The following is a 64,145-nucleotide window of genomic DNA, read 5'->3' as shown; positions in this document are numbered from 1 at the left end:
AGGACAAAGTCTAGCTACAACCTTACTCAATATCTTTTTAATGGAGATGAATTTTGACAAATCCATCATTAAATTACATCATTATAGCTATTTCATCAATAAATTATTTAGATTGCAAGTTTTTGTAATTTAAAATTATATATAAAATATAAGCTTATAAATCATATAGTAAATAATATCCGATTAACATAGAATTTGATATGTGTATTAAGAGTGTAAAGTACATGCAATTGGATAATTAGATTTTCAAAATATGTAATAATATTTATTTTATTGAGAAAGGTTGTAACCTAAGACTACAATCAATTTTATAACTAAACTTTGTCCTAAATTTTATTACATAAAAGTTTATAAACTAATAATATAATGAATATGATTGGCAAGTTTCAGCTACGCTATTAAATGAATGTTCGAATTGTGGTTTAGTATTTTGCAATAGTATCCATATCTATATCTATATCTATCATTCATTTTGGGAACCATTTGAAGCTGTTCTTCTTTGATTGCTAATTGCTTCTGTATGCATCCTAAAACTATCAAAATCACATAACAAAACTAAATAAGATCAACGTGTGAGAATCTTACAGTTCCCCATTCTTTATTCAACCTCCGTATTGGCTTTATGATAATGTTTTTTAAACTTAATTGTTGGGCCAGCTGTGTCGATCTTCTATATTATATAGCAACATGACTTTAATAGATAAACAAAATTTTCACCTAAAAAAGGTTCTGGTTCCATTGACTTTACAAAGAATTCAAACCATAGAACATATTATACCAGCACCATTGTACAAAGCATAGGGTTGTAAACAAAAGAGCCTAGCTTTACCTGCCTCATCCAGCTGGGGCTTACTGATACATAGTCGAACATAAAAATGAATAACAATTGAAGTGTTTGTGAACTATATACACCCTACCCTCATTAGGCAATTGATTCCATAACAATGTGTCCATGCTTGATTGATCATTAGGCCAATCGGATTATTCTAATTACAATGACTAGAACAAAGTTACATCTTTCAAATTTTTATTTGTGCTGAACTAGAAAAGGACTAAATCATGACTTGCGTAAACTCATACATTTCATGAAATTATGATGTGGCCTGTGAGTCCAAGCTAGCCCATAAAAGAACAACAGTAACCACAATAATTGTTGTGATAGGCGTCCACTTCAGGGCAATTTCCTGTGAAGAAAAATAAATTGAAACTATTACAAAAACTTAAAAACTATGCTTTATTTGGTTGGTGATGAGAAATGAGAATATGATAGACAAGAGTAAAAAATTTATGCTTGCCTCCCGGCGTGGGGAGCTCCATATTGAGGACACAGTTTGAGGAGTCACAAATACTCGATCCGATATTTTTGCCAATGTCAGAGAAGAAGAACAATACATGATTTATGTGTCTTCATTATTCACTATTAACAAATTGATTTGAAAAAAGAAAAAAGAAGAACATGAACTTCACCTGCATTTTGCCTTCGTTCTAAAATTTCAGATATGTGTTTAGTAACAATATCTACATCTTGTTTCCTATTAGCATTAAGTTTTGATAGGTTGGCCTGCGTTCTTGTATTTATGTATTGCCTTCTGATATTCCCAATAATGCTATCTGAGAATTAAATTTCAGCAATATAGTTTCCAGAAAAAGAAATATCGATAACAGCATAAAACACAGAAGATTGTAAATATATGGTGTGGGAATTAGTGTATAAAATATATCATGTTCTCCTTGTTCTATAATTCGAGTGCTACACATCAATATCAACTTGTTGTAGTAAATAGAAATTACCAAACTTCACAAAGCTGTATGGTCTGGTGATTTTCTCTACGAGTCTATTATCAAACTTCTCAAACTCCTTTTGCAAATCTTGTAGATAATGGAAAGCTAGTTTTCTTGGATATGAAGAATCGCACAATGTGATGAAGATGATTCCATTGTCGACCAAGTGGCTAGCTTAATGTCAAAAACATTAAGTAAAATAGATAAATACTATCATCCCTTCTTTATGATGATGAATGTTTTATAATATGATCAGCTTCTTTAGTTTTGTTTATATTATTATTAAAACCCAAAAAGAAAAGAAAAAAAGAAAAAGAAAAAAAAGAGAGAGGGTATAATGGAATTAATATCATGATTTCAATCAAAAACTTTGAACCCTAATATTTCTTTTATATTATGGCACTTTTCACGTGAATTAGATGTCCAAAAAAATAGGAAATATTGCTAGTAACTATAATTAAAAAAAATAATTACATATCATATTTTTCATGAAATATCTAATGTGATATTATGTGAAACATAGTGGTTAATCGTTCCATGGAAAATAAAATAAACAAGTTAACAAAAGGAAATAAAGGATATATACTTGAAGCAGTGATGATCAATGTGAATGGTCATCTTGGAATGTGCCAAGGCTCCTTTGGAAATTTCTTTGAGTATGAGCTCTGCTTGTTGCTTGTAAAATAAGAATTTGTTATAATCCTCAATCGTATACCTGGGTCCTTGTGCAAGAGGCAACCCATCGCTCACTCTTCCAACTATCGTTAGCTTAATCATTTGCTAAGAAATATGAATCAGTTCTCCTTTAAGGTAATGAGGTTAGGATGGACTTGGACTTAAAGGAAAGGTCTTTTATAGTACAAATGGGGAAAGGAAGGGACTTGGAGATGAAGTTATTCCTTGGGTGTGCAAAAGAAATCAGTTCCAGAGGAGAAAAGCAGTGTATATGTTGAGGGGGTGGCAAAAGTTTAAAAGATTCATTTCCTTTTTTTTTCCCGTCTCTACATATGTATTATGCATGTAACTTAGGGTGAGTTTGGTTCGACTTTCAAAAGTTGAACTTTTTGAAAAAGTTAAGTTTTCAAAAAGTACATAATGAAAAAGTGTTTTTTCAAAAAGCTGAGTGTTTGGTAAAAACTGTTAAAAAGTGCTTTTTGAAAAAGCTAAGTGTTTGGCTAGCACTATAAAAGTTGCAGTTTGAGAGGTAAATTACCAAAAAGGACAATGTATATATAAGGAGTTTATTTCATACTTAAATCAACTATTTCATATACTTACTAAAAAAAAAATAATAATAATATATATAATTGGTATTATTTTAATAATGTTTAGGTAATTTTTCTTTTTTAGTGTCATAATTATTTGTTATTACCATTATTGACTTCTTATCAATATTATTAAATCTAAATAATTTTCATCATCATGAAGCACAAAATGAAAATGTAAAAAGATAAAATATACACCAATAATCCAAGATTAAATTGTACTACATAAAAATGTAAAAAAATATGATAAAATACATACCAATAATCCAGTCACCTTTCAATACATCCCACCTACTTTTTAATTGGTCCTTATCATAGTTTAGACCGGTCTCATTACAAAATTTGGTCACCAAATTGACCCAACCTTTGGTACTAAAGCCAGCACCTTTTGTTCTATTCCCGGCTTGAATTTGTTCCACACAAATGTTACAAAAGGTAGTTGTCCACGTTGGATTAATATCCCAGTCTGCTCTAGCCTTTTTTACCTCAGAGTTGGAAGTAGTCTTTTTACCCATCTATAAAGTTAACCAACCATAAGAAATGCGAAAAATAGAATTCCAGCTGGGAATGCAAAAAATAGAATTATAATCATCCATGTTGCAGCTTGGACTAGCTGCCAGTGCAGTGTGCAGCCCAAGCTGCACACAGTGCAGCAGCCAGTGCAGCTTGGGCTGCTGCACTGGGCTGCACTGTGTGCAGCTTGGGCTGCACACTGCACTGGTGCAGCAGCTAGACCAGCTGCTGCACTGTGTGCGGGTCCTCTTCTTCATCATCATCCATCTATAATTACTAACAAAAAAAGGGAGTTGTCTTAAGTTACTGACTATAATTATTTCATTTTAGTTTGCAAGGTACTATGAAATAATACTAGTGCAAGGCTATAATAATGTCCAAGAGGTTAATTCTTATCATTTTATTACAATTTGTAATATTTGTCCACACCATTATAGACTTTTACTTCGTGATTACTCTGTACAACCTCCTTGGCTCCATTACCTTTCCTATACGGCCATTAATGAATACGAAATATCAAATTTAGTAAAAAACCTTACTAGTTTATGTTAAATTCAAGGACCAAAATTAGAAAGATTCCTTAAAACCAATCACAAGTTAGACCCAAAAAGGATAAAAACAAAAACTAAAATTTACACAGAACTAATTTCAGTTCATGCTAATAACAGATAAATAAAAAGATTATGCATACCAGCAACAACAACATCTCTACCATCCATTTCCAATCAACACCCCATCAGCACTTCACCATGCAGCAACCAACAAAGCCAATATTCCACAATGTCACATACACAACGAACCATATCAACCAGTATCAAAAATATTTATATTTCTTCTGAAAATTCTTCTTTCCTTCTCATTCTTTATATTTCTAAAATACCCAAATCATACTAATAAAATACCCAAATCAGATATCGCATGAGACAGAGCATCCACAAAAACACAAATAAAAAATAAATAAATTACGAAGCATGTACCCATAAAGCTTTTTCAGTACCCGGCAAGAGAACAAATATATCTTTAGCAAGAACAAAGCATGCAAGATCTGAAAATTCTTTTTTTCAGCTTGGTAAAAAAAAAAATTCCAGATCAATGTTGGTACCTGGTGGCTTTGGGTAGCAGATCCATGTTGCTTGGGGTTTTTTTGATCAAAACTCTACCTGCAAAATGTATTTCTCAGATCAGATTAGACAAATAAAAAAATAAAAAAAAAATTACAGAGGAAGGCCTGTTGAAGAAGACGAAGAAAGAAGAAGAAGAGGAAGAAGATTTTCAACGGATGAAAAAAGAAAAGAGAGACTTACGCGCGGAAAGTTGTTACTTGTAGCAGCACAGAGATGAGAGGAACGATGGAGCTTGCGCAGAGCAGAGAGACCCAAAGTGAAATGAAGTGCCTGTGCGATCTCTGAAGACATGAGCATTTGAAGGGTAATTTCGTAATTGCCTGCTCACCCCAACGGATACCCCAAAACGCCCAAGGACTTTTGGAAAATGGACCTGATGCTTCGCATAAGGACTGATGCGCGTTCAGGGCGTTTTTTAAAACGCAACTTTTGACCCAAAGTTGCGTTTTGTAATAACCAAACGCAATTTTTGGGCCAGCGTTTTGCAAAACGCAACTTTTAGGCTCTAAAAGTTGAACCAAACGGGTACTTAAGCTTGCTTTGGTATGACTTTTTTTTTTCTTAGGTTGTGTTTGACATTGGCAGAAAATGACAATTTTTTTTTTTTTTCTATTTAGCTTATTTTTTTGCTACCATTCAACTTATTTTTGCTATTATTCATGAGTCCTATTGCACTTTTAATACTATTTATGGGCCTCACTGTACTATTTCAGCTAACTTTTATCTTTATTTGTGTGTTTGGCATTACTTAAAAAGCCAGTTTTTTTTACTATTCAGCTTATTTTTGTTATTATTCATAGATCTCATTGCATTTTTTAGTACTATTCATGGGCCCTACCATACTATTTCAGCTATCTTTTAATTTTATTTACAGTACTTTTAGCAAAAAGTTTTCAGTTTCAGCTAAATAAGCTATTTCCAAATAGACACTTAAAATACTTTCAGTAAAAAATTTTCAATTTTAACTAAATAAGCTGTTCCCAAATGGATCCTTAGTGAGAATCAGGGTGCTGCAAAATAATTAACCCAAATGCATTTGATTTAAATTAATTTTTACATGATCATAAAATCTGCAGCCTTAAGACCAAAACGTATATTACTCACAATTTTTTTCAAATCCACCTAGGATCTCTTAACCTGTTGTGCCAAATCTCCTAAGTACCAGCTTAAAACACCTTCCACCACCGATGACCACCTTTGATCACTAGGCCTGTCAAGCCGAATCTACTCTATATGAAATCTCTTGCCTGGAGAGAGATTGTTGTTCTTCTTTTCCAAGTCATATGTTTCCCAAGCATGGAACAACGTCGTTTTTTGAAACCAAAAAATGTTATTTGAGAGTTTTGAAAGAGACTAGCGAAAAACATGTCTATAGTGCTATTAGGCACTTAAACAGACACCTAGGCATAGTGTTTGGATAAAAGGTCTTCAATTCAAACTCTCTTTAATGTTAAGGAAGTGGATTAAAAGGTTGGAATATTAGGAAGTAGAAACAAAATTACTCTAAACTTAAATAGTATAATTTGCAATTTACTCTACGAATTTTGGTAAGTTCTCAAGTATTATCTTAAAATTTATGCTTTTTAGCCTAAGAATCGACAATTTACATTAAAAGAGTATACTTTTTTTTCATATGATGAGAAAATTGAACAAGAGTAAGTGAGAACGAGGAGAGGAATTCTGATTTATATTCTCATAGAATACAATGAAATAGTATCATTAAATAAAAGAAATAATAAAATTACTATAAATTTTAGGACAAAGTTTAATTACAAAATTGGTTGTAGTTTTAGACTACAACTTTACTCAATATCATTTTATTGAAGGTGAATTTTGACAAATTCACAATTAGATTACATCTTCTTCTTATATAGTCTATACTTGTAAAATTTCTAGAAAATTGAAGATCAATAGCTATGTCATCAATAAATTATTTAAATTGCAAGTTTTTATAGTTTTAAATTATGCATAAAATATAAACTTATAGATCATATAGTAAATAGTATCCGATTGACACAAAATTTGATATGTGTATTAAGAATGTAAAGTATACGCAATTTAACAATTAAATTTTCAAAATAATGTTTATTTTATTAAGAAAAGTTGTAGCCTAATGCCACAATCAATTTTGTAACTAAATTTTATCCTAACTTTATTACATAAAAGTTTGTAAACTAATGATATAATGAATATGATTAGCAAATTTTAGCTACGCTATTAAATGAATGTTCGAATTGGGGTTTAGTAATTTGTAATAGTATCTGTAGGGTCACAATTCGGGGCCCAAATCCAAAAGGTATAGGGTCTTGGTCCAAAGAGCTCAGAAATAATAAATTTGTAGAGAGTGGACTGTAGAACTAGGTCTTAGCGAATTGGACAGCGGTTATTATTGGGCTATACAACAGTTGAACACAAATAAAACACGTTAGTACCCATAGATCCTCAGTCTGAGGAGATAAGATGAATGTATGTCGGTCACTGTTTGAAGATTATGGTCATTTGTATTGCTACAGTATTCTCTCTTCTTTTTTCTCCGCCCCCTTTCCTCATGGAAACTCCCTTTCTTATATAGTCTTCTTGAAACCATCATGGTCTTACACTTGTTGATCATCTGGACTCTTACTTGAGTGCTTGTCCCATCAGACGCCCCCTTTCAGGCTTCTATGAGTTGTGATGGCCAAGGCAACACTGTTCACAGGTTCTCTTCACATTAATACGACCAGAAAAGTAGTTGCAATGCATTTAATACGGTAGCAGCAGCCTCTTCTTGGATATCTTACGTTTCCTTCTTTCCTGCGAGTTTGTGGGACACATCCCTACTGCTAATGTCTGTTGGGGTGGGTCCTTCTAGCAGACAGAGTGCATGTTTGAGCCATACTCATCACGTCTGAGGAGGCATTCCTCCTCGGACCGTCCTTCAAACGCCCCTCTATCCACGAGACCTGGGTTGGAAATCCTTTTGGCATCCATTTCCTCTACTCGAACATTGCTAATCGTTCCGGATGGGGCCCAAGGCCCATTACATGATTTGGGGCCTTTGCCCCTACAGTATTTATATTTATATCTATCATTCAAAATTGTACCTTCTGAATGTAAAAAAAAAAAAAAAAAAAATCCAAAATTTTAAAGTAGGAATCTGATATAAAATTCTACTCTAACCTAATTTAAGTGTAGGGTGATAGCAGCTTTAAGCAAATAAGTTCAATAGCCACTAGGACCTTTGGAAATTAAGGCCAAAGCTATGGAGGTTGGGGTTTCATTTGCTTAGGATGTTGGTATAATGGAAGTGATCCTTGAATGTGACTCCAAGATTGTGTTTGATGCTCTCTTGGGTTTATGCACATCACCTATAATTATCTCAAATATCTTAGTGGGGTATATCATCAGTTTTAGGATTTTAAAATAGCTTAAGTATCCTATCCCATGTGTGACGTCAAGGTAATAAGTCAGTACATATTTTGACTAAACATGCCAAAGATATAGTCAATAGTGATAATTTTGTAATCTAGATAGAAGAAAATCCGTCGCTGATTAAGTCGGCTATTATTTATGATGTACTGAATTTATATTCGTCGTAATAAAGTTACAAGTTTCCTATAAAAAAAGTGTGTGCATATATATATATATATAAAATAAAATTAATTTTTAGAGACTTAGAGTTTGTTTGATACATGTATTTAAACAACAGTTTTCAAAATTTTTAAAAATATGTATGAATAAAAAATATGTATAAATAAAAAAATATATAATAATATATATATCATTATTTAAAAATTAAAAACATATATTTAAATTTGCATACCAATACAGAACCTCTCTTGTACCTTATTTTTTAAAAATTTATGCTTATGAAATGATTATCAGGGCGGGTGGTAGGACCGTGGGAATTGAATGAAAAGTTGAGAACAGAACACCCAGGAATCTTTTTTTATGATCCTAATCCTGTTGTCTTCAGTTCAGTGAATTGTCTTAAAATTTGGCTGTCGAAAGCAATAACTTCTCATGGATTATTGACCCTATTCCTAGTTATAAGTAACAATAAATAGAAGGCAGATTATAGTATGAAGGCCACAGGGTAATTGAAGTAGTAATTGTAATTTGCCGTACCAAGTAGCCGACAACGTCAGTCAATAAAGTAACTAGTGCTCATTTATGACATGCTTCAGTCATTTGCACTTCATCACATCACAATACGTAATTCGTAATTACTCCCAATTCTTTTGGGCATTTTCCCCAAGGTATATCACTGTCAACCACAATACATATTAACTCACTTGATGCCATGTTGACAATTACTACTCCATTTGACACGTATTCAGCAATAAAACATACAATTATTTGCTTATAATAATTAAAAATAAGACAATTATTTGACACATTCTTCGAAAAAATTTATTTTAAAATAAATATATATAAGACAATTATTCGACACACGCCAATAACAAAGCTTACTCGTTGGTAATGCAGAATTATATGGTATTAATTTATTTTAAGGGTAAAATGCAGTTAATATTTTTTAGATTTTGGTTAATGTAAATCAGATTTAAAATATTTCAAAATTAACCGATTTGGTTATTAAACTATATGCTAAATAAAAAATTTTCATTTTTAAGAGTATATGGTTTAGGAACTAAATTGGTTATTTGTGAAATATTTTGAATATGCTTGGTATAGGTGCCGAATGTTTTTTTTTTTTTTTTTTTTTTTTTTTTTTTTTTTAAATTTGCCAACAAAACCAAATTTTTTTCATCAAAGTGTGGTGACCCCAATTGTAATTGGCCAAACAAACTTAAGTTTCATCATAAACAAATTGCCCCAACCCACTCGCAACCCGTTTAGAATGACATAATATTCTTATCTGAATTTGACTTGACCTGGAACTCAATTGGCTCAACCCAACCCATTTGTCAAATATAACAAGAACATACTCATTTGGTCATATATACCAAAAAAAAACAAGGTTTGATTTTTAGTTGATTTCATAATATTGCCACACACTTTTAAACCCTTACAATTTTACACACACACACACACACACACACATATATATATATTCTAATATATATTACACGTTGGGATACGGTCACATGTCCGCATCCTTACGTGTCCAGTACAATTGATGCATTGGATACAATCCCAACCATTTTATATTTAAATCATCGATATAATTTTTTTGGATAAACTACATATTTGGTCCATGTACTATATACCATATTTTAATTTGGTCCCCAACCTTTCAATTGTGTCAATTTAGTCTATAACCTTCCAGTGCTGTATTAATTTAGTTTTTTTTGTTATCTCTTGGATGAATATTACTGACGTAATAAATGGTCAAAATAAAAAATTAGTTTTCTTTGATGTGACAATTAACTAATTATTTATTTTGACATTTTGTCATGTCAGCAATTTCCATCCAAGAGATAACCACAGTGACTAAATTGACACGATACTAACCAAATTAACACAATTGAAAAATTAGGGACCAAATTGAAATATGATATGAAGAATAGACCGATAGAGAACAAATATGTAGTTTACCCAAAATATTAGCATATTATATTTACTTTAAATGATAGAAGATATTTCCATATACAAACATATTCATAATAAGTATCTATTAATGATTACCATAATTATATACTTAATACTTCTATGTAAAAACACAATCATAATAAATACCAATTAATAACTATCATAATGATCAAATTTATATAAGAAATGATATGTCTACAATATTTTTACAACAAATTTTAAGTGGCAGGTTGTTACTAGTTGTTATTGTTAGGTCAAAAAAGTAATCTTAGTGTTAGTTTCAAATTTGAACCAATAACAACTAACCACCTGTGATTTGTTGTAAAAATGTTGTAGACGTAGTATCTCTCAATTTATATTTAGGTACAAAGAGAGAGAGAGAGATAGAGAGAGAGAGAGAGAGAGTCATTTTTTTAATTATAAAATCATTTTTAAACATAATAAAATGTTTGACTTTTGTTTGATTTCATAATATTTTGTCAAATAAGTTTTTGAAACCTCAAAAAAAAATTTATTTGTCAATACTCTTAATATATATTTTCTAATGAATTTAAATTCTATTTTATATTTAAATCTTGATAGAATCTTGTACCAATATATTTTCTTTAAATGCATGATAAAAGAGACATCCATAATAAATATCTATTAATGATTAACATAATTATATATTTCATAATTCTATATAAAACACTCTAATAATAAAGGAAAATTATTAGGTACTCCCGGAGTATTATAAATACATACTTCCTCCTCTTATATGAATGATGGGTCCTACTAATTAAATTTAAGATGAGACATACTATTCATGTGAGAGGGAGAAGTACGCATTTATAGTACTCCAGAAGTACATAATAATTTCTCAATAATAAGTATCTATTAATAACTATCATAATTATCAAATTTCATATTTATACACAGAATAAAAAGAGAAAACTTTTTATTATTGAATTTTCACTTTCATTGCACACATTGCTAACTATAATATATATAAAAGTTTCGATTAATGGGTGCTCTTATGGCCTTTGTTAATATAACATTTTAGAAATGTTTTAATATCCCTTTTATGAGAAAAAAAATTGTTAAAAATTAATTACTTTTTTATTTTCTCATAAAATTTTTTAAAATTACTTTATAAACCAATGCCTTTAGGGCATTCATTTAATTTTTCCCATATATAAAAAAAAATGATTTTTTCTGACCTCATAATATTTTGTCACATAATTTTTTGAGATTCCACAATTTTACATTTTATTATTCAAATATATATTTTTAAATTAAGTTTAAATTATGTTCTATATTTAAACCTTCCTTCAGATTCTTGCCACAATTAAAAAAAAAAAAAATTATTAGAAACTAACATAATTATTAAATTTCATATAAAGACTATTAATATCTAATATAATTATCAGATTCCATATTTATACAAAAAAAAAAAAAAAAAAAAAGAGAGAAAAAAAATTTCACATTTTGTTAAATTTTATAATGTATGAGTTAGTGACTAGTATAAAAGCCTATTATCAAGATAATCTTTTAACACTCGTTAATATGTCCTTAAAACATATATTAGTAAAATTATTTAAAAAAAATTTATGTAAAAATAAAAAAATAATTAACTTTTATAAATAATTTTTTTTATTTTTTATAAAAAATTTATAAGATAGATAATTAATATATATCTAAAAGCACACACTAACCGACCTTGGAAATAATCGTCCCCTTATGATTTGTTTTTAATTTTTGGCTGAATACAAGCATCGTTACTCACTCACCCGATTGTCTTCCTCTCATCAACCATCGAAAAGCACTTTCAACTACAAAACATTTTCTCGGACACATCTACGACTACGATCCATGTATAATTTGGTTTTTAATAAAATGAATTTCCTTTTATTTTTTTAATAAAATGAATTCAATCAGGCAGCCCATGAGAAAGTACAAATAAATGCAACTTCTGGGTCCAGAGCTGAAGCCGCCCTATCGTCCGACACATAATAAGATAACATAATACAAGAGCATTTATAGCCGTCAGATTCTACTGACAAATCCCATCACTTTGATACTTTTGTCCCTCTCAGTTTTTAAGTTCTTTTTGAACATAGGAGAGAGAGAGAGAGAGAGAGAGAGAGTGAGAGTGAGAGTGTAACATATTTCTCAGTCTGTGGGCTTCTTTTCAAACTTTCAAGTTTATTAAAGTCCAAGTATTATTTTTTTTTGATTGAAGTCCAAGTTTGTACTTGTGTTGTGTGTGAATGGAGTAGATGGTGAAGATGGGAAGAGCACCATGTTGTGATAAGGATGGAGTTAAGAGAGGTGCTTGGAGTCCTGAAGAGGACCAACTCTTGGTACAGTACATTAACAAGCATGGCCATGGTAGCTGGCGTACACTCCCAAAGCATGCTGGTATTTTTTTTTTATAAATTTTTTTAAATACTATATATTTTTATCCCTTTTGGCATTGACAGCATGAGATTGAGATTATTTTGAATTATTTTGTGCTTTTCTTGTATTTGGGACTAAAAAGCTCTCTCCTTTTTAATGAGGATAGTATTTTCAACTAAAGAGAAAAAGGGTTTCTTTCTTTATATCCAATTTGTGGGCTTGTCAAAGGATGTCTTCATTTTCAATTTGTGGGTTTGTTTACTTGCGGCAGCATAATCCTCCTTCTTCTTCTTCTCTTAATTATTTGGTGAAAGAAAAAATCTTTACTCTTTCTTGTATTAAATGAGGAAAAATGGTTTTTTTTTTTTTTTTTTTTAACTATGGCTTTTTTGCTTCAAAAAATAAAAATAAAAATAAAAACCACGCCTTTTGAGTTTGACTTGAGAGTTACGCAATATGTGTTATCCTCCCCAAGTTCTCTCCTTTTTATTTTTTATAATCACTTAGGAAAACATAAATTAAATTTATGGTTTTGTTAATGTAATACTGTATTATAATATTAACATCTAATTTCTATGCAGTAATTTGTTGGAAAATACTTTTTGTGAAAGCCTTGTTTTGCTGGGTAGTAGGTAACACTTTTCGAATCTTCATCTTTTTTTTTTTTTTAGGGAAAAAATTAATTTTTGATTCTTCTTCTGGTAACGCCAATTTGTCTCTTTCTGTCCGTCAACTTTTTGTTTGTTTGTTTGTATTTTTGGAGGGGTGTTACAATTGATTTATTGTTTATTATGTTTTTTTGGTGAATCTTCTGCGGTTTTGACACGTTTGAGATGATTTATGACATTTTCATTAACATATATTTGTATAATTGCAAAATTCCACGTTCAAGACCCAACTTTTGGGTGTATCTTAAAGCACAAAATGTGGCAGTCCAAAGGTGGATTAAAAAAGTAGATTCTGCTTCTCTGTGATTTGCAACGCTGGTTGAACCTTAAAAAAAAGAAAAGAAAAAAGAAAGATGATTTTGTGTTAGTACTTTAGTTGTCAGAATTCTAAGCAATGAGCCATGACTTTTTGTCCAGGTCTCCTTCGATGTGGAAAGAGTTGTCGGCTCAGGTGGATAAACTATCTTCGCCCTGACATTAAACGTGGTCCATTTACAGCTGAGGAAGAGGATTCTATAATTCAGCTTCAAGGCATGCTTGGTAATAGGTAATACATAGAGGTCATTCTATAATAATATTGCTAAAGTGCTCCGTAATCTCCTTGGCAATGATATTTTTGCAATTTTTATTTTGATTGTTGGTCATGTTACCTTGATGCACAAGTCACCATGCAGATTACTAGCTTTTAACTTGTGTATAAAGGTTGAATAAGTAATGAACTCAACTTGAGCTTCAAATTTGTACTATGTAATGCCATATTGTTGATTCGTAGGTTTAATCCAGACTTGGTGATTTTACCCATATAGTGCTCATAGATCTTGGATTGTTCATATGCTAAGAAGTGGCACACTCTTAACTGATTCCTTTCTTTTTTTTGAACACTCATGTGCTTGAGTTATTTTGGGAACCTCTTACAGAATAACATAATTATTCATTGTCACCGGAAAAAGAAGAAAATGAATCTCTTATTGTTTCTAGGTAGCATTTTACCCAATGTTATATACTTATGTAGAATATGCTTAACTAAGCATATTCTGCTTGGTAATTATGGGCAATTCTTGGCTCCAACTTGGGTTACTAAGCACCCTTTCTAATGCTATATAGCTAAACTACCTAGATATGATTTTCAGTCTTTTATGGCATTCAACCTTGAAGGCTTATTGAGGTAGTGACACTAAAGGACACACAAACATTTTGTAAGCTTCATACTAGCGCAACAGCCACAGGAACATTCAAAGCAAAGAATTATTATTTCCTTCTGATAAGTAAACAAAGAATTCTAATTTTCAATGTGATTATTCCTTTAAATTTGCATGGTGTCTGACAATGACCTGATCAATGTCAAAACAGACAATCAGAACTAGGTTGCCATGACCTGCATAATTCACGTGTGATTTTTTATCTGTCCCCGCTTTTCTTTGGTATACAAAAAATCCATGATGTCAATTTCAGGCTTCTAAAACTGAAGTTCTAAATTTTATTTCAATGAATTCCTTTAGCATGATTTGGACGTCGTGGCTCTTTCGTTGTAGGTGGGCTGCCATAGCATCACAGATGCCAGGAAGAACTGACAATGAGATTAAGAACTATTGGAACACTCATTTAAAGAAGCGTTCCCTTTGCTCAGTCCCTAGCCCATGGGTGCACAAGCCCTCCTCCAAACCAGAGACAAGTAATGTCAAATCTGAATCCCCTTCCACTCGCCACATGGTACAATGGGAGAGTGCCAGAGTTGAGGCCGAGGCTCGGATGTCAATGGAATTGTCACTACTTGACTCATCTTCGATGATAAAGACAGAATGTGATTACTTCCTCCGTCTATGGAGTTCTGAAGTTGGAGAATCGTTTCGGAAGGTCAATGGAAAAGATGCGGGAGTGTGTCAAAGCCCTGTCTCTCCAAAATCCTCAACAATAAAATGTGGTTCAGGTTCAGATGTCACAATACAAGCGATAAACACCAGGACCAGTGCATGTACTAACATGAAGCCAGAACAAGCAGATAGCTATAAACCAAAGGTAGAAGACGTTATGGCCACCTCGGATTCTCACACCTCTTATGATCTCATTGATTCTTCTGATTCAGCATTGGAGCTACTGCTAGATTTCCCAGATGGTGAGGACAGCTTTCAAGTATAGATGATTTTGCATGTACAGTAGATGGAACTAAAATATTGCCTCTTTCCTTTCTTGCATTGAATGAAGATGGTTACCATGGGAAGGGCACTAGTTTAATCTAATAGATATTTTGGCACCTTTAAAGTTTCTCTTTTGTATATAATCTATTTTATGTAGCTGGTTTCTTAGTTTTCACATAGACTACTCTTCTTGATTTTCTCTAAATGGAAAAAGAGATGTAAACTTGAACAGGTTGCTACAATCCAAGTTATCTTCTCTTTGCTGAGAGCTTATTGACAATCATATGGCATACAAATACAACAGAGTTGAAATTTTAGATTTAAGATCTCAGCAGAGATAAATGGAGATGTTTTTGTTTACTGGATAGCTATGCAAGGATTGGCTTAGGTATATCTGATGTTGTGCCAGAGATGCTTTATTTTTTTATTTTATTTTTGATAAGTACCAGAGATGCTTTATTTTAAGAGAGTATAATTGATATTAATTTTGCTTTCTGTCTTCATTGATACTGGCAACATTTATATTGGTTCAATCACAAAATAAGAGCTTTGTATGATTTTGCCACACTGACTACATTTATGGTTGATTCCTTTGACAAACAAATGGGTTCAATGATCATTGATACGCTAACAACTTCAACGAGGATAGCTACTTTAATTAATCTGCAAACAATTAAGGGAACAGGATATACAAGTATAACAATAGGATGGATTATTCCTGGGATCAATGGTGATCATAGACATTCCTTTTGCTTAACTTATGCAACCAGAGGCAATTTATGATGTCAAGGGCGTGCTTTTAAAGTCGGACTAATCCTGTTGCTTTTTTAGTATTATACATCGAGGGCATCAGTCTGGGTAATGCAGTGTTATAAATTTGAAACATTTTGCTTTGGAATAATGGAGATCAGGCAATGGACTTTTCTGGCCCTTTCACACAGTGTGTTCCTCAATCCTCCATGTTAATGGGCTAAATAAATTAAAACAAAAATGACAAGCCTGTAGTCCCAAAATTTTGGGGTTGGCAAATAAAGTGGTACTAATTACATTTTTTTTTTCCCAAAGCTCTTGTTATTATAATATGATCTTAACTTTATGGTTCAATACTATAATACACAAGTTTCTAAATAAAGTTTTTTTTTTTTTTTTTTTTTTTTTTTTTTTTTTTGCAATATACACACAAATACATCACTGTAACACGCAAAAATACATCAACCAATTTCCAACCATATAATGGGAGCATTATTAACAAATGAACTCCAAAAGAAGAAAAACTACAAACAATTCAAATAGATTTCAACCAAACCTAAGCATTTCAGCCAGAAAAACAACTAAAGAGCTTCTTTGGAGCAGTTCCAGTGGCACGGTATTTTGCAGCCACTTCCTCTGCCTTGAGAATTTCTTCCCCACGTTTAGCTTCAATTTCAGCCCTCTTTTCTTCTGCTGTCTTGTGTATGAGAGCAACTTTGTTTTTCATTTTCTCCACATATTCAGCCTTCTTCTTCTCCAATTGTTCCTGCTCACAATCAATTGAATGTTAAAACATTATACACTAGTTATCTCATTCTTAGCAACTCAACCACCTATTCAGTTTGGAGGCAACACATGATTTGTGTTCATCATTCCTCCATTCATGTTTATAATCATTTTTAAAAGACAAACCATAGAATCAAAATGTAATAATAGTTGTTGGGTATACATGTGTGAGTAAAGGTTCACAGTTCAACAATAATGAGAAGTGTTTTTTTTTTTTTTTAGAAGAATAAGTGGTTAATATAACATAATTGAGCTCAAACTCATAGACTTAAAACTTCTAGTTAAATGGTCTCCCTACATGTTATATTAACTACTTAATTGAATAGTTTCTCCCCAACAAACTTGAAGTGACATCAAAATAAAATTAACAAACTTGTGGTCATTAAATTTAGTTTGTTTGGGGAAAAAAAATAGTGAGGTTCTAACTTCTAAGAAGATCTTTGACAAAATGAAAAATCCATTACCTCAATCTGTTTTAATTGGGCCTCTAAAGTTGCTTTCTTGCTGTTCTCCCATGCCCCAACAGAAGATAGCTTTTTATGAGCCCTGATCAATAATTTAAGCATGGTTTCAGTATGCATAATCCACATTAAATTATATCAAAAGAAATTTTTTAACTAAAATATAACATGGTTTCAACCTATTTCCAACCTCTTAGGAGTCCAAGATTCCTAATTGAAATCATAGAAATTATTTATAGTAAAAGGATTCTTTCCTTTTTGCCAAAACAGAAACTCAGCATTATCACTTACTATGGATTTTTTTTCCTCACTAAAAATTAGGCAATATAGAGAGGACCCCTATCCACAAATTATTGAGGGAACTACAAGTGGTCAATATAGCTCTTACTTGTTCTCTGCTTTCGACTTTTCACTTTCTTCCCATGCCTTGATTAGTGATATCCTCTTCTCTGTTGCAACTCTAGCAAGCACAGCATCTGAAGAACCTTTGAATTAATTATTTATTCTAGTGATAGAGTGTAGGAACAAGAACAAGGAGAGGAACATTAAGATGTAATATTACCTCGGTTGACAGAACCCTCGTTACTTTTCTGATCAGCGCACTCAGGAGCCTCTGGCAAGATCATTTTGTTTTAGATAAATAGGCATCTTATAATACATTGCTAAATAAGAGTTGGAAACAAATACTGCTGATGAAAGAAAAAGTATGGTCCTATGTGAAGTGATTTATCAAATATAGAATACACAATGTGATTGATCACATAACTTAAGTTCTAAAACTTTCTACATGCATGTCACAAGATTTGAAACAACATGATACAAAAATCTTGTAGTCCAATTTAGGCCAATTCTAGCTGAAATGGAACTAAGTTGTTCAAAATTCATGTTAAATGAATCGGCCAGTTAACTTACCTAGAACACAACCGTAAAACCTCTGTTTTGACAATAATAATAATAATAATATTTTTTTAATAGGCTCCAGATGAAAATTGCATTTATTGAAAATAGAAATGGTATGTATGACACAAGACAAGGTCTACTCAAGAGTAACAGAAAAATATCAATCATGAAAATTTCCAAAAAGAAAATATTCCATTAAATCAAAAGGAGCCTAAAGGTGGCCTAAAAGAAGTAAAAATGAAAAATTAAGAGACATTATTTACTATAAAGGGAAGCTAAAATAATACTATTTTCGTACGTGTTCTAATAAGTATTATTGTTTACTTACAAATAAAAAATAAAAAATTGTTCTCTAAAAGATTTTTTTTTTTTGGCTGAGAATTCTCTAAAAGATTTGGAACTCATTTACAGATTCAGCTGAATATGCAAAAAAGTAAGAAACTGATCATTCTCAATTACCATACACAACAAATTCACTGATTATTACAAGAAATTTTCATAATCACAAAACTATCAAAACATAGTAATTGATCTTGGAACATATACTTTAGTTCTTCATTAGCTTGAGGTTGGCTTAAATTTTTTCCCTCCATCAAAATACACTCAATCTTATTAAGTAAGAAACACAAAAGTAACAAGAACAATAATTCACCTCTGTTTCCAAAAACTTCACCTTTTTACAAATCAAAGTAAATGAACAACCGAAAATTCATACATAAAAACGAAACATGTGTTGCCCAGAAAACGTAGGACAGCAAAAGTATCAGTTTGAGATTCCAAAACATTATAAACATACCCTGTACTCCACCAACACTATCACACACCTATCAAGCTTACTTTGAACCCAAAAAACAAAAAAAGCCAAAAAAACCCCCAAAAGATAAAGATTAGAACCAAAAAAAAAAAAACCCAAAAACGCGTTAAAGTAAAGCTAGAAACGATAAAGTAAATACCAAAAACACTTTAAAGTAAAGCTAGAAACAGTAAATAAAAATAAGACAGGACATATAAGAAAAAGAGTAATGAAACATATAAGAAAAAACAATTTTCTTTTCTTTTCATTTGTCATCAACCAAATAGATGTTTCAGTTTAAGCTATAAAAATCTTCTCAGAAAAAAAAGTTTAAGCTAAAAAAATGATTTTTGAAGAAAGGAAAAAAGAACAGAGACAGAGGGATCGTTTATTTACTTCCAACAGTAGCAAGCGCTTTGGACTCCACTGGCTTTTCTTCATCATCAGCAGGAGGAAGTGGGATTACAGATTTCTCCTCGGTGACATCTTTGGGAGCTTCATGGACGCGTTCAACTGGTGGCGGAGGCTCCGAGGGTGTTTCGGTCTCCACCTTTTTTGGTTCCTCGTCAGCCATGTCTGGTTCTGCAGGTTGTGTCTTTGACTCTAAATTTAGTAAAATAACGAAACCTTAAAGGGAAGGCAAAGGTTGTAACTGAAAAACTCACACTCAAATTTAAGAGAAGGAAGATGAAAGATAGAGAGATAGAGAGAAGAGAGAGTTGGGGTTGTATGGATGTTATAGTAGTTGGAAGAAAAAGAGGCTTGGAGGGAGGCAACTGTTATACTGCTTTGGACTTAGCTGGATGGTAGGTGCAACTGGCCTATTATGAGTTGGCAAAATATTATGAAGAGAGAGAAAGATGAAGGTTTTTTTTTATTGGAGCCCACAAATATTAGAGATAAAAGGAACTTAATCAATTTGGAGTTTGATCTAAGATACATTTAGCCTAACTCTTTCTATTTATAATGTTAAGATTATATGATAATTCTTCTAATATATATATATATATATATATGATAATTTTGGAGTGTAATGAGGTAGTACTTTTTCTTCTTATATTTATAATTTATTATTATGTGAGATGAGGGAATATATGTTATATTTTCAGAATACTGTATAACTATTATTTTTTTAATTTATAATTAGATTTAAGTGATTTGGAAGAGTTTACTTTTATTAGTTTATTAGATTTAAAAAATAATATGAACAAAAATAAAACCATGTTTATTTGTCTAGTAAACATGAAGTTTTGAAACATGCTCTTCCTTTCCTTTTCTTTTTGTTTTTGTGAGTGTCAAGATTCAAAAAGCATCTAACTAATCTCCAAGTGTGTAGTTCTTACCTGCGCAAGATAATTATGAGAAAAACCCTTGAAAATGGAAGTATTGGGCCTATTGGCTAAATATTTGAGCCCAAGTCTAGAAATCACTGGACGAATTTCTTGACATTTGGTTTGTTATCTTGAAATTCAAACTTGTCCAACTCGAATATCTTAGTAAAAAATATCAAATCTATTAGTGGGTTACACGTTTATATTATCACAAACTCCTCCTATTAAGGTTTGATCATATAAAAAAGAGAGATGTTACATCTACAACATTTTTACAATAAATCTCAGGTGGTTAGTTGTTATTGGTTCAAATTTCAAACTCACGCTAAGATTACTTTTTTGCTCCAACAATAACAACTAGTAATAACTTGCCACTTAGAATTCGTTGTAAAAATATTGTAGACATATCATTTCTCTATAAAAAAAAAAAACTAACAAATATAACAAATTACCCTCACTTAATTGCTGAGGTATTCAAATATTACTACTTCGTCCTTTTTCTTTAATAATAATTTGATGGTTGGTAGATGAGGCATTTCAGTCTTAGACATCTTTGTTGGAAACACTAAGAAATGTCAGTAGCTACAAAACTCTTAACTCTACTTAGTCTTTGTTACTACACGGCTATGCCTAGTTGAACTACAACACTCTTAGTTATTTGTTGGGTTATTACTTTTGGATCCTCTCCTATTTGTCCTAACTAGACCAAATTGATAATTATAATACGACAATCTTAATGTACTATATAATTTTATTTTTCTTGTGATGGATCTTGCTTGAATCATAAATAAGCAAATAGAGATTTTTCTTGTCATTTACTTATATACATATTAGCATATAACTCGTGTATAACATATAACTCATGCGTATGCATGGTATAATTAAAAACAATTACAATTATACATATATATGGATTCAAAAGCAATTACAATTACGCATATAATTTTATTTTTAAGTCATAGATGAGTTTCTCTCTCTCTTTTAATTTTTTTTTTTTGTTTTTTTTTTTTTTTTGTTGATATACTAGTGAGTTTACTTTTTTTGTTTTTGTTTTTGTTTTTGTTTAGTGGGTTTTTGATAGTTCATTTATATTAAACTCTTTGTCTTTGATATTTCCTTATGCACAAAGTGTTTGGGAGTTTAGGAGGGAAAATGTTTGAGCTGCAAGGTTAACAGTATGTTATAATTATCTCTTAAAAAAAAAAAAGATAGGACATGTGGCATAAAATTGGATAACAATTAGAATCCAATTGAATTTTCTCTAGCTTTGACTTTAATTAAATTCATAGTCATAGATGAGTCCCTCTCTCTCCCTCTCTCTTTCTCTCTCTCTCTCTCTCTCTCTCTCTCTTAAATTTTTTTTTTTTTTTTGGATATACACATGAGTTTACTTTTTTTATTGGGCTTTTGATGATTTATTTATACTAGATTCTTAATCTTTTATATAACATTAATTCACCTATAACAAAATTTAAAAAAAAAAAAAAAAAAAAAAAAAACACTTAGATAGGACACGTGGTGTAAAATTAGACAACAATTAGAAACAAATTTAGAATCTAATTGTAAATTCTCTCAGTTTTAGCTTTTATTATATACTAGTGTGTAGCTCGTGCATATGCATGATTACAATTAAAAACAATTACAATTATACAGTTCAAATTATACATTTTTCTTAGAATAAGTTCAAATTATACATGGTATTTTATATATATATATATATTTATATGATTTAGAATTTAATTGGCTTTAGACTCTTTGGTTCTCGCACCCAATAATTTAATTGCCACAAAAATTAAAAACTTAGATGGACACGTAACAGAAAATTGGACTCCAATTGAAATCTAAATTAGATTTGGACTCTTCGGTTTTTACACTAAATAATTCATTTGGCATAAAATTAAAAATTAAATAGAACACATAGTGCAAAATTGAGAATCCAATTAAAATTTAATTGGATTTTCTCTGAGTTTTGAATATATATACACACACACATGTAAAATTACGTTATTGAAGCATTTCAATTGCGATGACCCATAGACTTGTACACCCAATTTCATTTTAATTATTGCGTATTTTGCCAACATGTTCACCTTAATCTTAATTTCCAAATTAATTCTTTTGCTACAAAATAAATGATACTAGCTGACTTCCCTAGCAACGGCTCTTAATCCATCCCAAAAATCCATTTCTTTTTCTTCCAACCCAGCTTGAACATGACATTGATTCAATTTTATTTCTCAAAAATCAAAGGCCATATATGATATTTGCATTGTACTTGTGCCATCTCCAAACGACAAAAATGTCTCTGATATTTGCTTTTCCATGAAAACGATGGTCTTGAAGTTTATGAGATAAAACAAAGTGGGTCTTGACAAAGAATCCAATTTGCAGGTTAAAATATCATTTATATTAGAAGGGAAAACGACATCGTTAGAGAAGATTCCCCAGTTTACAGTTACACAAACGGACAGCGTTGTCTTGTATTTTACGTTACAAGAGGGATATTGATGTGGCTGGCCCCTGAAAGATTCATCGTGACGAGCTCCCCAGATTTTCTTTCATTTTAAAATGGATTATACTAAAATATCCTTAGAATATTTGTTAATAATTTATTTTTAAAAAATTTTAATATAATTTTTATAAAAAATGAAAAAAGTTGTCAAAACATTAATTTTTTTTTTCATAAAAAATTTCTTTAAATGAATTATTAACTAATACTCTAAAAAAATTTATTAGTATTCTCCTTTTTAAATAAGTATTACTAATATTTTAATGGATAATAATGATGGATTTTTTGTGGGCCTGTTTGTAAAGTGGCTCATTATCCTTTTTGTAATCAATTAAGATCCACTAAATCGGCAAGTTTTAAAATAGTGCTTCTAAACTTACTTGCATTTTATTATTGTTTCTATTTATGTCTTCTTTTGTTTTTGCCTTCTACTTTTTACTTTGCTATTTGAGGTGAAACCGTAAAGGAGTGAAATTTTATTCAGTGAGAACTTCTAAAGATGAAAGAAACAACCCACTTTTTTTAAGATTTGGACCGATCAATGGTACTCCCAAGGTCAAGTTTGAAAAAGAAAATTTAGAATGAGCTTGAAGAAAAACTGTAGAGTAACCATATTGTTGGTGCAAAACTTTGTCCATGGCTTAGAGGAGGTATGTATAAAGTTTTCGAGTGATGGTCGATGGCCAATATCCTATGTAGTGGGAGTGGTTCTAAGTTCTAATAATGCATCATCTCCTCAAATTGACTAATGGGATATACTCCTAAGGTAATATTACTTACCACTTGTCCTTATATATTTAACTAGCCTTATTACAGGTACTTTGCACATGCGATGAGACTCTTTTTTTTGTGGTCTAGTGTATGTGAAATTAGGGTGGAAAAATAGTGAGTTAGGACTTAGGATAAAGTAAAATAAAATAAAATAAAAAAAGTTGGAACGTGGTCTTGTGGGAAATATAAAGTGGACTAAGAAGTTTTTTTGTTTTTAAATTTTAATTTTTGGATAAGTTTGTTTTGAAAATATGAATTAGTAAAAGAGTATTCTATTTCGTAAGTATTTACGTGGAGTTGGATATATATTTTTATCAAGTTGTCTTTAAGTGTCATCCTTATTAAACCTAAGGTTTAGAGGAATTTCTGAACCACATAAAAATCTAGTCCGAATAGAAGAATCCTCTTATAAATAGTATATATGTTAAAAGGGTAACAATTGATCAAGGTAATTAACTTAGATAAAATGGACATATGGCCTTTCTCAAATGCTCCCTTTGAATTAGGTAGTGCTTGATTATCGAGGTCTTAACATCCACAATCAAGGTTCAAGGTTTTGTCCCTTTGGATGATCAATCGTTCCTGCATTGAAAGTTTTTCTTATCTAATATGATTATAGAGATTTTTTTTTCCTTGTCAGTGTCACGTACATCCAAAAAAAAAAAAACAAAAATACTATTTGAAGCAATGAATTGAATTTGCAGCGGAACTCAAAACATAAGCAGTATGGTTAGTTCCGGTGTTTAAATATTCACAAAAACAAGAATCAGTTAAAATGTGTACTATCACACAGGTTCTCAAAAGCCTATTTTGAATATCACTGAGCTTGAAATGAGGATATCTTAGATATATTCACATGAAAGCATTCCTTTCTTAATTAACTTTATCGATAAGTTGATTGAAGTTGAACTGACTTATGTGGCCTTGATGTTTGCTCGAGTAATGGTCAATGAAAATGAAAATATTCTTTTGGTCCTAGCTCCTAGGGATGTATCGCAGATGCGATGTTTGATATGGTACAGAACTTGACTCCTTATCAACATTGATAGTGTCTTCTGGCTTTTAGGCAAAAAACAATCTTCTTTACAATATAGATATTGTAGTTTTGTAGTATTTGTCCAAAACTACAAAGTTTATACACCAAGTGTGGTAATTATTTGGAGATAATATAGCATTTGTTTAGTTGGAGAAGGAATGGAAAAAAGTTGGAAAATATGCACTTTAACTTTTAATTGTGATTAAAGTTTCGGATTAGGCCGAAAGCTTGGAATGCTTAAAAAGCAGTTTCGTTTTGGACATTTAAAGGTCACGGCTTTTTGGCAATTTAATACTGATAATTTTTCTATGGTACATCGAATGTCTAATGTCTATTCCTCTTGATGGGTTCACATATAGCAGGAATTTGGGGACACAATTAACTTCAGCTAGTTTATAACCCCCAAACAAAATCACAAGGACCCTTTTGAGTATTGGAGAATTCAATACATCATTTGCATATAAACTGTGATAATCGGTTGCCAAAACATACCAAGGAGCACCCTGATTGAAAATAGATTTGGAAGTTAATGTCCCTCTGTCTCTCCCAAGAGTGAGAAACTTAATAGAGAAAGCCTTGTAAAGGAATGTTTGGGTATCACCAATTAATTAATGAAGTAATCTACTTCCTAATCCCTCAAAAGTAAAGTTCAAGACTTGTTGCCGCTAATTGACTAGCATCCTCCACCTCTAGATTTCTTAAAGCTAAATTATGATTAAACCATCTTTGCAATGTCCTGGACAGCTGGACTGGTAGGTGTAAGCAGATTAATCCAAAATCAAGAGGGTAAATAGGTTGAGGGCTTCACGAGAAACATTGAAATTTTAGTGAATCCGAGACTATGTGAGTCTAGCTCTACAATTAGAGATAAAGAGTTTGATAATTGAGGACAACTCTAGTTGTCCTTGTGTTACTTAACTAACAAAAATTACTCATCCTTTTACCCACAAACGTAATCCCCTTCTTTTGTCAAATTAGTTGGACTCCTTTCAATTCTGCCACTGAAAGAGAGAGAAATCATTGTGTGAATCTCCTCACGAGTCACAAAAGAAGAGAAATCATTGTGTGGATCTCCTCACGAGTCACAAAAGAAGTTTGTCATTTAGATGGTCCTTTTGTTTTGCTTTCTGAGCCCTATAACATTGTTTATAAGCCAACTTGAGATTGAAGCAAAGGATGTGACTTGTCTCATTCCACTTTGTAATGATGGTTAGTGTAGTTTATGATACCATGTTCCTTTGGGGAAAAGAATAAACAAAAAGACAAAAACAAAAATCAACCCTTGTTTTATCTTTCAAAGGCAATGCTAGAAACGCTCCGCAGATCACTAATAAAATACAATGGTGGAGCATTAGCATAAGACGTTTTGAAAAAGGAAAAAAAAAAAAAAAAAGAAGAGAGTAACTTTTACATGTCAAAAGGTTACTTTATTTATTTTAATAAACTACTTTATAATATACCTTATATTACAAGACAAAATTGGCTTCTGTCCTTTTTAGGCAAAATAAATAATTTTACCCATTTTCCCAAACTAATTAGGGAAATGTCCCTCTTTTGAAAATCGACTTTCTCAAAATCGAGTTAAATCCTATAGTGACGTTTTTAAGGACCTATAGTGGTGTTTTTTAACTCATTTTTTAACTCAAGTTCTATGAAATCGAGTTATAGGTAAAAAAATTGCTTGTAACTTGACTTCGTGGAGATCGAGTTACAAAACGCTACTATAGGTTATTAAAACGTCACTATAGGCTCCTTAAAACATCATTATAGGGCTCCAGAATTTTTTATTTTTTTTAAACTCGATTTTGAGAAAGTCAATTTACAAAAAAAATGACATTTCCTTAATTAGTTTGAAAAATGAGGTAGAATGCTATTTATTTTGTCCAAAAAGGACAGAGGCCAATTTTGTTCTTATATTACATATTCTATTTTTTTACCATTTTATCTAAAAACTTTATCTTTAATTTTTTTAATTAATAAAAATATTTTGTATGAGAGAGAGAGAGACTAATAAGGGCATGCAATGATTAATACTCAAGTTATTCTTTTACCGCTTTGCTAATATTCAAGTCGCCCTTCTTGTATGTTTATCAAAAAAAGTTGCCCTTCTGGTATGAGGGCATGCAATGACTAATAAGTGTACTTTAAGATTGCATTCATAAATGCGTTGTACATTTGGTCTGCCAGCAACTTTACTGCCACAAAATGATAACCGAATCTCTTAATTCTTAGTGGACTTTCGTTAACTCAATCAGTAAAGTCTTTAATTATTCAATAAAGTCTTTAATTATTGAACAAGAGATCTGAAGTTTAATATTCACATACACCAAAAACTTATTATTGTTTTGACCTGATAATAAATAGTTATCATTAGGAACGGACGTCATAAATTGAAAATCTCTTAAAAAAATAGTCTCTTAATACTTTTTTTTTTATTTTTGAGAAGCCAATAAGAGCCCCGTTAAGTAGAGAGTTTAGTTTACTTACAGTATTTTTTCAACTGGATAACTTCTGTTTTAAATATACAATAGCAAGTAGTAATGAGTTTTAATCTTCACTTTTTATTTAGTTAGTGGGTGATATGACAGTTTCTCATTAAAATAAAAAGAGATTCTAGTTTAAAAATGTACTGGAGGTAAGCCAAACCCTTAAGTAGATCATGTAACATGCCTTGCCCAATTAACTTATGATTCGTTTGGATTGAGGATGAGAGAGGAGAAGTAGAGTAAAGTCGAACAACAATTAACTTGATTTTCAACTAACCCTACTCCACTTTCCTTTACACCCCCTCCACCTCAATCTAAATGGGGTATTAGTGTTATTTACACAAGTTTCTTTTCTTGTCAAAAAATAAAAATCTAATATGTCCAATTTTGTCCTGGTTCACTCTAGGAGAAAAGTTTGCTAAGTGTGTACTGTCATCACGCATAAATTAATTCTCAAAATGCAAAATTAGTACTTAAAAAAAAAAGTATTTGCTGCAGGAAATACCTTATTTGTTATTAGTGAAGATTTTCTCTGTTTTTTAAAGGTTTTTAAAAAAAAAAAAAAAAAAACTTTTATTGTTAAGTACTCATTAGGCTTAATGCCCTCATTGCAAGTGAATGGTACAACAAACAACATCCTTAATATTTCTTATACAATAAGTCTATAAACACAATAAAATTGAAAGTTCATGCGTGATATATATATATATATATATATATATATATATATAAAATAATATCTAAAATATTTAAATGAATTCAAAATTAAAATTTCAATAGAAAACTGTATCCTTTTCATCATTTGACTCTATAACTTTTTAAATGATTAAATTAAATTGATGAATATATGAAAAAGAGTACTTTAACTATAGGTATTAGTGTATTACTTCAACTAGTGTGTAATTCATGCATACGTATGGATGTATTTAAAATTAAATACATTTTTTTATCATAAAAATATAAATAATTAGTCAAATTATTAAAAAAAAAAAAACATAATTAGTCACATGTTAAAATTCTTTCCTAAATTTAATACTACTTATAATCATTTTTTTCTTCTAATTTTTAATAAGATAGAACATATAGTGGTCTTTGTTGTGTGGCGATTTTTAAAATAAAATTATTTTGTTGTTAAGTACTCATTAGGCATGATGCCCTCATTGTAAGTGGATGCTACGACAAACACCATCCTTAATATTTCTTATACAATAAGTTTATAGACACAATAAAATTTGAAAGTTCATGCGTGATATATATATAAAATAATATCTAAAATATTTAGATGAATTCAAAACTGAAATTTCAATAGAAAATTGTATCCTTTTCGTCATTTGACCCTAAAACTTTTTAAATGCTTAAATTAAATTGATGAATATATGAATGTTACAAACAAAAATCCAAACCCCATATTATAAAAAGAGTATTTTTGTAAAGTTGTGATTTACAAATATGTATTTTGTTGGCTTTTATTCTGTACCAAACTTGATTGTAATTATATTCAATCTTTTATATCCTGTATTTATTGTGGGATTTGATTGTAAGGGTTGTGTGTTAGAAAGAGAGAGTGTGAAGACTCAAGCAATTGAAGCCAGAAGAGTTCTCGCGGGTATCTCGCAACTAAGCATCCCGCGAAGTGAAGCATGTGCCTTGCACATGACTGGAATGCGAAGAGTCAGTACAGATGGAGACAGTTGTGTTTCGCGAGTAGCTCGCACGTAAGGCCTTCTTGCGAGACACCTGCGAAACATTCTATTTTGCTAGACTGTGCTATTTGACATAGTTTTGAAACCCGGACCGGACCGTACGGTCCAACCGAAAAAATCGTGAACCTCTCACAATCACGGTTCTTTTATGCTCAAGAACCGTTCTATGCCAAAAAAGCAAGTAACCGTTCGAACCGCGGTTCAACCCCACGGTTTTGAGAATCACGGTTCCCTTTGAATCTGAACCTAAAAAAAAAAAGTAAAAAAAAAAAAAAAAAAAAAAAAAAAAACACACAACTCCCTCTTCAGAGAAACACAGAAACACAACTCCCTCTCAAAAGAAAAAAAAAAAGGACATCATGTCTGCCACTGCCATCTCCAGAGAAACACAACATGTCTTTATGTTTCTTCTTCTTCTCTCTTCAGAGCACATCACGCAGCTCCCTCTCTTCAGAAACTCTTCTCTTGGGCGAAGCAAGCTTTAAATTCTAGCTTTGTTCTCCGCCGGTAATGTGTGTGTGACAGGGTGAGAGTATGAGAGAAAGGGAATGAGAAACAGAGAGATAGAGATAAAGAAAGAAAAATAAAAGCAGAGGACACTCTGTGCGGAGAAGGAAGAGTCTAGAAAAATAAAAACAAGATGAGAGGAGTGGGGATGGGGAAACGTGTGTGGAGGAGAAAAAACAAGAGAAAAGAAAAGAAAAGAAAAGAAACGTATGGATGCAAAGGAAGGGAATAATAATAATAAAAAGAATAGAAAATCACAATTAAATGTTACTATAATATTTTCACAATATTTCACAATAAATTTTAAGTATAGATTGTTATTAATTAATATTGGTGAATAAAAAAATAATTTCAATAGTGGGTTCAAATTAGAACTAATAACAATTTTTTATATAAATTTTGTTGTGAAATTATTGCTAAAAATGTTGTAGTCTTCTTCATGCTTTTGGAGACTTCTTTGCTGTGCGTGTTAACTACTCACATAAATGCTTGCTTGCTGTCAAGCACTTCTTAGGTTTTATTTCTTTTTTGGACAGTAAAACGATATCTTGGGTTTTGTTATTTGTTTAAACTTTAACAATTATTAAATGCATGGACATCTTCATTCTTCAGATCTAGCTTTTGATTTTTTTTTTTTTTTTAATTCATAATAAATGGTGAAAAGTGACTATTCAAATGGGCTTGGGAAAAAAAATGATCCAGTCAAATGGGCTTGGCCATGAGCAAATAAATTAATTTGTTTCTTGACTATTTTATTGGGTTTCATAAAATAAAAATTATTCGGTATTAAAGTGTGCTTTGTCATGACTTAAAAATAATTTAGAAACTCAATAGCTATTTATGTTTTTTTAGAATTTAATAATTTTTATTTGTTTTATGAAAGTTATGTTATAAAAAATACTATCTATATTTGTTTTGGACTATTTTAGTTAATTTTTCTATTTTTTTTTATTAATTTAATGTTTTTATATATATTAAAAATAAGGGATAATTACGGTAAACCCACCTGAGGTTTGGCCTGATTACACTTTACCTACCCGTGGTTTAAAACTTATCACTTTGCCCACCTGTACATCAATCCGTTACCCCCCCCCCCCCCCGTTACCCACCTCACCCTTAGACATTAGAAAAACACCCTTTTATGCCAAATTAGAACATTACACGGATCAAACAACACGAACTCACTCTCTTTTCCCCACGAGCCCTATAAACGCGAAAAATCCATTCTACATCTGAGGTTTTGATTTTTCTGAACGTGCTTTCGTGTGAGGGTGAGGTTCTGACTTTGGGTTGTCTTGAGTCGTTGAATATTCGAAGATAGATCATCACCAGGTACGACATTTCTGCTTTATGGTTCTGAGCTGGGGTTTTAAGTTTTGATGATAGCGTTGATTCACAGGGAGTTGATAATCGATGTCTTCTTCGAGTGGAAATTACTCAGGTTCATGTGGGCATTTGTGTACATATGAGACTTGTGTGCTGAGAACAAGTCTGACAGTGGATAATTTTGGGAGAAGGTTTCTGGGTTGTAGCCGATATAAGGTAAGTATACTTTTTACTTAATCTAGCTGATTCACATGAGATTGGAATGTGATGTGTTCAATTCAATTTATGAACAGATTGGTCCCAAGTGCCCTTTCTTTAGATGGATTGATAATCCCACTTGTGTGCGTGGGAATGAAGCTGCCCATTTGGTGCAACAAAAGCTGGATTTACTGCGGAGTGAGCTGCAACTTGCATGTGAAAAGGAAAGAGAAGCTACCCAGGTAGCAGCAGAAGCTACCCAAATGGCAGAAATTGCTCAAGACAGGGCAGCAAAAGCCATTGAGAGGGAGAGAAAGTTTCGAGCTTCCTCTGTTCAAGCCAAGGAGATAGCAGTGAGAGCTTTAAAGCAAGAGAGAAAGTGCAGAATTGCACTAATTCTGTCATGGTTTTTTTTTTGTTTTGGTTATGTTGTTTTCATGTTTTGGCTCAAGTGAAAATGTTGGAATGATGAGATTGAGTCTGCCTGATGGGTTGTAATATAAGCTGGTCCTCAATTGTATTGTAATAGAACTATGAAAGAATTTTTTGAGAATGAGAACTATGTAATATAAGCTTGAAGCCACTTAATAATATAAGCATTTTTAAGATAAAATGTTATTTATGTTAAATGCTGTTGGTATTTTTGTTTAAAGTGAATTGGCTACTTGTGAGTTGTGAACTGTTGGTGTTGGTGTTTTGTTGGATGTTGTGAGCTGTGTTGGTTTGTGCATAAAGTGCATTGTGTGAAGACAATTGTGTTGAAAGTGAATTTAAAGTGCATTGTGTGAAGACAATTGTGTTGAAAGTGAATTTAAAGTGCATGACAATCTGTCAACTTGCAAGAAAAGACAACAAATTCAACACATACACCTGCTATTCAACACATACACCCTGCACACATAAACAAACTCATATAATAATAACGCATATGACAAACTGCAATAATTAGAACAATAATTCTGAACACCTGTCATTAAGTTGGGAAATTGTATACATATTTGAAGGTGGCATTGAATAGTCTTTCATCAACTACCAGTAAATATAAGGCATTTGGTACAACAACCAAAACAGTTGCAGCTGCCCAATGTTTACAAAATTTACAAAAATACAAAAAGTGTTTGAACAGCTATATCAAAAAGTGACTTGCCATTGTCTGCCCTGCCTAACCCTAACACTACATAACCCTAATACATAGCAACAAAAGTGACTTGTCATTGTCTGCCCTGCCTGACCCTAACACTACATAAAACCCTAACACTACATAACCCTAATACAAAGCAACAAAAGTGTCTTGACTTAGTCTTCATTTACTGCCCCTGCCCCTGCCCTGCCTCTCACACCACAGCTGGCCTTTCCACCTCTTGTTCTACATTTCTGAGCTCTAGCTGCATCACCCCTTCCTTTCAAAGCAACTCCTCTAGTAGCAGGTGGTCTTGTTGGCTACAAAGTACAAGGATTCACATGTTAGCTACCAGTTTCACAGTTTTATGAATAAAACATCAAACCTAACACTACAGTACCTGTGATGATTGTGGTCTACTGTCCCATGTTTCTGCAGGAGTGGGTGGTGTTGGCTGGCTTGAAGAGAACCAAGGAGCTCCTCTAACTGTGTACCTAAAGTCTGAAGAGTACCATTGACTTGGGTTCTGTGACCATGGAGCTTGTGGCTGTGGAGCTGGAGCTTGTGGCTGTGACCCTGCTGCCTGGTTGGATGAGGCCATAGTGTAAGGCTGATGTGTTGGTGGGGGCTGAGCTGAGGATTAGGTCTGTGAAGAAGATGGGGCCTGGGATCCTTGCCTCTGTGTAGAAGGCCTTCCACTTCCCGGCAACCAAATATGAGCATGTTTTTACAGTGTCAGTTATTGGAATTTTGCATTTGAATAAAAATTTTTTGTAAAAACATACAGATTTCCCTTTCTGCAATCTCTGCCTCCTCTCCCATGCTGTCTCACCAATGACATTGGCCTTGCATCCCTTTGCATTGTGCCCTTCCTGTTGACACCTTCTACACCTCACTAGCCTGTTTCCTCTAGACACCTTATAAGGGTTCGGCTCATCAGCATCTCTCTTCCTCTTCATGGGTGGCCTGCCTGGTGGCTTATAGACAGTAGGTGCAACAGGCTTGGGTTGGCCACTTGACATCCACTCAGACTGGCCAGGCATGGGAGGTATGGGTGTCTTGTATGTCTCCACATAAGCATCCTTGTAGTAGCATGGATGGGTGTAGTCTTCTGGTTTCTCATGATTCACAAAAATGGATGCAACTCCATGCTTGCAAGGGATTCCTGTCAAGTCCCATACTCTACAACTACATGTCCTATTTACCAAGTCCACCACATGCCTTTCCCTCCCATTGTCAACCTCATACATAAACCTCCCAGAAGGAACTGCACTGAAACTCTTACACTCTAATTTTAACTGCTCCAACTTCTTTTGTATGCTTGGACACAAATTGCCATCATACTTTTCTATGCCAGCCTTCTTTATATACAGCCTGCTCATAAGCCTAACTCTGATCCACTCCAGCATTGATAAGATGGGCTTGTCTCTAACCTTCACAATCATAGAGTTAAAACTCTCACTCAGATTGTTTACCATACAATCTGTCAAAACTCTTGAAGAAAAGTGGGATCTGGTCCACTGTGCAGGCTCTATATCAGCCAGGTACTGCCAAGCTTCTTCATTCAAACTCTTAAGATGGTCCATCCCTCTCTCAAATTCCCTGGCTGATATTGTGCCAGCACACCTCCACAGTACACTCTTCAACTCCATGCCCTTGTGGTTAACCTTGAAGTTGTTGTATATGTGTTTCACACAATACCTGTGCTCCACAGTTGGGAATAGAGTCTCCATTGCAGGTAAAAGGCCCTGCAATCAAGTAAGCATTCAATATTAGCAATATAAACTAGTAAAAAGGTAAGCATGTAATGAAGTCATGAACATGAGCTAGATGATAATACCTTCTGCCTGTCACTGATAAATACCAGATTGAGCTCATCTGGCCTGCCAATGTCATCAGCAAACTGCTCCAAGAACCAGGTCCAGCTATCCTTGTTCTCTTGCTCAACCACAGCCATTGCCACTGAGAATATATTGTCATTTCCATCCTTGGCAGTGACAGACAATAATTGCCCACCAAACCTACCCTTCAAGTGGCAGCCATCCAGCCCAACAAAAGGTCTACAACCACCTAGAAAGCCAACCTTCTGAGCATTGTACCTAATGTACATCCTTTTAAACTTGGGTTCTGCATTCTCATTTTCCATCTCTGTTTGCAGAATCACCCTACTTCCTACATCTGTCCTTAATATCATTTCTGCATAATCTCTAAGTAGGCCATACTGAGCCTCTTCATCCCCAGTAATCAGCCCCCTAGCTGCCTTCCTTGATCTATACACCTGACTAAGACTTAAATCAACTGAAATCTTCTGCATCACATGGTGCTTAATACCTGAGGCCTCCCAATTAGGATTCTTACCAAAATCCTCCAAATACCTCTTTGCCACATAGGCTGATGTAACTTGCCCATTTTTAAATGATAGGGGGCAGGTACACTCAAGATAAAGTGTCTTGATCTCAAATGTGCACTCTCCAGTCACCATTGAGGCATAACACCTCCATCCACAATTGTTCTTACAATGTACATAAATCTTCTTCTTCTCATTCAACTTCCACTTGACATCAATGTGATTCTGAATCACATACTCCCTCAAAGCCTTCCTAAAAACCTGGGAGTTTGGGAACTTCATCCCTTTTGCCAACCTAACATTTTCCATATCAGTCCTCTCATTGAACTTCAAATTGCCAGGCCCCTGCTCATCATCAGAACTATCCACACTTGCCATATCATCCTCTAAAGTTAGTTCAACCCACTCTTCATCTAAATCTATGTTTGGAGGAGGAACATTGCTTGGGCTAGGTGCATCTGTGTTTGGCTGAGGTGTATCAGTGTTTGGATGAGGTGTATCAGTGGTTGGAACAGTGTTAGGCTCATCTGGCACTGTGTGAGGTGGAGAAGACTCACCAAAAATGTCATCAGCAAAGTCTTCTCCTTCCAGGCCTTCATTCAACCAATCAAACTCCTCCACCACACCATCACCCCCTGTAGCAGCTCCTACACCACCCCCTACACCAGCCCCTGCACCCCCTATAGCAGCCCCTGCACCAGCTCCTACACCAACCCCTGCACCAACTCCTACACCAACCCCTGCACCATCAGGAACTTCAACTGCAAGTGGAGCATTACCACTCTCCACATACAGTATGATGGTGTCTCTTGGCCCTCCCTCACTAGGGTTCCACAAGGGTTCCACATCTTAATCATCTTCTATGAGCCTTAAGTCTTGCTCTAAGTTGCCCCCAAGACCTAAATAATGAACCCTCCACGGTTCATCAATCCCCAATTCCTCACATATCCCTTTTATTTCAAAAATAACCAAGCAAATCAGCATCCCTATACACTATTTCAACTTTCCCACCAAAGTACTCTAAACTAGGGTTCCACACAAAAGCACCCCCATAATGTACCTCCAATTTCACTTCAACATCCATCTGTAATAACAAATTACAAGTTGACACGTATACAATCAACAATTAAAGAATTGTAAACAACAAAAGAGGCAAAAGAGTAAACAGTTGCATGTTTCAGTTTTGCTTTTGGGATGCAACGCACACAGAGGGACCACATTTTCTGTTTTTCTTTTGATTTTGATTCTGTTTTACTAAATAGCACATGCAAACACTAAAAATTTCAACCCAATAGAAACTTGGGTCCACTGTGAGACACAATGACCACGACAGACAAAGTGCCCACAAACAAAAATGCCCATAAACAAACACAAATCCAAAGAACAGGTGGTCACAATTTTCATAAATATCAACAAACACAACCAATATTCTCATTCCATTACATGTAAAATTGACCATTCATTGATTACTCACAAAAAAATAAAACAACCGCAAGCCCAAAGTAAAAACCCAAAGAGTGACTGATTTCTTACCAGGATTTTAGTCACTCGAACAACCCGTTGCTCGTCTAGGTTTTACACTGGCAGCAGTATGTCAACCTCAGATGCAGAATGGATTTTTCGCGTTTGGAGGGCTCGTGGGGAAAAGAGAGTGAGTTCGTGTTGTTTGATCCGTGTAATGTTCTAATTTGGCATAAAAGGGTGTTTTTCTAACGTCTGAGGGTGAGGTGGGTAACGGGGGGGGGGGGGGTAACGGATTGATGTACAGGTGGGCAAAGTGATAAGTTTTAAACCACGGGTAGGTAAAGTGTAATCGGGCCAAACCTCAGGTGGGTTTACTGTAATTATCCCTAAAAATAATTATTAAATTAATTATGACATCATCACGGTTCGACCTCAGTTCGATTTCGGTTCGATCTCAAAAACCTTGAACCTCTTCCTTTTACGGTTCAATGAACGGTCCGGGTTTGAAAACCTTGCTATCTGATACACACTTTCTGTACCTACACTATATATACCCACATTACCCATAAATGTTGAGGAGTGTTTCTGAGAGAAAACCCTAGCCTCAAACCTTAAGAGTTAAAGATTATCATACCTATATATCTCTACACATATGCTTGTGGATTTCCTCAACTCCTACCTCTCCATTTTTATACCATTGAGAGGTTGATAGCTCAAACACTTACCACACCCTTTCAAAGTGTCAAGTGAGGTTTTGGTGCTGTTGGAAAACATTGGAAGAAGCCAAGAATGGCAGATGCAACATGGAGCTTGTTGCGAGATTCGGAGAGCTAGACAAGACACAATTTCGAGAAGTTTTGTTGGAGTAGGAGCTTGGAGGGCTTAGGTATAGCGGATAGATTAGGCTTTAAGGGTCTCTTGCTAACCCATGTATTCTAACTGATTGTCTAGTGGATCAATTACCACTTGGAGGGCGCAAGAGGTTTTTCGCCGAGTTCTTCGATTTCCTCTTCGATAACACATTGGCGTATTATCTTGTATTTGCATCTCTCTTCCCTATTCTTTTACATTCCATTTTACTGCTGTGTTGTCTTGATTATGAATTAGAGTAGTTTGTTTGTTTATCCGCACGCATTTACATTATTCTGCACTTAAAATTAAGTTAATGTAAAATCTATTGAGCCGTAACTTTAATTTGGGGGTCTAAACAGCTTTTGTGTTTTTAACACATTTTCGAGCTTTCAACTTTAACCATAGGTATTAGTGTATCACTTCAACTAGCGTGTAACCTATGCACACGCATGGATGCATTTAAATTAAATACAATTTTTTATCATAAAAATATAAATAATTAGTCAAATTATTTTAAAAAGTAAACGTAATTAGTCACATATTAAAATTCTTTCTTAAATTTAATACTACTTGTAATAATTTTTTTCTTCTAATTTTTAATAAGATAGAATGTGTGGTGATCTTTGTTGTGTTATGATTTAAAAAAAAAAAAAAATTATTTTGTTGTTAAGTACTTATTATGCATGATGCCCTCATTGTAAGTGGATACCATGACAAATACCATCCTTAATATTTCTTATATAATAAGTCTATAGACAATAAAATTGAAAGCTCATATGTATTTATGTTTGTTTGTTTAGAAAATAAGCCAAACTCAAGTGTTAAGTTTAAGCTCAATTATTAAACGAGCCAATCTCAAACATAATAATGTATTCATGAACAAGCTCATGAACACAACAGCTCGATTTAACTATATGTAATATTATATATATTTGCCTAAAAATATATTTATATAGACTTGAAATTTGATTGTAAAAGTTTGTCAATAGGTTCGTTCGATATTAAATTATTATTTGTAGATTATTAATGATATAAATAGTTTATTTGTAGTAAAATTCATAAAATTTTGTAGAGGTAAAACATTTTAGGCATGGTTTCACAATATATAGGAAAAGAATAAGTTAATCAAGTAACTAGGGAACAAGTTCAAGCTTACTCAACAAGAAAATGAACTAAATTTGAATATAAAATCTTGTTTGGTGATGAGATAGAGCTCAACTTGTGTATAAAAAAAATAAAAAAATAATTTAAATGAACAAGTTTGAACTTTTAATACTCGACTCGGCTCAACTCATTTACAACCCTAACTCCGTGATGATTGCTATTTATCATCAAGTTAAGTCATTGATCGATTTATAGTGTAGGCAAAATTATTCCAACATATGTACCTTATTCGATGACACAAAAAAATTAAAAAAAAAAAAATATATTGGAATCCACACTAATTTTTACTTGAAAGACAATATATTAATGATGTGCTAATTCTTATAAACAAGATGGAATGAAGGCAACTACTAAGGGTGTGCATGGGTTGGGTTGGGTCGTGTGGTGAGTTAAAAAAATCTAACCCAACCCAACCCAACACAACCCAACGCATCACAGGAATCCAACCCAACCCACATATTGGGTTGGATAGTTTATTTATTTTTTTTTTATTTTTTTTATTTTTTTATTACTGTGATTATTATTATTAAATTAAGTGTTAGAATAACACCACCACAAATAAAAAACATATTTATAACAAAATAATTATGAACATAACACCAAACCAACACAAACTATATGGGTAGAATTTAGAGTTTGAGTTGTATAGGAAGAGGGAAAAAAAAGTAAATGATGAGATTGTATAATATATTTTTTTTTAATTTAAATATGTATTAAATATAAGTGGGTCGGGTCTGATTAGATGAATTTGTGAATCTTATGACCTGAACTCCACCTAACCTATCAACCTTTAAAAATCGAGTTAATCTGGTGAATTGGGTTAGATTAGATCGATTTTGACAGGTTGGCGGGTTGGTTGCACATAGGTGTGGAGCTACATTGCTCCTTGGGCACCCCAAATTTTTTTTTTCTTTCTCATACAACTATACTAGTAATAGGAAATAGCCCTCCCAAAAAATTAGAACCAGCCCCCCAATTATTTTTTCTAGTTAGTCAAATGAATTACTAATTAGCCTCCTCAATTGTCCAAAACTTTATACAGGTCCCCCTCAATTGTCCAAAACTTTATATTGGTTCCCCCAATTATTCCTAAGATTTATAGTTAGTCCAAAGGATAATAACTAATAGCCGATCTTCTCAATTGTTTAAAAATTTTTATAATTAATCCAATGGATAATAATTCACTCTCTAGCATCATTGACAACCCACGGAGCTTTTAGTCTTGCAACTGCTGCTAATGCTAGCACATTGCCCCATTTTTTTTCTTCTCAACACAAAAACTTCCATCTCAACCAAAACTACTAATCCATTTTTTTCCTTGTGCAACATCATCTTCTTGACTCTTTACTAAAGTGAATGTGCGCATTTTCTTCTCTTTCTTTTATCAATCATCATTATTCTTTGACCATTAGTATTATTTTGTTTAATTTTCTGTTTTAACCTTCAAGAAAGCATTTGTGTGGATGTGTCTTATGATTTCATTTTTGTTTCTTTCTTCTGCCACTGTATAGGTGCTTGGAGATATATATATATATATATATATATGCGAGTTGCATAGTAGTAGATAGATACTAGCTAGTAACTAGATAGATGGTACAATATGGTCGTAGAGCTCAGCCGACAAAGAACGTTCAGCAGTGTCGGCAGTTGAAGGGTGGTTCAGCATCAACTGCTACGTTGTGGTCCCTTTGATACTCTCTCTCAGTCTCTTTATGGCGATTGATGACGTGTCTTTACGCCAGATATGACGCGTGGTCTCCAGTCTAGATAAAGGTAATTCTTATCCTTGTTTCCCATGAACTATAAAATTGTCTCGAGTCACAAAACCATTACAAATTTTCAATTGTGTGCCTACTTTCATTGGCTCTCACGTAATCACACCTTTGATGAGTTCTTTCAATGAGGGGTGTTGACATCGATAAGGTGCTCACTTATAGGGCTTTTTGATGTCACTTAATTGAACTTCATCATTGATAACACTTTATTAAACTTCATCATTAAGCCCAGATGTATAAGCCTGTTCAATGTTCATTGCTTTAAAATTGGCAACAGAAGTGATTCGCATATGAGTAGGATAAGATAAATTAATATGGACCAACACCAACTCCAAATAAATTGAAGTGAAATTTTTGTTTGATTGCTCTTTTCTATACTTAGACATGAAGGAAAATGCATACATATTGTTCATTTGTTCATTTGCCTGACAATCAAAGGGACACAATCTTTTACTTACATGCTAAGAACAATGTTAGGGTACAAAACTTTTTCTTTAATAACCTATTTTATTTGTTAAGTTGATAAGTAGTTGAGATTGTGTTATATCACCTTTATCTGAACATTTTACTAATACAAATTTTATTATCCATAAATAATAATATATTATATCTCCAATTATGAAAAAATAAAAAACTAAGAAACTTTAATTTTTGTATTCTTGTAATTATTAAGGTGCTAATATAAGTTTTTTGTTTTGTTTTTTTGTTTTTTTTTTTTTTGGGTTGGGGGTGCATGTTCCCTCAAAAGCTAAACCCAAGTTTCACAAATTTGTCTTGTTATTCTTTTTTTTTTTTTCTTTTTTTTATCCACCTTTAAATGTGTTGGGCAGTGGCGTGTGTGTATATATATACACTATCTATTCAGACCATGTAAGATGTTTTTGTAAAGAATTCACATTCCTCAATGACTTGATGATGAGCCCTTTATTGAAATGTTGAAAGAGAACCCTTAATTTGTCAAGTAATTGTGGCTGCAAGATGAGAGTGGCGTGTGTGCATGAAAGAAGAGGAAACTACTATCTAGCTACCCTAACACCCCGATGAAGAGAGAGAGATAACAATTATATACTATATAACAAAAATTAGGTTTAAAAATCGTGGTTGTGTCAAATGATTTCATTAAATTGCAGCAATTTCACCAAATTACAACAATATTTTGGATAAAAAAAATGTTTTTTAGATAAAAATAACAACTTATTTGTTCTTATTAGTTTCCTTAGATAAAATAATAATAAGTTTTTTTATCAAAACATGAAATATGTATCTAAGTTTTAGTTGATAGAGATAACAACTTATTTGCTCTTATCAATTTCTTTAGATAAAGTAACAATAAATGTTTTAACAAAACATGCAACATGCATCTTATTAATAAGTTTTAGTTGATAGAGACAACAACTTATTTGTTCTTATTAATATATATTTTAGATAAAGTAATAATAAGTATTTTAACAAAACATGCAACATACATCTAAGTTTCAGTTGATAGAGAAAACAACTTATTTGTTCTTATCAATTTCTTTAGATAAAATAACAATAAATATTTTAACAAAACATGTAACATGCATTTTAGATAAAATAACAATAAGTATTTTAACAAAACATGCAACATTCATCTAAGTTTTAGTTGATAGAGATAACAACTAATTTGTTTTTATCATTAAAAAAAAAAAAAAGTAACAATAAGTGTTTTAACAAAACATGCAACATACATCTAAGTTTTAGTTAATAGAGACAACAACTTATTTTTTTCTTATTAATTTATTTAGATAAAGTAACAATAAGTATTTTAACAAAACATGCAACAAATTAACATCTAAGTTTCAGAAATTTAAATCCTACTCCAACTAAAAATCTATCATCAAATCCTACTTCAACTAAAAATCTAAAAATCCTACTCCAACAATGGTCTTTCCATAGAATCTCTCTTGCACCCCATGTTTTTGTTTATTATTTTTTTCAAGTTGCAACTTATTTCATATGTATTTGTATTTGAAGGATATACATGTTGTATAGATTCATAGGAGTTAATAACTTTATATGATCCTCTCTCTCTCTCTCTCTCTCTCTCAATTTTTTATTCTAATAAACAACTACTCTCAACTCTCATTAATTATTAAATTACATTTTTATTAATTGTTAGAATATATTTCATCAAATTAACAATAGTTTAATTTACTTAAAACCTTATCATAACTTCAAGAATATTTATATTCACTAATGGTCTTTACATAGAATCCTTCTTACACCCCATGTTTTTTTTTTTTTAATTTATTTTCAAATTGCTACTTACGCATATGTATTTGTATATAATAGTTTTTTTGAAATAAATTCATCTTACTTATTGTTATTTGTTTCTAAATTTTCATATATGGATATTATGTCAAAGGAAGTCTTCTATAAAGAAGCAAAACAATGGACCCCAATTTAAATTCTTGGTTTCTCTTAGGTATATATATATATATATATATATATATATATATATATATATATTTTAATTCTCAACTTTTAAATTATTTTGTGTGTATTAGGTTTTGGTTGTTCTATGTATTTAGTTTGTAAGTGTTTTGATTTTTTCAATTGACTATCACTATGAACAAACCTGGTTCAAAACATGTCTTTCATGTGCTGTAGTGCAATCTGATTCCAAGTTACTTTTTCTTATTCATTGTTAAGACTTTATCAATATTTATCTATTTTTATATTTTAAAATTATGTCTGTGCTTTGTGTTAATTTCTTAGTATGCGGAATTCCTCCAATATCCTTTTAGATCATTAAATTTAAGGTTCCTATGAACTTTTTCATGACTATATTTCTTCAAAAGTCAAACTAAATTCAATTTAAAATTCCTCATATATCATTTTAGACCATTCATAATATTTGGCTAAATTAGATCCATCGGTCCAAATTTCTATGTAAGTCTATCTTTACTTAACTTTATTTTCATTTTTTTTAAATATTCAAAAATTTGGATTGTTTTTCATTAATGAATTGGGATTTTAGCTTATTTTGTTTTCAAATGTTTTAATTATTATATATTTTTTTTCATGTGTAATATTAATATATGTGTTATTAAAGGCTAAAACACAATATAATTAGAGACATTACTCAAGTTGTATAAGTTAGGGTGTTAACTATTTGAATAAAATCAACACTAAAACAGATTATTTAAATAAGAATTAAAAATGAAATTTATTTTAGGTGTATAAATATAATTGATTTTTTAATCTTAAATTTGAATTAATTATTTTAGGATAACCTTATTTATGCAAGTATCAAAAAAGATTTAATTGCTTGAGTTCAAATCACCCTATTCATTAATACATAAGGAATTATAAATAAAAAAAATTATAAAATTTTTTATTGATCATTTCAATTGGAGATATTATATATAAAGACAAATAAACAAAATTATGCATTTTATGTAATAAGAATCATTCATTTAGTTAGAAACAAGAATTCTAAAATTATGTAATAATAACTCTTTTAGTTATTATTTCTATATATATATATATATATATATATATATATATATATAAAAAGAAAATTCATGACTAAAGCCATGCAAGGCACGAGACTTTCACTAGTATTAATAAAAATATTGGTTCATCATATTTGTACACATCCTATATGACTATGCTAGTCTCACACACATAACACACCCAAAATTGACTTCAAGGAACTAGTAAAATTGTTTTAAGATTTAGCCTCATATTTGTACTATACAATGCTCCAATACCATCATGTTTACTAAAACCTAAAACACCACTAATTTTTCTTTTTATCTAAAATTTCAGAGATTGAAATATAAAACTTGAAGATGTTCAAAATTGGCGTAAGTTTTTCTTCTCTCTCCAGCTATTTAGGTCATAGCAATATCCCTCTTGTATAAGAGAACCAGGAATTTGGTATTAATTTATCCACATCAGTTTCTCAAAGTGACCACCCATTAAAAAAATCATAAAGAAAATTTAACACTTATTTTGTCATAATTATAACTTAACCGAATAATATGGTTTAATCTAATCTGATGCAAGTAGAATTGGTAGGTCATCTCGGACTCAAAGTTCAGTTTAGCCATGTCAAGGAAAGACAATAAGTTAATTAATCGCCAATTCGTAAATTCTTGCCTAAAAGCATTCCCATTAGCCCAGCTATAAAATAACATTTAATATGTAAAAAAGTGTTACATCTACAACATTTTCACGACATTTTTATAGCAAATTTTAAGTGACAACTTGTTCCAGGTTTTTAATTTGAATCCACTACTGAAATTACATCCTGTAACAACTTGCTACCTAAGATTTTTTTTTTTTTGAGAAACAAACACACACATAGGGGAGAGGAAAAGAGATTTTAACACAAAGGCATATCACAACTTCACTCAAAAGTCATGGTAACTTTTAAGGAAGGGTGGGGTAATGTTATTTAAGATTTCTTGTGAAAGTATTGTAAAAATATTGTAAACATATGTGTGTATATATATATTAACCCAAAATTTCCTAACAATACGCCACCAAAGTTTCAATTTACTCTCGAATTCTTTTAATTTATTGAAAAAAATTGTTATTCTCTGACTTAAGCATCAAAAAGGTCTTGGTCGGCGCTTGATTGATATCATTTTAATTATGTTGTTTATTGCACAAGTGCTCATTGTTTAGCCTAACCGTACAATTAACTGCATCAACATATTCTATGTTGATTATCTTTTAGAACTAATTTCAGGCACGCACGGGGACTAGCTAGGCAATTGTTGATTCGATTTTGGTCAATTACAAAAGAAATGTTGATTATTTAGTTTGTTCCTTTATGGTCAAAGTATTTAAGGTAAATATTTTTTTGTCAGGTGATAAATGTAAATGGAAAATGCTAGAATTATAAACTGTTTTACAATATTTTTTATAAATTGCTGATGTGGTGAGTGGTTATTACCTTAGTAAGTAAAAAATTAATATTAGTAATAGGCCCAAATGAGAACCAATTAGAATTGCCTACATCAACAATTTGTAAAAACGTTGTGAAATATTTTGTGATCTTAGCATTACTCTATGGGTCATGCTAACGAGTGTCCTTAGTGCAATTATTAACAATCCATTTAGAAAAATTTTAACACCATTTTTATAAGAAATAAAAATGTAAGGACACGATTCGCAACGAACCACAACAGTGTTGGGTTTGCACGTGAAAAGGCCTAGACAATATCATTTGTAGAGCGTGGGTTTGAAAGGCTAGGCCTTGGTTACCCAGTGGTGGGTTTTTTGTGGTGTGCATACATCGTTAAGGTGTTTTCACCCCTGGAGTCTTTCTCCTGGAGGTGGGATGGGAGGCCCTGTTTTTTGGCCATTTTTCCCAGCCTCTCTATCCAGATTACTTACTTTTTCTTTTATACTAGCTTGCGTTCGCTGTCCTTCGTTCACGTGTAGGGTCGACCTTTACAAGACTGATACTTGTCCCGTCAGTCCAACCCCAAAGTCGTTGGGGGTGGTTGAAAAAGCCGAAGAATCCGGCTCTGTTAGGTGCAGAGTCTTGTATGGGAAGGGTAGTAAGGACATCTTTCCCTAGATATTTTAGATTTTCCTTCAAGTTTGTTCCTATACCGTTTTTGCCCCTTTTCTCGGTGGAACTTTGGGTCTGCCGAGGACTGAACTGTCCTCGGCTGCATCTCCGGGCCATTTTGTGCTTTATATTATTGAGCTTGGGCCATAGCCTTCTTTGGCTTGGGCCTTTGGACTCCCCATGAGTAAGTGGGCCTGTTCCATAAATTATTGGGTCTCACAATAGCCCCTCAAAACCCTGCTGTCCGACCTCCTGGTTGGAGAGGGGGGTTTTGGTAATACCGAGCCTTTATTATGGCTCATTTAATTCAGCCTTTCACTAACGTTGGCGATCCTCCACCTGCCCAGGAAATGTACCGGTCTACGAGATGTTCCTCTTAATTTATTCACGATACGCTCATGCCGTTTGGTTATCCGAAGCGTGTCTTTAATAGTTTCCCTTTACGAGACCTTTCAGATTTAATGGTTACTGATGGTGCGGGGGAGCGGAACGGGCATATTCTTGTTTGCAGATTTCCTTGGAGATCTAAACATATTAAGTACCCTCCTCTTCGTCCCTTATATAAAAAGAAAAGACGAGAGTTGTTTCTCCCATACATGAATCCCTTTAATCCCCCCGAAATCTGAAACCCTTAGATTCCTCCCAAAGTTTACTTTTACCCTCTGGTTATACCTTAACCTGTAATACGTTCACCATAGTAATAAGCAATGAAGGAGCCATTCCCCTCCCAAAAATACCATGTTCTAATAAAGCTCGAAATGGCTCGGTCAGGGCAAGGATGACGGAGACTCAAGATTTGTCTCACCTTCCTTTCAGCCAAAATCCGAAGCAGGGGCTCGTCACGTCACACTTTCGGCGTGACTGAGCCGAGGACACCCATTATCAGTACCACCCGCTCTCTCATGAGCATATCTAACATGGCACCAGTGTGTTAGGAGTCAGGACTGGGGCAGGGACTAAGTGCCCCTACTTCTTCCTCTCTTCGTTCACTGGTGCTTTCTTTTGCCTCTCTTTCTTCTTCTTTCCACCACCAGATCCATCCTGGTACTTTTCCTTCTCCCTCTTTTGCTCCTTTTTCTTTCTTTTCATCTCTTCCCTCTTCTTCTCCTCATTCTTTTCATTCATCTCCTCCATCTTCCTCATTCATCTCTTCCATCTTCCTCATTCATCTCTTCCATCTTTTTCTAAAGAAGGTCCTTCTCTTAATATGGGCGATACTGAGGCAGAGATTGGAGAGACTTTGGAGACGAGTTTAAAAGACACCTGACTGTTTACTTATCTGTATTGCTGGTGTTTTTTTTTTTTTTTTTTTTTTTTGTTTCGGCAGTTCACCTTTTGTATAGGCTTGTTTAAGCCCCTCTTTGTACGTTGTAATACATCTTTATATTAATAAAAATTGTTATCATTTTACTTTGCATGTTCTATCTCTATGTTTCAGAAATGATAACGCAATGCATAGACATACAATCTTGTAAATTCTTTTTATTTTTAAACCGTGACCGACGTTTAGGGCCGAAGTTCCAGTTAATAAAAAGATCTTGCCCTGTGTTTATAAAAATAATCCTACTCAATAATACTGAATCGAACAAATGATACTTAGAGCTGAAACTCCCATTAGGCAGGAAAAGAAAGGACATTATGATGAGCTTACTAAATCGGCCGGGCACAATACTGCCGACCTTAGAGCACAATACTTGGGGCCTTAACCCCCTATGAAAGAGAAGGGCGTTTTTACGAATTTGCAAGTACTGTTCGGCACAATAATATAGCATTTGAATCAATGACAACTAGGGCCAAAATACTTGCTAAGAAAAAGGTGTAACCATAACTTTAATATAGTTGTTAGGCACAACAATGCCGACCTGTGAAGAACGATACTTACCCCAAAACTAGCCGAGATGAGAATTGAATGCTCGATGCGGTGTAGGAAGTAACCATCCGAAGACATATCACCCACAAAACGAACAGCCCCCTTAGGCTACTGAATAGTGGGGCGTTTCGCCATCTTCTTAACACTCTTATTGGCCTTAACCTTTTACAGTATTTGAGCCGAGGACTTTCCCCATCCAAGTAGTTGGTTTCCCCATAGGCTTGAGTCCGAGGACCATGCAAGGCCTTGGTTCTGTCCAGAACTTGTGCTTTTTCTTTTGAATACTTGGTTTCCCTATAGGCTTGAGTCCGAAGACCATGCAAGGCCTTGGTTCTGTCCAAAACTTTTTTTTTTTGAGTACTTGGCTTCCCCATAGGCTTGAGTCTGAGGACCATGCAAGGCCTTGGTTCTGTCCAAAACTTGTTTTTTTTTTAGTACTTGGTTTCCCCATAGGCTTGAGTCCGAGGACCATGCAAGGCCTTGGTTCTGTCCAAAACTTGTTTTTTTTTTAGTACTTGGTTTCCCCATAGGCTTGAGTCCGAGGACCATGCAAGGCCTTGGTTCTGTCCAAAACTTGTTTTTTTGAGTACTTGGTTTCCCCATAGGCTTGAGTCCGAGGACCATGCAAGGCCTTGGTTCTGTCCAAAACTTGTTTTTTTTTTTTAGTACTTGGTTTCCCCATAGGCTTGAGTCCGAGGACCATGCAAGGCCTTGGTTCTGTCCAAAACTTGTTTTTTTGAGTACTTGGTTTCCCCATAGGCTTGAGTCCGAGGACCATACAAGGCCTTGGTTCTGTCCAAAACTTGTTTTTTTTTAGTACTTGGTTTCCCCATAGGCTTGAGTCCGAGGACCATGCAAGGCCTTGGTTCTGTCCAAAACTTGTTTTTTTTTTTAGTACTTGGTTTCCCCATAGGCTTGAGTCCGAGGACCATGCAAGGCCTTGGTTCTGTCCAAAACTTGTGTTTTTTCTTTTGAGTACTTGGTTTCCCCATAGGCTTGAGTCCGAGGACCATGCAAGGCCTTGGTTCTGTCCAAAACTTGTTTGTTTTTATTTTTTTTTCTTTTTTGAGTACTTTTTTGTACTTATTTGCTTTTTCGAAGGTCAGTCCCTTGACCATGGCGGGGAGAGTTGGCTTGAAGCCGGAAGCCCCTAGAGCTGCCCGTGCCGTTGGCACTGCAGGACGTAGCCCCTAGCAGAAGTTTATGTCGGAACAACAGCTGCATGTCACCGGAGATGGGGGAAAACCCGCGAATCTCTGCTTGCTAGAGAGTTGACTCAAACGCCACCTGCGCCAATGCACAAGCCTTCCCACAGATGGCGCCAATTTTAAGGACACGATTCGCAACGAACCACAACAGTGTTGGGTTTGCACGTGAAAAAGCCCAGACAATATCATTTGTAGAGCGTGGGTTTGAAAGGCTAGGCCTTGGTTACCCAGTGGTGGGTTTTTTGTGGTGTGCATACATCGTTAAGGTGTTTTCACCCCTGAAGTCTTTCTCCTGGAGGTGGGATGGGAGGCCCTGCTTTTTGGCCATTTTTCCCAGCTTCTCTATCCAGATTACTTACTTTTTCTTTTATACTAGCCTGCGTTCGCTGTCCTTCGTCCACGTGTAGGGTCGACCTTTACAAGACTGATACTTGTCCCGTCAGTCCAACCCCAAAGTCGTTGGGGGTGGTTGAAAAAGCCGAAGAATCCGGCTCTGTTAGGTGCAGAGTCTTGTATGGGAAGGGTAGTAAGGACATCTTTCCCTAGATATTTTAGATTTTCCTTCAAGTTTGTTCCTATACCGTTTTTGCCCCTCTTCTCTGTGGAACTTTAGGTCTGCCGAGGACTGAACTGTCCTCGGCTGCATCTCCGGGCCATTTTGTGCTTTATATTATTGAGTTTGGGCCATAGCCTTCTTTGGCTTGGGCCTTTGGACTCCTCATGAGTAAGTGGGCCTGGCCCATAAATTATTGGGCCTCACAGAAAAAAACTGTCAAAACATTAATTGCTTTTTTTTTTTTTTTTTTTCCTTTTCCCATAAAAACTTGTTTGAAATGAATTATTAACTATTGCCCTAAGGACATCCATTAGCATTTCCTACTCCATATAGACCGGGCCTCTCCATAAATGCTTGAAAGATCTATAAGTGGTGAAGAAAGCTGTTACCTGTTCTTCTCTTTCGACCTTTCACTTTGATCCCAAACCATATGATTTGATTAGTGAATTGTGGTAGCCAATTATCTGTGGACAACTTTTTGAGAAAGATAATAAACTGTTAAAGAAAGATGTTGTACTTAATTAATTGCTATTGTATAATACCCTAGAAAGATCAAATTAAATTGTTCATACATTTATATTTAAGTTGATTTGATGCAATGCCAACAAGTCTTTAATGAACTTGATTTTCTGTCTTCAAATTGGAAATGACCTCATTATTTTTCTTGCAAAAAAGTCATTTTTGTTGTGCTACCAAAGACCTTTTGATCATCCATTGAAAGTAGTCATCAAGCACTTAATTGATCCGTTGTCATTAAACTCTAATTTAATTTGTTAAATCGATCCTTAATTACAAAATCCATAAGTGGATAAACTACAATAATTTATTGGTAACTGTCACAATCTTTATGTCCAGAAAATACAGATACCAAACATCCTTGTTCCATACAATATCCGGTCACTGGAAAATAATCCATACAACAAATATATAAAAACATCTTTTTTTGATAAGGTTTTTTTAATAAGGAATATATAAAAACATCTTATTAGATAGCAGAGTAGCTATTTTCATCATCTTCTGCTGGAGACTGAGAAAGAACAGATAATATAACAAAGGCTCCAAATAATATTGTAATAACAGCAGTGAAGTTGACAAGTAAGGCCTCTGAGCCATACTTTGCAAGCCCTGTATTTTCAAGGAAAGTAAGTTTCTCTAAGAATCCTATTGCAGCATTGCCCACAGCCAATGTGAACACAGTAAGTCCAAATACCACATGCCAAGGAACAGAGTCGCTCCTAAGCCCAATAGTCCCTCCAGGGTAGAAGAAGACCAGGAACCCATATAACCACTGCAAATTTATTTTCTCAATGTTGTTAGGCTGGTTTTCATGAAGAAAATTAATGAAATTTACATTAAACACATCTCTATTTGTATGAGTTTTTACTTGAATTATAATGCTGGGTGTTACAATTAGGACAGGTGAGACCACTTAACTGAGCTTCAATTAACAACAAAGTTTGTGATGGGCCTTGCTTAAAATATGACCTTGTGATTAAAGTTAAAGACTGGACCCTACATTCCAAGCCCAAGCACGTTTCTTTGCCCTTTAGGTACAACATGTGTATAACATTCCAACAAGTATCTTTTCTCCTTTCCTCTCAGAAAAGAAAATCGGTAAATTATACTTTTGGTCTTACAATTGAGGATAATTTTGATTTTGGTTCTTCAATATTAAAAACTTTAGATTTAGTTCTTCAAATTTCAAAAATGGAATAATTTAGTTCCTGAAATTAGGATAGTTAGATTTTGATCCTTCAAATATGAAGTTAGTTTGATTTTGGTCCTTCAAATATGTGGTTTGCTCAATTTGGTCCCTAAAAAATGGGGGTGTCTTAGTCTCCCATTAGTCACATAAACAAAAAAATATATATGAATTGATCAAATTGTTCTCTTTTTTAAATTCCATTTGAAACCCAAATTTTTTAAATTTAAAGGATCAAAATCAAACCAAAATTGTTAATCAAACCCAAATTTTACCAAAAATAAAATCTAAGCAAGAAGAAAAGAAGCTTTACAATATTGGGTCAGATATCTTTACAGAAATTGTTAATAAATTATTTTAGAAAAGTTTTGATATTATTTTCGTAAAAAATATAAAAAGCTTAAAAAAAATTAATTAATTATTTTCATTTTTTCACAAAAAATTTCTAACAATATTTTATAAATTAATACATTTAAGAGATCTGTTAACTTTTTCCTACAATATTTTTACTACAGCATAACATATGGATGATAGAATAAAAGTGTTATTGCCACTTTAGTTCCTAAGGTTTGTCCTATATATATTTTTTTATCCCGTGCAAGTAGTTTTACCTGAATACCATAGAGAGCAATAATCCCAATTCCAAGCCAGGAATGCAAGCTGTAGAGATTGGCAATCCCGCTCTCATTATGATACTTGAATGCAGTATAAATTCCCAAAATACCAAGTACTAGAGCAATGGCATGAAGCACCATATGTATCAACTTCTTCACGTCTTTCCTCAAAGGAAGTGACTTGTAACTAATAATGGCTGCATTTTAATTAATGGCAAATTAATTACTATGCATGTAGGAGAATCTTAGAAAGTAACCTTATTCTATATAGAATGATTTGTAAATTACCTTCACCCCCTATGATAATGAAGCCTACCAACATCAAAAAAGGATGTAGCTGTAGAGAGAAATTAATGGACATGTGAGGCTTTTTTTGCAAGATAGAAATTGCAAACGTACATAAAAATCAAGTCAAGCAAAAAAGTATACTTTGCATAAAATTAAAGTTTTAGTTGATCAACCACAAATTTTTTACAGAAATAATCAATGATTTAGCAAATATATCTTACATATATATATAGACAAAACTTAGGTACAATACTTTAAGTGATGTTCCTTAGATTTCCCTTTTAATATTCAGCCATATGGCTACTTAATTAAAAAATACATTTCTATCCCATGAAAAAAAATCCACATGACTGAATCTTAAGAGGAGAACCTGAGGAACAACGCCTAAGTACTGTACCTAAGTCTTGCCTATATATATATATATATATATATATATATATATATATATATATATATCACGTGAAGATCAAATAATTCGACATGTGGAAAAGATACTTAATTTTAACCATTATGGCGTTTAACATGTTTTTATTTATATATATAAATTTTTTTTTTTCTTTAATATGCTCAAAATGTATAAATGTATGTATGTATTTACGAGAGATCAGGACAACTCAAATTTGGGAATCTGTTTTGCACTCTAACATAAGTGATACTTTACCCAATATTTTCCTTTCTTATTTAGTATTTGTTTGGCTGGAAGGAAGTGATATGCATATTTATGATAATTGATTGTGATTTACCACCAATATGATGATTGTGCATGATTTTCAGTCCATTGAAAAAATATAAGAATTTATAGACCGAGAAAAACATAAAAATTTTCGGCTACAAAATTTCTGGAGGATATGAAATTATGCAAAGTATTGGTATGTGAATTAATAAAAAAGAAAAAGAAAAAGAAAAAAAGCCAAAATAATTTTTTAAAACTTCCAAAGAATATCACGAATACACGTCTAGCTATAACTATAAGTCTATAATTAAACATTCATTTGGCACCACACGCATGTTACAGCACATGAGTGTTCAGAATCACCCTAAAATAGATAATGGGATAAGCACAAGACTCACAGCTCATGTGAAGAAGGAATTCGAAACCTCATTAATTATTTTGATTCCAATATGGGTAGGTTTGCTATGTGTCCTACATTAATTTCCTAACATACACACAGAAAAAACAAAACAAAACAAAACAAAAAAACCCTTAAAGTCTAAATATTATATAATTTTTTTATGTCGTAAATATATATAATATAATAATAATGACCCTCACATGGGTACTTTTATAAATTACTATTTATTTAAAAAATAATAGCAAAGGTTTTAGGTAAATTTTACTTTTACAGGAGTTAAGATATTTAATACTTTTGTGGAGCCGTATGATAGTGATACTCATTTTATTCAAATAAAGATTATTAATTCTTCCCAAAAAAAAAAAAAAAAGACAATTAGAAAGGTAGGTTTTATTTGATGGGTAGGTATCGTGCTACCAAACTAGGCAACTAACTATCACTACTACCAGTTTCTCAGAAAAACTATCATTACTACCAAAAAAACAGCTTGGGATTTTAACTGGTTTAAGCTATAGGTAAATGTTACCATGGCAACAAGTAATTTTCCATTTATTAGAAAATGGATTTTACTAATGTATAGGACACATATTAATTTCCAATTTTAGAAAAATTTTTTTCAAGAATTAAAAAAATAATGACAATTTTTTCAATTTTTAAAAAAAGTTTCCAAAAATAAAAAGTTTAATGTATGCTTTAAGAGCACACATTAAAAAAATATAACCCTAGTTCAAGGAAGAAAGTCTTTTCATTTCATCAAGTTCGTACTAATTTTTTATTATCTAAAAGAGTTGGTACTGTTGATTAAGAATCAACCTATCACTCTTGGTTTAAGTGTGAACCGCTTTACTAGAAGCTAGCCAAATTTCAAATAATTGACATTAAGGACCCAAAAAAACAAAAAATAGTGCTTGGCTTAGCTGTCCTGTGCATTTAGTTACTGATATTAAACTATATATATATATATATATATATGATTAAAAAAGTTTGAAACAGTCCAAGCCAATTGGAGTGGCATCCAATACCATATTCACGGTGAGAGAGAATCAAGAAAAATTCCAAATGCCAATAAACATGAGGAATAATACCTAGGTCACCCATTAAACCATAACTTAAAAGTAAAAGTAAAATATTAAGATAGTATTCATTAGCAATAAAAAGATCAAAAAATCAAATTTAACACTAAACTTGTTAATGTCCAGAGAAACCAAGAAACACAAGATTTCTTCATTTCCCAAGCCACACACACACACACACAAATCAAAACAAACAGTGAAACAAACACAAACTTTGATAGACATGGTCAACAGACTCAACCTCACAGGAAAACATCAAAAAACCAAACGAAAATTACAGAACCCAGAAGAGAGAGAGAGAGAGAGAGAGAGAGAGCTTCTACAATTCTACAAAACCCCACAAATTACAACTAAACATATATGTATGCATGATAAAAAGTTAAAAACCCTTCAAGAAATCCAACAAAAACCACCAACCCAAGAAGCAAAAAGAGAGAGAAAGATAGAGTTAAGAGTTAGAAAAACTTACATTGAAGATGAGGCTCTTGTTGGAAGCTTCCCATGCGAAACCACCTCTGAAATCTAAGGTCCAAACCAACACTAAAACCAGACCCAAAATTGCCAGCACGTGTGCCACAAATGTGAAAGGAATAGCCCTTACACCAAGTACCATGTTTCTCTGATCCAAAAAAAACTCTATCCTCTCTACCCTGATCTTTGTAAAATAGCTATATACGGAAATGAAAGCAATCTCTTATGGCTAAATATATTCTGGTGGTAACGTCTTTTAATTGCTTGCCTTTTCTTGCTGATAGTTATTTTTAGATGATTTGACCGTCGGATGAAAATCTTTTTATCATCATTATTGGATGGTTGCTGCCACGTTGGTTTCTCTGATTGGGAGAGTACTGTTGGTGTTTGGGGTCTAGGGTGTACCCCACAACTTTGTGTCTTTTCTTCTACCCCTCATTCTTTACTTACCTTTCAACATTTTGCATATATTTCATCTGAGATATTATTGTGCTATTATTATTGTCGACTTTATGATGTATGAGATAACCTATTGCGTTTCCACTCTTACCTAAGACTTCAATACTTATGCTAGCAAACTTTTGTGTGTGTGTTTTTGGTCGTTTTCTCTTTCTTTGGTAAACAACCTCGTGGATGGAATTTGATTCCTTAGGGTTTGTTAGAAATTCATTTATTTTGTTAAAGTTGAAAATTTTTTGCTAAAAATATTGTAAATAAAAGTAAAAGTTAGCTGAAATAGTATAGTGGGACCTATAAATAGTATGAGAGAACCTATTACGTTTCCACTCATACCTAAGACTTCAATACTTATGCTAACAAACTTTTTTGTGTGTGTTTTTGGTCGTTTTCTCTTTCTTTGGTAAACAACCTCGTGGATGGAATTTGATTCCTTAGGGTTTGTTAGAAATTCATTTATTTTGTTAAAATTAAAAATTTTTTGTTGAAAATATTGTAAATAAAGCTAAAAGTTAACTGAAATAGTATTGTAAGACCTATGAATAGTACGAAAAAGTACAGTGGGACCCATAAATAGTAACAAAAATAAATTATATAGCAAAATAAATTGGCAAAATTAATCATGCCAAACGGACACTTGCTCACCAAATAGGGCCTTACTGTTTTATATTTGATTATTCAAATATGATTCACGTTTATTATTAAAATATTGTTTAGCTACCTAGCTAGGCATCTTGGTTTATATTAAAAAGAAAATGAGATTTTTTTTTTAATAAGTTCGACTCATTTTTATGTAATTATGTTGATTTGATATTGCATTGAATTGTGTTAAGCGTCGTATTGTATGGATTTGTGTTAACTCTTACATCGGATACTTATTAAGCGGTAAATATATAGGAATATCTTATATAAAGAGAGAGAACTTTGGAATTAGTAAAAAAAAATTGTAAAATTTTGAAAAATAATTAATAATATATGTGGAGGAGATAGGTAACTTTTATAATTTATATATATACAGTGAACTTAGACACAATTTGGACCGCAAAGACTAGCAGTTTATGTCATCTGTGACGTCATAATTTTTAAAAAGTAGTGGGGGGCTTATCAAAATGTTAAATGACAATCGTCCTTTGTTCTTAGCATTGGCAGTTGGCTGTGAGGTTAGTGATGGTGATTTCTTATGATCATGTGGAATGGTACGTGCCTCTTGAGGAAATTGGGCCCACTCAGTGACTCGACTCAACCGTGACTCTCATTAAGAGATTGGAGCCAAGCGTATGGATTGGCATCTTTGAATTTTTGTACATCAAGAGATTAGCATTTAGTGACTAGTGAAAATCGGAGGATTTTATAAACAAATTTTGGTTACAAATTACTTCTTTTTTTCCTTTTTTTTTTTTTTTCACAAATTCCCTGTTAAATTATATATATATATATATATATATATATATATTTTATATTATTTATGTTTGTAAAATTTTTATAAGATAAAAAATTAAAAGCTACATTATCAATTAATTGTTTAAATTGTAAATTTTTATAATTTAAAATTATGTATAAAAAATAAGTTTAAGAATCATATAGTAAATAACATCTGATTTGCATAAAATTTTACATGTATATTAAGAGTGTAAAGAACATGTAATTTAATGATTTTCAAAATATGTAGTAATGTTATTTTTAAAAAAAAATTGTGTTCTTATGTTACAACTAAGTTTGTAATCAAATTTTGTTTGAATTTTATTTTTCAGAAGATAATTACTTTGTGTATTTCAAGGGAGGGGAAAAAAAACTTTCTATAAGCTTATTATTATAATTTGTATGTATCAAAATTCAAAAACTTAAGTGTTAAGTAAAGCTTCTTATATTTGTTACGTTGGTTGTGTAAAACTTTAAATTGGAATTTTTCTTTTTCTTTTTTTGGTAATCAAATTGGAAATTTTCACGACCATAATCTTGACGTGTAATGTTAACTTATAAGTTAGAAAATGGTCCATCACTTCCTGTCTTTAAAAGAACCCTCATTTGGTGAGCTTGTGGCTAATCCTCACTCGTATGTGACATTAGAGCCATTCACATTCCCTCATGACTTGACATTTGACAAATGACAACAAGTTAGATTTAAATCAGAAAAAGTTTTTTATTTTTAGAATCATATATTAGCAAAACCAAGATCATTTCTTGTAGGATCATGAGGATCAGACCATGCATATACAAACAACCCAACTATCTCACATCAGCCCATCAAAAAAAAAAAAAAAAAAAAACTATCTCACATCAGTAATATCTACCAAGATTTTACTAAGACAGTCCATCAGAGTTTCGAAGACAGTTCAAGATTTCCAATGAACTCTGACAAAATTGAATAAAAATAAATTGAAACCAATGAAATATTAATTCACTACTATTCGGGCCTAAATGTTTTAAGGGTGGCAAGGATTACAAATAGGTCGCTAAGCCCAATGTACAATTCATTGAGATCACAAAGAACAAGAGCAACAAGCCCAATTTCAAGACAACATTTTGGGGCCTTAAATATGGGCTAGAGATTCTACACTACATAATTACCCCCCACCCCCACCCTTCTGTAATGCTACTACTATTATACTGACTATTAGAAACCCAGGACCGTATTGTAACGTTCTTCTAGTAATATTATTTGTATTTTTTTAGAAATATGTGTGGGTGAAAAAGTGTGGAAATAATTGTAACATTGTTTAAAAACTGAAAAATGTTACTTAAAATGCTATACCAAATGGTCTCCCATTCTTTTTCTTATCTTTCTTTTTTTGAGCTATGGTCAAAACAGTTCCAAGCCCTTAAGAAAACTTTGTCGATTCCTTATAAAAACCATTGAAGTCTGCAGCACTGTTTTGACATAGGCAAAAAGTCATCCAGTCTTACTCTAATAGATCAAGATAGCTGAAGCTTTTGAGTTTTGAGGGCTTTTGTTTTCACTCAAATCAGTCACTATTAATAATTCTTCTGCCAGCTATGTAAACTTTTTTTTCCTCTCTGACATCTATATATAATATACAGCTGTTAATTAGGAAATCTCTATTGTTTATAGTCAGTTTGAAACTTTGTATGGAATCCATATGGTTTAATGTTTAAAGGCACTCATTAATAATCTATTTTAGGAAAATTTTGACATTAATTTTATAAAAAATGAAAAAAAAATTGTCAAAACATTAATTTTTTTTTTTTTTCCTCATAAAAACTTACTTTAACTGGATTGTTAACTAATACTCTAAGGACACTCGTTAGTATAACTCTTTTATATATATATATATATATATTTTAGAGTTACTTATAAGTTCTATGTGTTCTCTCCTTTTTTTTTTGAGAAGGACAATGTGTTCTCTTCTGTTAAAAAAATTTAAACTTGAAACAGTATATTTATTGCTAGTATTTTTTTTTTTTAATCCTTTTTGTGAGTATATTTATTGTTATTATTATTGTTTGGATGATATGACTTCCCAAACCCACTCCCACTTTTGTTGGCAGTAATTGGCTTGTCCACTGAAATTATGAAGTCAAACCAAACTGTGGAGTAACCACTTTTTTGGGAACGCCTATTCAAAGTTCAAACATTGTCTGATTCTCATGTTTTAGTTCATGACATTCTTTATAACTTCATTATCTCTAGTATGATTTCATATCTTAAATGTCTAGATAATTTTTTTAAAGCATTTTATTTTTTATGGTAAGGTCTTGTACTCACAATCTCATCATTTCTATTACTCTTATAAAGAAATGAAGTACAATAGAACTCGTTTGGCAAGCCCATAGACTGCATCATTTTTTTTTTTTTTTTTTTTTTTTTTTGAGAAAGGACTAGCTAAACTAGTAATGCAGAACTCCAGTAGCTTAGCTCTTGAGCAAAAAGTTCCTTTTTAGAAAGGTAACATATGGTCCACTCATACATATTAGATAGGATTCCCTTTCTTTGTCTACTCTCATTTTTCTTCCTCTCAACCACTTGTCATTGTCAGATTGTTTTAGGTACCATTTGTCAAGATTTGTGGAAGATCACTAGTGATTTTTGTGCTATTCTCTAAAAGGGCAGTCAAGTCTTAATGAAACTCCACATAATTGTTTGGAGGCTGATGAGTATCAGGAGTACTCATTTGCAGCATGATCTGAAGACGACTGACCCTTTTTGCATGCCAGGAAGACTAAGGAAACCTTTGCAAAAAGCTGGAATGCAACAATGAATAATCAACTGGAAAAGAACTGACAAGATAAAGGAAGAAGATTCCATTTGAAGAGAAGAGAGCATTGGTGTGGGGCTCGAGATATTAGAGGAAGTGAGTTTTGGGTATAAACATTGAAGATCTCTCATTTGTCTAAAAAAAGCCAACAGTAAGATTTAACACAAGCTGACACATTTGCGTTATACCTTAAAAAAAAATTAGTGAAGTTTCAATTAATTAAGACTCATCATAATTGTTCATATAGTCTAAATCAATCAAGTGAACACCACAATTCAACATCAGCTCTCACATGTCAAATACACCCAAAATCAGACAAATCTTGGGCATCACAATTAGTTGGCTAGGAAAAGATCACGACTTGCTGACTAAACGAAAATGTTCCTCTCAGACAGAATGTTGAATTGGCATTTTGCCTTCCAAATAGTGGTCCTTAAGCCTCACGTAGAGCTATGAAAGGCACCTAAGTAACGCTTATGATCCATACATGATACCAACGCATAGAAAGGCACCAAATTGACGCTCATGAACCACATATACGGCACCAACGCATGGAAAAGCACCGAATTAACATTCATGACCTATATTTGGTATCAACAGTTGGAATGATGGTAACAGGATGGGTTGGGATGACATCCAATAATAATATTGCACCAACAATATTGAATTAAGGAAATAAATATGTACGTTATGGAGAGTAATAATTTTCTTAATTACAAGAGGATGTTGTACATTCTCAAAGATGAACCAAAGTTCTTTTATTTACCTGAAGAAAAGAATAAAGTTCTCTTTTGGCTACTTCAATACGAAGTTAAGAACCGTGTGACTTAAAACAGATACGAAACCCAAAGATACGCTTTAAGACTGACTTTTATTAGGAAAGTCATTTTAAAACATAGAGAAAAAGTGTATCAGAAGTCCAATTTAATGACTGACAAAGAGTACCGTGTGGAACACGTAGCTAGCAAGCCAACTACAAATCTTCATAAAAATCACAAAGTAAAGGAAAATGCTAATAGTAATCGGTCCAAGTCAATTCAGTATTTCACCAAAGCAAGTCCCTTGAATTTAACACAAATTCTTATCCATTTATTGCTTCAAGCCTTCAAGGAAAGATTAACCTCAGATTTGTACCCCAAAAAAAAAAAAAAAAAAGTTTAAGATTCAAATAAAAACTTAATTAACTGACAAATGAAGGGTTTTTTTATTTATTTATTTTTTGAACTGATTAAATTATGAAAATAATATAATCGTATCCACAAGGACTTTTTTAGTTTAGTGATCCATGATTGCCCTAACCTATATTTGTTTTCAATTGAAAAACGCAGAAATAACAGCTAGCTACACCCTTAACAAGTAATAAATAATGATCTGGTTCAAGAATTGGGGAGGGAGAGAGAGAGAGAGAGAGCACATGTTCCCACGTGTTTTCACACATTTACAGACCATATAAGTAGTGTATATGACCCAACTAGGCACCAAAAAAATTAATAATTGCGGGCACTTTATGTATCATGCTATGTTGGAAAGGATATGATATTGTTTTTCATATTTTGGGGCAAATTTGTGGAAGCCAATATGCTTTGGTCCACCATTGTCTCATAATTGATTTATTCTAAGGCAAAATATATCATCCTCTAGCTGTGCCTTTATTACACTTCGCGATGCTCTACAATTTTAGTCAAATGAAATCATGTTTTCATTCAGTACTTTCTAAAAGAGAAGAGGGCGAATTGGGAGGATTGAAAGTGCAACTCAAAGAGAGAGACTGAGAGAGGAGATACAAACAATATAGAGAGGTAGGTGCATTATAGAAAAAAGTCCAAATTGTGAAAAATCCTGATGTTTTTAATTGTATCTTTATTAAAGCACATACTTTATAAACCATAATAATTTATAAAAACTTAGCCTATATCTATTAAAAATAATTAGCAAATCGACCTATCTATGTGGAAGAAAGATTTTGATTAGTGCCTACTATACTTAGATAACATCGTTTTACTTTTGAGTGTTTGTCATCTTCTCTTTAAAGCTGAAAACGATTTTAAGAGGGAAATTGAAGTAATGACTACAAAAACTAGATTCTATGTTACTGGTTTTAAACATATAGATTATCTGGTTTATAAGGTATGAGATTTAAAATGACAATAAAAATTCAGGGTATTTTATTGGGGAGAAAAACATGCAAGTGGGTAAACTTTGGTTAAAAAAAAGGAATTGTACCACTTCACTAATAATTATACCATCAAACTAAAATGTATAAATTAGGATGGAAACAATATATGATAGAAAAAATATCAAAAAGTTTTTACAAAATAATATTATGCCTATCAGCCTAGGAAAAAAATCCACAGATTAATCTTGTTTAGTAATACGTAGCTTTTGTAAGATTTGTATTTTGCAAATAGAAAAATAAATACTACTACAATTTTGTACATTTATTACTAGAATGTTTTGAATGCATGGTTCATGTCCTTGGATTGGGCATTAAAGTCACACGACGTTGTAACAGTCAGTGGTTAGAAGCATAGCCATTGGCCGTGAGGAACATGAATCTATTTATTGAGAGCAGATCCCCAGTAGTAATTCTTTTTTGGCTAAAGAACCCAAATTAATTCCCTTAATGATATTGATCATCCAACCATCTCCTAGAATAGTATAATGCAAAATGAAACTCATTCTTTGAGGGAGATTTGTTACCTTATTTCCATAGCAAAAAATGCCTTTCATATGCATTCAATTTCTATACCAACTCTTTCTCAAAAAAAAAAAAAAAATTTCTATACCAACAATTCATTTTTTTTTTATTATAAAAAGTAATAAAAATTAGGTGACCTGGTATAAGTATGACTCCTACTGATTAGGGAACAAGCCAATAATATAAAGGCCGCATTGAAACCCTGACCTAAAAAAAGATGACTTTCGTATGAGTGATAACGACGTATCATTGAAGTATAGGGCCATTTATGTCATTTGAAGTCTCCCACGCTCGTGGTTTATGTAAGCAAAAAGTAAACCATAATGTGTGATTCCAGACTTTCCAGTCATGCTTCTTAATTTTACAATAATACATGTGGATCGGTTAAACTATGAACAGAGAAACTTCCTTTTCTATACTGCAACATTGCCATTTGTTTTTCCTAGTAATCTCCAACTGCTCACTTCTAAAACTCTACAGAATTTGATTGTCTTAAGCTAGAAATTAGATTTGAAAGGACCGCATGTATTTGTTTGTTTTCAGTATTCTTGTAATAGTACAGTGGAAGAGAAACCAAACTGCCTTAGTTCTAACAGCAACAAAACAACATTGTCTGCCAAAATCCCAGTGAGGTGAGTGAGACTTGTGATGAACATTTTCTGAGATCCGAGACTCATATAAGACCCAAAAAAATGTTCAAGTCATGGAGCAGGAAGAAGAAGGTCAAAGTTGTATTCAAATTGGAGTTTCAGGCCACTCAGGTATCAGTTTGACAAAGCAAAGGAAAACCATTTCTTTTTCTGTTACTATATGAAGATGGGCTTGTTTAGTTTGGCTAATTGGTTTGAGTTGCACCAAATGTCTCAAATTTTTTTTTTTTTTTTTATATATTCAATTCAGATATGCTTATCCCACAAATATATATATATATAGTGTGAATAATCTGATAGAGCTTAGAGCAATTGACAAGATCTTACCTGGTTTTGCATCTCCATTTTCAGGTGCCAAAACTGAAAAAATCAACATTGATGATATCTTTGGTGCCAGAGGATGTTGGAAAGCCAACAGTGAGACTAGAGAAAGCTGCAATTCTGGATGGAACCTGCACATGGGAGAATCCTATCTATGAGACAGTGAAACTCATTAGGGAATCAAAAACAGGAAAACTCAATGAGAAAATTTACCACTTCATTGTTTCAACTGTAAGGAATGGTCACAGCTTCTCATTCTTTTTCTCCTCTTTCTGGTTGGGTTTTCTCAAAAAATTCCTGTGTTCTTGCAGGGATCATCAAAATCTGGTTATCTTGGAGAAGCTTCAATTGATTTTGCAGATTTTGAGGCAGAGACTAAACCATTAACTGTTTCTCTGCCCCTTAAGTTTGCAAACTCTGGCGCAGTTCTGCATGTAACTCTCTTTCTCTCTCCTCTCATACACACAAACACACACACACATACATGTTAGAAATCTAATGGTTGAAGTTTCCCAGAAATTGACTCTTGTGTTTGAGTTCTAACTATCAATATCAAAATTAATACAACTTCAGCATCATTTGCTTGTAAAAGACTTCTGTGATTCATCATATTTGACATAATTTTTAAAACAGGTGACAATTCAGAAGATGGAGGAAGATACTGATCAAAAGTAAGTAGGAAGCAATGCACATTAACCTCAATTTATCCACCATAACTTCTTTTTTCTTCTTCTATTCTTTTATTGTTGTTTTTACCACCCCCTACTTTAGAAAGTTACATTTACACAATTAAGATTCTAAATTCAGAGATGGTGAAGAGTATGGAGCTCAATTACTTATACATGATGAAAGCATGAATAGTCAACCAAGCAATTGCAGTGCAGATGATAACTTTTACAATTTTGCTGAAGTAAGGTCTCATATCATAGAACTTTTCGTATCTTTTCCATAAAAAAGGTTCAAGAGTAGGACAACATCAATAAGCTTCAACTCAAACTATCAAAATAGTAGAGACAAATGTCATATCTGAAAAGTAATTGTTGAACTATCTCTTAATTGTCGCACAGGATATGAATCTGAAAGAAGCCACATCTCAGATTGCTGAACAAAATGGCATCTTTAGAGCACCTACAGGCTCTAATGCTACATTAGCATCATGTTGGGATATCAACTCTATAAAAAGTACACAAGAAGATCTTGGATTCAGAAGTAGTAGCATCCATCAGGAACCCACCAGCTTCCACACACATAACAGACAAAACTCCATGCCTAAGGGAACATTTGATGCCATCACCACAAAAAAGAATGCGCATCGGAGATCAAACACAGATTGGTCAGTGGATTCAGCTTCAGATGCAAGTTTAGTTGACTCAATAAACAGCCTGGAGGACAATCTTCCAAGAGAAAAGTTACAAGAGGCATCAGAAGATTCCCTTGAAAAACTCAAAAATGAAATTGCTACTCTAAAGAGACAAGCAGATTTATCGGAAATGGAAATACAGTCCCTTCGGAAACAAAATGTGAAGGAGAAGAAACAGGGAGAAAATCTATCAAGACAAATTATTAGCCTTAAAGAGGAGAAAAATGCACTCAAAATAGAATGTGCACAACTCAAGTCGCAGCAGAAATGCATTGATGATGCAGAAGCTACAAACAAATTGCAGTCTGAGATTAAGAATACAAGGGTTCAGTTAGAAGCAACAAGGCAAGAGCTTAATTA

General features: G+C 32.7%; 7 protein-coding genes across 7 annotated transcripts in view; 3 read left to right on the top strand and 4 right to left on the bottom strand.

The window, feature by feature from the left end:
* Window positions 1-1,091: 1,091 nt before the first annotated feature.
* Window positions 1,092-2,673, bottom strand: LOC126700759 (25.3 kDa vesicle transport protein-like). The gene is made up of 4 exons (XM_050398947.1): window positions 2,369-2,673; window positions 1,792-1,952; window positions 1,457-1,611; window positions 1,092-1,184 (listed from the first exon to the last, which is right to left on the bottom strand). Exons 1-4 carry the CDS (start codon window positions 2,557-2,559, stop codon window positions 1,092-1,094), a joined length of 600 nt encoding a protein of 199 aa, XP_050254904.1. The 5' UTR covers window positions 2,560-2,673.
* A 9,648-nt stretch (window positions 2,674-12,321) lies between these two features.
* On the top strand, window positions 12,322-15,765 carry LOC126698363 (transcription factor MYB17-like). The gene is made up of 3 exons (XM_050395532.1): window positions 12,322-12,616; window positions 13,681-13,810; window positions 14,796-15,765. Exons 1-3 carry the CDS (start codon window positions 12,475-12,477, stop codon window positions 15,397-15,399), a joined length of 876 nt encoding a protein of 291 aa, XP_050251489.1. The 5' UTR covers window positions 12,322-12,474; the 3' UTR covers window positions 15,400-15,765.
* A 667-nt stretch (window positions 15,766-16,432) lies between these two features.
* LOC126698364 (remorin-like) lies at window positions 16,433-19,878 on the bottom strand. Its single transcript, XM_050395533.1, has 5 exons — window positions 19,485-19,878; window positions 17,958-18,008; window positions 17,784-17,871; window positions 17,399-17,480; window positions 16,433-16,914 (listed from the first exon to the last, which is right to left on the bottom strand). Exons 1-5 carry the CDS (start codon window positions 19,660-19,662, stop codon window positions 16,714-16,716), a joined length of 600 nt encoding a protein of 199 aa, XP_050251490.1. The 5' UTR covers window positions 19,663-19,878; the 3' UTR covers window positions 16,433-16,713.
* Window positions 19,879-30,649: 10,771 nt separating this feature from the next.
* On the top strand, window positions 30,650-31,497 carry LOC126699554 (uncharacterized). The gene is made up of 2 exons (XM_050397452.1): window positions 30,650-30,973; window positions 31,051-31,497. The coding sequence occupies exons 1-2, from the start codon at window positions 30,845-30,847 to the stop codon at window positions 31,408-31,410; spliced, it is 489 nt and encodes a 162-aa protein (XP_050253409.1). The 5' UTR covers window positions 30,650-30,844; the 3' UTR covers window positions 31,411-31,497.
* Window positions 31,498-49,668: 18,171 nt separating this feature from the next.
* LOC126699066 (transmembrane ascorbate ferrireductase 1) lies at window positions 49,669-54,362 on the bottom strand. The gene is made up of 4 exons (XM_050396622.1): window positions 54,085-54,362; window positions 51,470-51,518; window positions 51,179-51,378; window positions 49,669-50,153 (listed from the first exon to the last, which is right to left on the bottom strand). The coding sequence occupies exons 1-4, from the start codon at window positions 54,226-54,228 to the stop codon at window positions 49,851-49,853; spliced, it is 696 nt and encodes a 231-aa protein (XP_050252579.1). The 5' UTR covers window positions 54,229-54,362; the 3' UTR covers window positions 49,669-49,850.
* A 7,424-nt stretch (window positions 54,363-61,786) lies between these two features.
* The window catches only part of LOC126700304 (uncharacterized), a 4,629-nt gene continuing 2,270 nt past the window's right edge, over window positions 61,787-64,145 (top strand). Inside the window, exons 1-6 of the mRNA XM_050398384.1 lie at window positions 61,787-62,215; window positions 62,456-62,656; window positions 62,737-62,859; window positions 63,059-63,096; window positions 63,233-63,335; window positions 63,493-64,145. The exon at window positions 63,493-64,145 is cut by the window's right edge and continues 1,473 nt beyond it. Coding sequence (XP_050254341.1) covers window positions 62,147-62,215; window positions 62,456-62,656; window positions 62,737-62,859; window positions 63,059-63,096; window positions 63,233-63,335; window positions 63,493-64,145 — 1,187 coding nt within the window. The 5' untranslated portion in view covers window positions 61,787-62,146. The remainder of the gene's footprint in view (window positions 62,216-62,455; window positions 62,657-62,736; window positions 62,860-63,058; window positions 63,097-63,232; window positions 63,336-63,492) is intronic.
* LOC126700303 (protein SHORTAGE IN CHIASMATA 1) overlaps window positions 63,546-64,145 on the bottom strand; it is a 14,133-nt gene continuing 13,533 nt past the window's right edge. Inside the window, exon 11 of the mRNA XM_050398383.1 lies at window positions 63,546-63,819. The gene's annotated coding sequence lies outside the window, so the exon portion shown is untranslated. The remainder of the gene's footprint in view (window positions 63,820-64,145) is intronic.

This window comes from Quercus robur, chromosome 9, assembly GCF_932294415.1.
Source record: "Quercus robur chromosome 9, dhQueRobu3.1, whole genome shotgun sequence".
Classification (NCBI taxonomy): Eukaryota; Viridiplantae; Streptophyta; class Magnoliopsida; order Fagales; family Fagaceae; genus Quercus; species Quercus robur.
The sequence above is the reverse complement of the archived record's forward strand: the minus strand, read 5'-3'. Positions and strand labels throughout refer to the sequence as shown.

Excerpts from the sequence above, each read along its gene's own strand:
- LOC126699554 (XM_050397452.1), top strand. The coding sequence starts at position 30,845 with ATGTCTTCTTCGAGTGGAAATTACTCAGGTTCATGTGGGCATTTGTGT. Across the intron at positions 30,974-31,050 it reads TGGGTTGTAGCCGATATAAG|ATTGGTCCCAAGTGCCCTTT; the intron begins GTAAGTATACTT and ends ATTTATGAACAG.
- LOC126700759 (XM_050398947.1), bottom strand. The coding sequence starts at position 2,559 with ATGATTAAGCTAACGATAGTTGGAAGAGTGAGCGATGGGTTGCCTCTT. Across the intron at positions 1,953-2,368 it reads ATTGATCATCACTGCTTCAA|CCACTTGGTCGACAATGGAA; the intron begins GTATATATCCTT and ends ACATTAAGCTAG. Across the intron at positions 1,185-1,456 it reads AAAATGCAGGTGAAGTTCAT|GAAATTGCCCTGAAGTGGAC; the intron begins GTTCTTCTTTTT and ends TTTTCTTCACAG.
- LOC126698363 (XM_050395532.1), top strand. The coding sequence starts at position 12,475 with ATGGTGAAGATGGGAAGAGCACCATGTTGTGATAAGGATGGAGTTAAG. Across the intron at positions 12,617-13,680 it reads TACACTCCCAAAGCATGCTG|GTCTCCTTCGATGTGGAAAG; the intron begins GTATTTTTTTTT and ends CTTTTTGTCCAG. Across the intron at positions 13,811-14,795 it reads CAAGGCATGCTTGGTAATAG|GTGGGCTGCCATAGCATCAC; the intron begins GTAATACATAGA and ends CTTTCGTTGTAG.
- LOC126698364 (XM_050395533.1), bottom strand. The coding sequence starts at position 19,662 with ATGGCTGACGAGGAACCAAAAAAGGTGGAGACCGAAACACCCTCGGAG. Across the intron at positions 17,872-17,957 it reads CGAGGGTTCTGTCAACCGAG|ATGCTGTGCTTGCTAGAGTT; the intron begins GTAATATTACAT and ends AAGGTTCTTCAG. Across the intron at positions 17,481-17,783 it reads AAGTCGAAAGCAGAGAACAA|GGCTCATAAAAAGCTATCTT; the intron begins GTAAGAGCTATA and ends ATTATTGATCAG.
- LOC126699066 (XM_050396622.1), bottom strand. The coding sequence starts at position 54,228 with ATGGTACTTGGTGTAAGGGCTATTCCTTTCACATTTGTGGCACACGTG. Across the intron at positions 51,379-51,469 it reads CATTATCATAGGGGGTGAAG|CCATTATTAGTTACAAGTCA; the intron begins GTAATTTACAAA and ends ATTAAAATGCAG. Across the intron at positions 50,154-51,178 it reads TTGCTCTCTATGGTATTCAG|TGGTTATATGGGTTCCTGGT; the intron begins GTAAAACTACTT and ends ATAAATTTGCAG.